The sequence below is a fragment of the Mercenaria mercenaria genome, chromosome 4, assembly GCF_021730395.1.
Source record: "Mercenaria mercenaria strain notata chromosome 4, MADL_Memer_1, whole genome shotgun sequence".
Classification (NCBI taxonomy): Eukaryota; Metazoa; Mollusca; class Bivalvia; order Venerida; family Veneridae; genus Mercenaria; species Mercenaria mercenaria.
The window spans coordinates 61,598,473-61,670,561 of NC_069364.1; the positions used below are offsets into that span (position 1 = coordinate 61,598,473).

General features: G+C 35.3%; 2 protein-coding genes across 3 annotated transcripts; one reads left to right on the top strand and one right to left on the bottom strand.

The window, feature by feature from the left end:
• Nucleotides 1–2,250: 2,250 nt before the first annotated feature.
• Nucleotides 2,251–44,401, top strand: LOC123551901 (uncharacterized). Of its 2 annotated transcripts, XM_053541447.1 has the most exons (16): nucleotides 2,252–2,343; nucleotides 19,481–19,580; nucleotides 20,201–20,717; nucleotides 21,004–21,130; nucleotides 23,976–27,030; nucleotides 27,546–27,717; nucleotides 29,285–29,398; nucleotides 31,669–31,953; nucleotides 32,230–32,289; nucleotides 33,569–33,678; nucleotides 34,363–34,411; nucleotides 34,677–34,790; nucleotides 35,401–35,487; nucleotides 36,244–36,660; nucleotides 38,383–38,487; nucleotides 38,673–44,401. In XM_053541447.1, exons 3-16 carry the CDS (start codon nucleotides 20,231–20,233, stop codon nucleotides 38,867–38,869), a joined length of 5,379 nt encoding a protein of 1,792 aa, XP_053397422.1. In that variant the 5' UTR covers nucleotides 2,252–2,343; nucleotides 19,481–19,580; nucleotides 20,201–20,230; the 3' UTR covers nucleotides 38,870–44,401. The 2 variants fall into 2 exon arrangements, with proteins under 2 accessions (XP_053397423.1, XP_053397422.1); XM_053541448.1 differs by lacking the exon at nucleotides 38,383–38,487 and having other exon boundaries at nucleotides 2,251–2,343.
• An 11,497-nt stretch (nucleotides 44,402–55,898) lies between these two features.
• Nucleotides 55,899–56,351, bottom strand: LOC128556650 (uncharacterized). The gene has a single exon (XM_053542233.1). The coding sequence runs from the start codon at nucleotides 56,349–56,351 to the stop codon at nucleotides 55,899–55,901; it is 453 nt and encodes a 150-aa protein (XP_053398208.1).
• Nucleotides 56,352–72,089: the final 15,738 nt, after the last annotated feature.

The following is a 72,089-nucleotide window of genomic DNA, read 5'->3' on the forward strand; positions in this document are numbered from 1 at the left end:
TCTTAAAACTAGGAGACATATCCTTGCAATTACTTTACATTTCGGCAAGGTTTGGGCAACTGTTTTTACTAAATTAATTTTAAATATTTTTTTATCACTCAAATTTTTTTAAAACTTTAGGCAAAATAAAAATCAGGATAAGAGTCTTTGTGTTTTCGTCTTTCGGCAAGGCCGACTCTGTTTTTATCAAATTTTATCAAATTTTATCGAATTTTAGCTAGCGTTTTAACCAACTTTTTTTCAAATTTTTAAATCTTTTATTCAGATAAAAGATACAACAAAATCAAATAAATCTAGTAAACTAAATTAAAATTAATGGCCAGCATGTATTATGTGGTAGGGCCTATGGTGGCATAAACAACGCCGGACGAGAAAGCATGTATTAGAAAGACGCCACCATAGGAAATCAGTAGTGACGAAGAGCCGGAAACATAAAAGATGTCAACATACAATGGTAAACAAACAAAGGTAAACAGGTGAATTTTAAGTAAAAATTTTACGCGTAATTTAGCTACCCGGGGCACAGGATTCGAGTGTAAACATTTATTAATTCATAGATTATCTTCAAATTCTCAAAATCGCTGAAGGGGAAAACATATGCATATGGCTAGAGCATTTTTGTTAGTAAGATAATTTAGTTAATATAAGCAAAATCAACTAGAAACGGTCGAAATTTGATAAAACCAACAGCAAATTTTCATACAGCGCGTCGTAATTTATTTTCTTACAACACGTAAAGTAATTAATTCGATATAATCATTAAAATTTAGACCCTAGACTAGAAAGTGCAAAAAAAAAAAGATCGGAAAAAACATTAAAAAATGACAAATGACAGCAATTAAAAATATAGAATAAAACAGAATAGTTAAGCACATTGAATGTTTAGCGCATATAGAGTAGATATCTATCGATTATGACACAATTATGCAGTAGGCGTGGCGTGTAATCTATAAATAACCTGTGTACTGATAATTATCGGACGATATAAATGATCTTTTTAAATGTGTTTTTAAAGTTTTAAAGTTTTTAAAGTTTTAATATTATAAAATAATCTAAGAGTATAGATGTAGTTTATGGTCAGTGGCAGTTTTTCTCGGCGTTTCAGGAGTGTAAGTAAGGTAATCGCGGCTTTACCCTGGATGACAAAATTTAATAAATTTAAATATATATTTCATAATCTATTTAGTATTTTGGAAATTTGACAAATTTAGGGGGTTTTAACATTTAACAAACTTTACAATAACAAAAAATACTCCAGCCAAGACACGACATGTTCCAAAACTAACAACCCGGGCCCTTTAATTAAGGCCCCTTTTAATTATATCATATGAATATAATTTGTGGAAATTGATCCAGGCACCCACCTGTATCTGGCAACGGGTTTTCAAAATTCAAATCTCGCTGGGCCTACGATTTATTAGTTAGACTGGAAACGTCATAACCCACGCAAACGCGCGTAAACAAATAAAAATGGGAAAAAAACAAAACAAAACAAAACAAATGAGAATCGCTGATACTCACAGTTGGGAAGCCAGATAGCATTTCCAGTATTTGATTTCGGAAATCTACTTGGCAAAATGTCACAAACAGTTCATTTGTACTGCATATTTCACTGTCTTTTTCCATGATTCAAAAACCGGAAATTCTCCATCACAAATATATCTGTTTAAAGTATCTAACAACTTATATTTGCCCAGAATTCGGTATATGTCTGGTATAAACCCAGTGGTTTTACTTGGGCTTTTTAAAAATATGAATAATCTGTCAAGGACCATCTGTTTTACTTTTTTGCTAGTGTATTTAGAGATGAGACCATTTACTTTGTTCAAGTGATCGGTAAATTTGCATAGAAAAAGGATAAAAGATTCGCTCTGTTGTTTAGAGTTAGCTATAGGCTATCTATAACTTATCTATAATAAAAATGTCACTGATCTGCTGCATATTTTTTCATATGCGTGTAAGTCTACTAAAATACATTTTATATTAAATTAATTTAAAAAATAACAAGGTTTAAGTTCACTGTAGTTACTTCAGATATACACCAAAGTGCGCCATTTGCCGTTCTCACCTAAAAAAATCCTAGGGGAGGATACCTCCGTATCCCCCTACACCACCTTGCGTACTATGAAGGTCCCAGCTACGCGCCCGATCGAGGTTGGGCGGAGTTTACGCGCCTGATCGAGGTTGGGCGGAGTTTAAGTAAATGACGGTTATGCCATACCGGCAAAATTAGCCACTCACAAATCAGTTTTCTGAAGGGTTCCCTTCATCATCCCTGAATGGGAACCCCAATATTTTGTAATAGTTAGTAGTTACCATAAACATAGAGGAAGTGAACAAAAAGTAAGTAAATTTTGTTATATTGTATCTACTATAATGCCGTTTATCGTATATTCAGTTTTAACTAATGTAGTTGTATCGTACTACGTGAATAGTAAAATTTATAGTTCTATTTTCGTTTTAAATGTTTAGGCCTAAAGAAATTTTGTTTCCGGTAACCTGCTAAACAAATTAGTGTAGGTAGGTCGGAATTTTTTTGGGGGATTTTTTTTTTTTTAAATGAATACAAATAAGGGGGTTTCAGTAAGTTGGTTTCTAACACCACTGACCATGTTTTAAGCATATAAAGTAAAGTTTTGTAACTTTTTGTTAAAAACTTGAAACAAACATCTCCAAGGCCATAAAACATTTAGGGGCGGGCCAAAAATGTAGGGTAGGTCGGGATAACGGAAACAAACATTTTTTTACGCCTTAGAAGACTTATTTTACAAAAAAGTGTTAACTCTGTATATAGATTTCATTGGCGTAGGGCGTAGGAGCGAACTCGAAGTTGTGTGTGTGTGTGTGTGAGGGGTTGGGGGGGGGGGGGAGGGGTACTCATATAAATAGGACCTGACTTATTTTTACATTTTGACGTTCTTTGTGTGTGAATGTTCTGGTTTAACGTCTCTTTCAACATTTTTTCAGTCATATAAACGACGGTATTCACTTGTAGCGGCGAGCACAATGTCCAAATGTTTCAGTATATGAATAATAAAAAGTAATGATTTTTTCTTTAAATCAGTTTCATTTTCAATTTTTAAAAATATGATAGTAAAAGCAATGAGCATTAAATTGAAACAAAGTTTCATTTGCACTAAAAGAGTTTTATAAAGAAATATTTTTAATCCATATAAATACTTCTATAAAACAATGTTATAACATTGAATAATGCATAGAAAAAGAAGTGACTATTAATTAAAATACTAAAAAAATATTGAAAAAAAAAACAAACAAAAAACACACAATAACTTTAAAAAAGATAATTGACACGAAAGTAAACCTCTTAACTTGCATTATGATATTTGAGAAACACTCAAGTGTCCCCATGGATCTCCCTCAATATTCACTCGCTCTGGGGAGTTGACCACCTTTAGTCATAAGGCAGGTCTAAAAATAGCACAGTGGGTTTCCTAAATAAAGAGCATGCGTCGCGCGTCGTCCGTCAACCATCTACCGGTCACAATTGTGACCTATTCTTTATGAATCTTGGTCAGAATATTTATCTTGATGATCTCTAGGTCAAGTTTGAAAATGGATCATATTGGGTCAAAACCCAGGTTAGTAGGCCTGATCAAAGGAAAAGCTTGTCAACACTCTAGAGTCCACAGTTTAAGTTTGGAACACATAAGAATTAGTCAGAATGTTTGTCAGGATGACCTCTAGGTCATCTTTGAATCTGGGTCATGTGAGATTAAAAACTAGGTCACTCGGTCAAATCAAAGGAAAAACTTGTTATCACTCTAGAGGCCTCGTTTATGATTCTATCAACATGAATTTTGGTCAGAATGTTTATCTTGATGATGTTTATGTCAAGTTTGAAACTTGGTCATGTGGCTTCAAAAACTAGGTCAGTAGGCCAGATAAAAGAAAAAGCTTGTTAACACTCTACAGGCGACGGTTGTGTCCCAATCTTTATGAAACTTGGTCAAAATGTTTGTCTTGATGACATCTAGGTCAAGCTTGAATCTGGGTCATGTGGGTTTAAAAACTAGGTCATCCGGTAAAATAACTCTCTTGTTTAGTGGTAGTGCACAGATTTCATTAAAACTAAGTTCAGCTATATATATGTATACAGCAATGTACTAGTTTTAACCTAATGCAGAAAATCATTTATAACAATTAAAACTAATTAAACAATCAACAATTTTAAATGAATTACAACTATATATCGGTCTTTTAGTGTACCTCGTTTTACAAAATCGTAGATATAAATATAAATATTACAGAATGAGATTTCATATGAAGGCTTTGAAACTAAGTTACTAACAGTATATATCTTACTGTTTTTTCGGCGAACGCCGTCTAAATTCGTTTTCGTTACCTATGCCACGTGACTTCAGTTTGCAAATCAAACTACTTGATAACGCATTATAGATAATTTATCAAAATGAAAAATTAATGCAACACTCTGCCTGATTGGACGAGAGTGTCAATTTCTTTCACTCTGTTGATTGTGCTACGCTGAGTGAATCTAGACAAAGGTTTATTTAAACGACGCTGTTCACAGTTTTAAAGCTAACTTTGGCTCAGTATATTTAGCAAGAATATTGATATATCGGTAAAAGATAAGTAAGTTTAATAAACATGATAAAAAAACCCGTTCAAATCCAACATATAACCAAAATTTAAAAAAAAAGCTGAATACGGTCTGCGTATCACATGAATAAGGGTGTGATAGAGTCTTTTATGTAGAGAAGTGCTTTTTAAAAGATTTTCCTTGTTACAATTGTCGTCTGTATATGAAAAGGTTTCTTGCTTTTGTGACTTATTCAGATTGCATATTAAAATGGTACTTGTTTGCTTTGATATATTTGTTATAAAATTATTTAACTTTATTTATTATTTATGAATATTTTTCTTTAGTATGGTATGCAAATATTGAACTCGTTGAAATCTGTTTTATTTTATATGCTATATAATGACTGAATCTCATTACACTGAAATGAAGGTACGCTGCATACAGTTTTCTATGTGATTGACTACGGTCCAACTTTGTTTATGAAAACAGAAATATTGAAATAATTACATTTGTATGTTTTGCTTGACCTTCACTTTTTATGGTTGTGACGTCATTGTCCAAAGATTCTTAATAGCGAATATGCATTTGTTAAAGCGGGATCAGTTGGCCTATTTTAGAAATAAATAAAAATAATAAATAAAAAAATCCTTTAATTGATTTTTTCTCATGTATTCCAATCAAACTTGATTTGTAGCATCTTTATTAGGCTCGCAGCCAACTTTGTTCAGCTGGGACATTTGACCCCTTTTAGGGGCTGCTAGAGCTAAAACTAGAAATGCCTTTATACAGCGTCTCATGAACAGCTTGGTGGATCTTTGTCATACTTGGTCTGGAGCATCATTATAGGGTCCTCTTCCAAATTTATTTATATAGGAACTTGGGCCCTATTAGGGACCACTATAGCTAAAAGTAGATACGCCTTTCTTCGCATTAACCACTAAAATGTAATGGATTTTTATCAAACTCGATGTGTAACAATATCGTAAGTTCTCCTGCTATTTTGCTACAAATGTGGATAGTGACCAATTTAGCTAAAAATATAAACACGTTTAATGACCTCTTCTCATGAACCGCTTCATGAATCTTCATCAAACTATTGCTGTAATTATTCGTCTAAGGATAAACGAAACAAAATTGCAACCCTACGAAACCTTTGCGAAAAATTAAAAGAGAACCATTTAAATTGTTAAAGTGCGGTGTTTAGTTTTGCAATTTGAAAAATGTTAGATGAAAGATGAATGTTAGATGAAAAATTCATAAACTTCTTTCCTTATTACAATTCGCCGACCATCATTTTTAAAGATATTTCTTGTTTAACTATTTTTTCCACACAAAATTGAAAAGCGTTTGTACTCAGAGTACCGGAGGTAAAAAGCTTTGTATTTAACGGTCGTTAAGTACGAATTTCTCTGTGTTGTATATGAGAGGCACCCGACCCGGACATGTTTTTTCTTGATTTCGCATTTTAAGATAGTTAGTAACAAAAACTGTTTAAAAGTTCAGTAAAATCATACATTTATAGTATCTGGAAATTACTCTTCTTTCAGGGATTATTATGGGCATTGCCCTGACACAAGTCGTAAAGTTGATACTCTGTTAATGGGACATTTGATCAAAATGCACATGTTTATTCATTTATTTATTCATCTTCTATAGATAATTAAATCAAACTGATAGTTGTGTGTATTGAAAAAAAAAACATGACTATTATAAAAAATCTATCTTGTCACTTTGCAACAATTCAAGATCTGCATTCAATGTCAAAATTATCTATATAAAATCTAATCTTTTGTTAATGGAGCTTGTTGATAACATCAGTGAACAAACAATATGATAATATAATTGTTAGTATGAATACGATAATTTAGTATTATTTGTGATAATAGTCTCTTGTAATTCTAATCACAGAATGGCCATGTAGATTTTATGTTTATGTATATTTGATGATTTTTATTATATTTTATATCTTTATTTACGTCTCATTCTTGCATACAACATATAATTACAGTGTACAATTACAACAAACTATTGCAAGACCATTCTATTAAAGAATTATAAGAGACTGAAAATGTAATATAATTTCTGTACATATCATATAAAATATTCAAATAATTTACAGTTAAGATTCATGAATAACAAGACTCGACTTTTCACGGTGCTTGCCTCTGAATAAGAGCTTTGCCAGTAAAAGGGGCATAAATCTCTCAAATTTCTAATCAGAACTATGGGAATTGTTTATTATGGTGTAACCTTTAATAGTAAACAAGTATTTAATTATCAATTCAATGGCTTTGATAGCAACAGAGATCTTGGACCCTATGTAAGAATTAAAGAAAAATCTAAGTTTAAAAAAAGGGGCATAACTCTGTCAACACTGAAATCAGAGTTGTGGGGATTGTTTCTCCTTGGGTAGGTGGGTAGGTTTTAATAGTAGAAAAATATATGAAGTTCTAAGTCAAAAGCTTTGATAGCAACAAAGATACTTGACTTTATAAAAAAAAGGGGCATAAATCTTTCAAAATTCAAATCATAACTATGAGGATTGTCTCTCCTGGTGCAGATTATTATGTGTAAGTATATAGATGAGACGATTACCGGTAATAAATATATTTGCAGTGGTGCTGACTTTATAATTAGGAAGTGTCTAGGGGTACGGATCCGTACCTCTAGACAAGCCTGTTAGGGGTTTTCTAGGGGTACGGACCTCCATTTTTCTAGAGATTAAGGGTCATTTACATTTCAAATTTTGTTGAAAATGATATAACAAATAACACTTCGTCAGAATTCACCTTAAACTTGGATCTGGATGGTTTACAGAACATCAATCATCCGATTTGTTACATTTTCTTTCGGAACGTAAATAACCGAGGATCATCAAATAAATCACGAGGATTCGAACTGGCAGGGGAAAAAAAGATAAAAAGATTAAACAAAATAATGATAAATATGTTGGGAAATAACTATTTTTAATTGATAATTAACCCTAAGTTTATTTTTGTTTTTCACACATTCGGTAACCGTTGCGAGATACAAGGGAATTAAGTTTTCGCAAACAATTTCTTTTGCTTAATTGATTATTACACAATCATTTCCGTGCCGATTGTCATTGTTAAATAACAAAATAAATAGGTACATATTATTATGCCTATTTTATTTTATTATTTATTTATTTATTTATCTATTTTTTGCTTAATTTCAAAGGGAATTCAGTTAAGGGATAGATTCATTCATTAATCTAGCTGTTATCAGCAATTTCTTTGACAACAAACTAATCGGCACGGAACAGTGTATTCATTTGGAGTTCCTCGGTCATTTAGGTTTTGAAAGAGAAAGTAAACAATCGGGTGAACGCTGGTATCTATAAACAAATTCGATGCAAGTTTTAAGTGAATACTGGTTAAGTCTTACTTGTTATTTCATTTTCAACGAAATTTGAGATATAAATAACCCCAAATCTCTAGAAAAAGGTGGTCCGTATCCATTAGAAAAACCCCTAACAGGCTTGTCTAGAGGTACGGATCCGTACCTCTAGAATCAGATTCTAGAGGTACGGATCCGTACCCCTAGACACTTCCTTATAATTAAGCTAATTGCTAGCAACCATATGCTCTCAGTAAAACCTAATTAACACCTTGGTGTGAGAAGGAAGACATTTTTAGTAGTTTTGCTTTTTTCGGGCATTGACTCTGGCATTGACTCTGGACCGTATCAAATCAAATCCTTATCGGTACAACTAAATGCTCCCTCAAACTAGATTCTTCCTTAATATACTGTTATTTCTGAGAAAATAAGTTGTTTGGTCAAAAGTTGAGGGCTGTGGGTGGGGGTTCATGCTGACACACCCCTCCCCACGCTAGCTTCTAGGCTTATAAATTATAGCACACTGTTGGAAAACCGGCATCTAATGCTATTTTAGCACTTTGAAGTCAGGAACCCTCTCCCACCCCATCCCGCCCTTGCCAACTGTTAGTCAATATTTTAGCATTACAACACGTACTGAGCGCATGTGCTGTATGTAATGGTCATTTTTAGCTCACCTGAGAACGAACGAAGTGCTTAGGTGAGTTATTGTGATCGTTCACCATCCGACGTCCATCGTCCGTCTTTCCGGCGTTCACATTTTCCTTTAAAAACATATCCTCTGAAACCATTCGGTGGAAGTTGATGAAACTTGGCCTGGATGTTCCTTGGGTGGTATTCTTCCAAACTAGTTCAAATGGTTCTGCTTGGTTGCACATAGGGGCCGCCATGGCTAAAAATAGAATATTCTTTAACAAAATCTCCTCCTTAACGGCTGGTCCGACTTTGAAATAATTTCATACAAATTGTCCTTATGTAACCCTCTGCCAAGATTGTTCAAATTATCCTGATTCGTCAAAACACATGGCTACCAGGGGACGTGGTCATAGTTTCCTATAGATAGTGTATATACTGGAAACTTTAAAAATCTTCTTGCGTGAAACAGCCGGCTCGATTATGAAATAATTTCACCCAAACGGTCATTTGTTCAAATGATTGTGATTCGTCAAAAACATGGCCGCCAGGGGACGTGGTCACAGTTTCCTATATGTTTATATTGGAAACTTTAAGAATCTTCTTGTATGAAACTGCTGACCCGATTTTCAAATAATTTTACACAATTGGTCCTTGTGTGACCCTCTACCAAGAGTGTTCATTTTTTGTCCAATTCATCTTAAAACATGGCCGCCAAGATTAGTGGTCACTTTTCCCTATATCTATTTACTGGAAACTTTAAAAATCTTCTTGTATGAAACTGCTTAACACGATTTTAAAATAATTTCACACAAATGGTACTTGTGCGACCCTCTACCAAGAATGTTCAAATTATTTTCATTTGTCAAAAAAAAACCCCAAAAAAACCCCAGGGCCATCAGGCAGCTAGGTCACTTTTCCCTATATGTATATATTGGAAACTTTAAAAAAAATCTTCTTGTAGGAAACTGCTGGCCCGATTTAAAAAAATATATAAATTGTCCTTGTGTGACCCTCTACCGAGATTATTCAAATTATTCCGATTCGTCAAAAACATGGTTGCCACGGAGTGTGGTCACGACTTACAAATCTTTGTAAATTGCAAACTTTAAAAATGTTTTTGTCAGAAACAGCAGGCCCAGTTTTAAAATCATTGCAAGAAACTGCTGGCCATTTACAAAGATTGTACAAATATACTGTTTCATAAAAATTCACAGACTTTTTCCTTACATAATTATCTTCCAAAACTGTTGAGCAAGCCGTGTATCACAGGTCAGCGAACTAGGTCCATTATGGCCTTCTTGTATTGGTCTGTGGTCATTAAACTACGTGCATCAGAATATGAGAAAATATCCAGCCAGACAGTCCCGAGTCTAGTCCTGAAAGTGTAAGGTAAATGCCGGAATGTCGCTTTTCTATTTAATCACTATTTTGTGATATCCTAAATTCAGTAACGGATATAAGGATTTCATTTATTTACGGATATCACAACTTAATTTATGGATATCCTTAACTCATTGATGGGTATCACATATTCATTTTGTAATATAGAGAATAATAGGTTAGTGCCGTAGATGAGAAAGTTTATCTGGCGAGGTGGAGGAGGTTATCGGGTGAGCCGAAGGCGAACCTGATAACGTCCGGAGCCGAGCCAGATAAACTTTCTCCATCTTAGGCACTAACCTATTATTCTATTTATCTTGTCATTACTTCATTTTCCGATATTTGGCAATTTATTTTACAAAAATAAGTGTGCGACAACCGCTTTAATGACGTCATATTCGTAATGACGTCACTTATATAATGACGTGATTACCGGCAAAATCGCAATAACTTCTTCGTTTTTGAATAAAAACTCATTATTTGACCACTCATTTTCTTAGTTCGGACATTTCCAACACAATGATGATGGTTTCGTTGCAAAATTTCTTATGACAACAATATCGACCATAAGGTCACATGATCAACTGACCGTATATCACTGGTCACATGATCAACTGACGGTATATCAAGAAAGATATACGGCACCCTGATATCGGGTCGAAAATACTGCAAGTGACAGGATAAAAAGACTTATCTGGATATCTTAAAATAAATAATTTTTTAGGTATCCTTAAATAAGTTATAATCACACTACTACTGTGCATAAATAATTGATATCCATAAATCGAATTTAGTACTTCATGAAATCAAACATATTTTGAGGTATTTTGTGATAGATCTATCCTTAAATTGATCTAGGATATCATTAAATAAAATTAAGGATATGAAAAAACATTCTTCTTTAAAGATATCCAGTAAATCTATTTTGTGTTATCCTTAAATCACTTATGCTAACTTTAAATTATTTTAGGGTGTCACAAAATAATTTAATGATATCGTAAATTATAATTAGCGTTATCGTCTAATAAACTATACCTTAGAATATAAGAAAATACATTTAGTGATATCGTAAATCACAAAATGAACGTGTGAATTGGGATGTTATTAAACAGAGAATAGATACCAAAACGGCACCCCGTAGGCAGCGAAAATTATTGACTAAATCTGATAGGCTTGACATCTGAAAGAAATGTGATACCAACTGAAATACTTTTAAATCATTCACTATGGTAGGCATAAACTTTCGTGATTTTGGCAAACAAACGTTTCTTTCCGACAAGAATTCTTAAATTTGGGATGAAATGCTAAAAGAAAAAGGGAAACAATAACCAGAGCACGAAGTGCTCAAGGTGAGCTATTTTGACCGGTCATTGTCTGGCGTCCGTCGGCGTGCGACGAGCGTCGTCCATCAACATTTGCATTGTGAACTCTCTATAGGCCACAGTTGTGACCCAATATATATGAAACTTAGTCAGAATGTTTGTCTTGATGATTTCTAGGTAAGATTTGAAACTGGGTCATTTGGGGTCAAAAACTAGGTCAATAGGCCAGATCAAAGTGAAAGCTTGTGTACACTCTAGAGGCCACAGTTGTGACCCAATATCTATGAAACTTAGTCAGAATGTTTGTGTTGATGATCTCTAAATAAAATTTGAAACTAAAACAAGTGGGATCAAAAACTAGGTCACTAGGCCAGATCAAAGGAAAATCTTGTTAACACCCTAGAGACCACAATTTAAATTTGAAACTCATGAGAATTTTGTCATAATGTTTGTTTTGATGATCTATATGTCAAGTTCGAATCTGGGTTATGTGGAGTCAAAAAACTAGGTCATTCGGTCAAATGAAAGGAAAAGCTTGTGAACACTCAAGAGGCCACAATTGTGATGCAATCTTTATGAAACTTAGAGTGTTTATCTTGATGATTTCTAGGTCAAATTTGAAACTGGGTCATGTGGGTTTAAAAACTAGGTCAGTAAGCCAGATCAAAGGAAAAGCTTGTGAACACTTTAGAAGCAACAGTACACAATTTTTTATGAAACTTGGTCGGAATGTTTGCCTTGATAATCTCTAGGTCAAGTTTGAATCTGGGGCATGTGGGTCAAAAAATAGATCAGTAGGCCAGATCAAAAGAAAAAGCTTGTGAACTCCCTAAAGGCCACAGTTAACTCGATCTTTATGAAACTTGCTCAGAATGTTTGTCTTGATGATCTCTAGATCAACTTTGAATCTGGGTCATATGGGGTCAAAAGCTAGGTCACCTGGTCAAATCAAAGGAAAAGCTTATTAACACTCTAGAGGCAACAGTTGATACTCAATCTTTGTGAAACTTGGTCAGAATGTTTGTCTTGATAATTTCTAGGTAAAGTTCGAAACTGGGTTACACTCTAGAGACCACAATTTAAGTTGGAAACTCATGAGAATTTGTTAGAATGTTTGTCTTGATCATCTATAGGTCAAGTTCGAATCTGGGTCATGTGGAATCAAAAACTAGGTCACTTCATCCAATGAAAGGAAAAGCTTGTGAACACTCTAAAGGCCACTGTTTTGACCCAATCTTTATGATGTTTGGTCAGAAAGTTTGTCTAAATGATCTCTAGGTCAAGTTTGAAACTGGGTCATGTTGTATCAAATACTAGGCCAGTAGGCTAGATCTACTCTGATGAGCTATATAGGGCCGTCATGGCCCTTTTGTTTTTTCTGTAAAATACTTGTTTGCGAAGATACATGTATGTTGTGCATATAAGCATATAATATTGTTTTCCTAAAATTATGCATCCAAATTTGTGCTATATCACATCAATATTTTGACTGCAACATTTGTTATGAAGGAAGTATAAAAAAAACCTTGACAGTATGTCCGAAAGTAACGGTTTTCCAGTTCATGAACAGAAAGTGATGTATCAACCGTTCTTGTTGAAAATTCACAATGGCGTTGAAGAACAATTCTATGGCTAGCGAGGGTGCTGTCATTGTCGGCATTCAACGAATATCACTATTAAAATGTTTGACAACATTGCTGGTTTTATGTTCTGGTCGAAAATAATTTGCAACTTGCTGTATATCGCTAAAGTTTTTCGGCTGCCCATGATAAATTTAGGGAGAATTATCTTACAATATGATATAAGTCTTTCCACCCTGCAACCCCGCTAAATAGCCTGTTCTCGTCCCGCACCCAGCTGTTTAAGATGTTTTCGTCCCGCATCCCATTTTGTCCCACGCATTGCCGTTTTATTTCATATATTTCGACTTTCGCCCCGCATCCCCGCTGATTAGTAGGTTTTCGTTGCGCCCCCTCCCCCTCCACCGCTTTGCAGCAACTGCTTGCTCCGCGACCCAAGTCATTTTAACACTTTCGCTTGGCGTGGTCTCTGGACGAATAGACTAAATGCCATAAATCAGTCATTATACGGAAGCGATTCTGAATTTACTCCGGTTCTGTTATAATTATCACATTTGGAAGTCAAATATCAGCAGGGTTTCTTTCTTGACCTGACTGAAACCATCTATCAAGGACTTTCATATTATTTGGCAAAAATGTTCCCCGAAATAAGATGATTTGTCATGTACAATTCTCAGATCCCTAGCTTTAAGGGCCAGTCACACTAGGAGGTAAATGGTTCACATGGTATGTACAGGATCTGTTTCGTGTTTGGTCCAGGATTTTGTCATCTATTGAGGCATTTCAATATTAATAAGCAAACTATATCCTACAATGAGACAAACCCCAAGATTAAAGATCAAGGCCACACTCGGAGGTCAAAGGTCAATATGGGTTTTTCCTGTCTGGTCCGTAGTTTTAAAGAGGTTTTACTTTCACTTTGCACAAATGTGTATGTGCGTGAACGCAGCCAGAGCAGCCAAAGTAGATTTTAACATATTCTGGCTACTCTGGACAGCCAGAGTAGTCAGAGTAACCAGGATTTCATTTGCTCTGGTTGCTCTGGCCAGCCAGAGTAGCCAGGGTTTCTAGGATTTTAACATGTTCGTGCTACTCTGGTCAGCCAGAGTAGCTAGAGTAACCGTGCTACTCTGGTCAGCCAGAGTAGCTAGAGTAACCAGAGCTCTGGTTACTCTGGCTGGCCACAGTAGCCAGAGTTTCTAGGATTTTAACATGTTCTGGCTACTCTGCTCAGTCAGAGTAGCTAGAGTAGCAAGTATAACCAGAACTCTGGTTACTCTGGCTGAGCAGAGTAGCCAGAGTTTCTAAGATTTTAACATGTTCTGGCTATTCTGGTCAGCCAGAGTAGCCAGAGTAGCCAGACAGAATAACCAGGATTTCATTTGCTATGGCTACTCTGGCTAGCCAGAACAGCCAGACTTTCCGAGATGCCACTGGTTCTAACTACCCTGGCTAGCCAGAATAGCCAGAGAAAATACAGTAAAACCTGTTGCGAAATGACTGTTTTGGTACTCTCAGGGTTGAAGTTTTTGTGTTTTTTGTATCAAGTGATTCATCAAGCGGACTTCAAAAAATTGTCTTACTTTTCAAACAGCAGCCAGAGTAGCCAGAGTTTCTAGGGTAATAACATGTTCTTGCTACTCTGGTCAGCCAGAGTAGCCAGAGTTTCTAGGATTTCATTTTCTCTGGCTACCTCGGCTAGCCAGAACAGCCAGAATTTCCGAGATTCCCGTTGGTACTAGCTACCCTGGCTAGCCAGAATAGCCAGAGAAAATACAGTAATACCTGTTGCGAAATGACTGTTTTGGTACTCTCAGGGTTGATTTTTATGTGTTTTATGTATCAAGTGATTCATCAAACGGACCTCAAAGAGATGTCTTTTTTTTCAGACAACAACCAGAGTAGCCAGAGTGTCAAAGATTTCATTTGCTGTGGCTACTCTTGTCAGCCGGAGTAGCCTGAGTTTCTAGGATTTTAACATGTTCTGGCTACTCTGGTCAGCAAGTGTTACTAGGATTTCATTTGCTCTGGCTTAGCCAGAACAGCCAGAATTTCTGAGATGCCCATTGGTTCTAACTACCCTGGCTAGCCAGAATAGCCAGAGAAAATACAGTGAAACCTGTTGTCAGAGTAGCCAGAAATCTTGTTACCCTGGCTGACCAGAGCAACCAGTTCCATAATTTTCACATTGCTACTCTGCCTGGCCAGAGGAACTAGAAATGGCTGAAATACGCACGGGTTCTGGTTACTCCGGCTGGCCAGAACAGCCAGAGAAAATACACTCAAACATGTAAACTAGAGCCGTTTTTTAAATGTATGTCCCTTTGACATAATAATCATATTATACATAATTAGGTTGCACTAACTGTTGTATAAAATTATTATGTAAATAAAAAGTTAGACCTGTTGTATGTCGTGTATGTGGTTTATGAAGGTTGAAATTTACATAGATTAAAGCGGATAGATCTATATCCTTCTGGTATATGGAAAATCTTTAAAAAAAAAAAGGGAAATGTTTAACGGCATCATTTTCGGACAAAGTTAAGAGTAACACGTGTCGAAAAATGACACTTTTAAAAAAGTTACAGGGTATATGCAGTAAAAGCTGTTTGTGTATGTACGTCGTAAGTAATGCTTAGGTATGTTTTAATTTTATATGAATTACAATTATGCAAACTAGCCAACAATGTATGTGGCAGTATATATCAGCATTGATATTTGATATTACAGCCCACATCTAATTTATTTTGAACTGGTAGGCGTTCAGGATTTTGGACGATTTCGAGCCAACAAGCCAAACAGAATTTTGAAATTCCTTCAAAACGTTTTCAAAAATTACTTTAGTTTTAACGTACTCCAAATCGGGTTGTACAGTTTTCTGTATGCTTATACAGTTGATTTTCAAATACATTGTTCTCAAGACTCTAAATGTAAAAATAAAAGCATTGCGAGTCGGGATATTCAAGGCTATATTATACACACATACTAGTCATATGCATGTAAAAAGGTATTTTTTAATACAAGTTCTTTTAACCGCTAGCAGTTTTTACAGTTTCTGGCTTCTTATTTATTTTTCCCCATCTAGCAGAAAAGATATCATATCCTTCGCACTACCAAAAGGTTTCCAGAGGATTTTTGCTGCACCCCACCGCTAAATTCAGCCTTCCACGAAGAGTAGATACGACGGAGCGAAACCCATCCATCCTGGATCTTCAGTACTTATACGGCTGTATGACATACCACACTGGACTGTGATTTATTGCAGTGCGACCTGGCTGTCATGGTGCCACGTCGAAAAAACATTTTTTTTTTATTTTTGCGAAACATTGACCCAATCTGGATCTTACTCATGGCATATTATATCCCCAGTGTATTGTCTCATATTCCTATATTCCTTTTGTTGAATAAAAATAATTTTTGGTGCCAAACTCAAACGAAAAGACAGTTCTTCGTAACGCTTATGTGTGTAAAACCACTAAATTCAGTCTTTTCTTTTCTCGCAAATTCGCGTGTTACGTGGTTTTTAAAAAACTGTCCTGGCCCAAAAAAAAACACGTGTACGGCCTCGGTCACGTGAAATCCTTTAGTATGGCACCCGTGTGTATCGATGTTGGTGTCACACATATAATTGGAATTTTCTTCAGAAAACTATGGTGCCTAACTCTGGCTGGCGTTTTCTCCCTTAATCGCCCATTTGGGTGGACGGGAACTTGTGGGATTCTTAGGTTGTCGGCCACCCTGTCTGGTGGTATGAGTCTACCCTCTGGAATAACTTTTGCTTTTTTGCCGACGGCGAGTCGCAAATGGGTTCGTAGATAGTACTTTTTAGTGATTTCACTTACCTCTGACTGGCGGTTTCTCCCTTAATCGCCCATTGGGGTGGGCACGACCTCGTGGAATTCTTAGGTGGTCGGGCGACCTGTCTGGTGGTATGAGTACCATCTGGGATAAGTGGCCTAATAATGGTATTTTTGATATGCCTATTAAAACGCAAAATGCCATTCAAAAGATTGTGATCACCTTTAAAATCAACTTACGCCATCAGATATACAATGAACATACCATGTTATATTAACTCGGTAATTGTGTATGTGTATGAAACGATATTGACTGTGTTTGGACTCAACAGTTTTAGGACTGATGTCTGAAAAGTAAGACAATTTTTTGAAGTCCGTTTGATGAAACACTTGATACATAAAACACAAAAGTCACCCCCGAGAGTACAAAAAAGAGTCATTTCGCAACAGGTTTCATTGTATTTTCTCTGGCTATTCTGGCTAGCTAGGGTAGCTAATCCAATGAGCATCTGAGAAATTCTGGTTGTCCTGGCTAGCCAGAGTAGCCAAAGCAAATGAAATCCTGGTTACTCTTTCTACTCTGGCTGACCAGAGTAGTCAGAACATGTTAAAATCCTAGAAACTCTGGCTAATCCGGCTGCTGTCTGAAGAAAAAAGACAATTCTTTGAAGTCCGTTTAATGAATCACTTGATACATAAAACACATAAAAATCAACCCTGACAGTACCAAAAGAGTCATTTCGCAACAGGTTGTACTGTATTTTCTCTGGCTATTCTGGCTAGCCAGGGTAGGTAGTACCAAAGGGCATCTCGGAAATTCTGGCTGTTCTGACTAGCCAAAGTAGCAAGAGAAAATGAAATCCTGTTTACTGTTACCCCGCCCCGGGGGTCACATGGTTTATGAAGACTTATATAGGAAAAAACTTCAAAATCTTCTTGTCCATATCCTACAATATTCAAATTTGGACCTCATGTATAGTTTTGAGTGGCAAGATAAACCTTGACATGAGTTGACCTTGATCTTGACTTAGTGACCTACTTTCGCATGTCTTTAGCTACATCCTTCAAATTTGGATCATTTGCATAGGTTTGTATACCGAAATAAACCTTGACCTAGTGACCTACTTTCACATTTTGGAAGATACAGGCTTCATATTTGGATCAAATGCATAGTTTTGTTTTCCGAAATGAAATTTAACCTTGATTTTGACCTAGTGACCTACTTCCACATTTCTCCAGCTACAGCCTTCACATTTGGACCACATGCATAGTTTTGTGTAACGAAATGAACTTTATTCTTGAACTTGACAAAGTGACCTACTTTCACGTATCTGTGTAACCACAGCCTTCAAATTTAGACCACAAGCATAGGTTTGACTACCGAAACTTTGACCCTGACATTGACCTATTGACCTACTTTCACATTTTTGAAGACACATGCTTCAAATTTGGACCACAAGTATAGTTTTGTGTTCCGAAATGAAATTTGACGTTGATCTTGACCTATTGACCTACATTCGCATTTCTTTAGCTACAGCCTTCAAATTTGAACCACTTGCATAGGTTTGTGAGCCGAAATAAACTTTGACCTTGACCTAGTGACCTACTTTCACATTTTTGAAGGTACATGCTTCAAATTCGGACCACATGCATAGATTTGTGTTCCGATAGGAAATTTGACATTGATTTTGACCTAGTGACCTACTTCCACATTTCTCCAGCTACAGTTTTCAAATTTGGACCACATGCATAGTGTATTGTACCGAAATGAATTTTGACCTTGAAATTGACCTAGTGATCTACTTTCACATTTTTCAAGCTACAGGCTTCAAATTTTAAGCGCCTGCATAGTTTTGTGTACCGAAATGAACTTTGACCTTGAAATTCATTTAGTGACCTACTTTCACATATCTCAAGCTACAGCTTTCAAATTTGGACCATATGCATGGACCACGTGCTCAATTTTGTGTACCGAAATGAACTTTGACCTTGAATTGACCTTGAATTAGTCTTGAAATTCCGAACATTCAAAAAATGGCTCAATGGTGGGCGCCAGGATCACTCAATGATCTCTTGTTTATCCATGCATGCATATTTAAATAAGTTTGTATGAATATTATCATAACAAGTTAATGTGTACTATAGATTCAATTAAGAAAAGATGTTGTATTTTCTTCAGAATTACTTCCCTTTAATATGATGAAGTATTATTTACATCAAGTTTCCCTAACATGTTCAAATATTGGAACGTTATTAAAATACCTTATTATATTTAAAGGTGTGACACCATCAGTCAACAACAAGATTATGTATAGTTAACATAACATATTTATGATATAGCAAACTATTGTATATATATATAATAGCTTCTAATAGGAAATATAGCTTCTCTGGTCCCAGTCAGTTAAAAAGACTAAAATGTCACTACTGATTTGTGAGACATGAAAACAGAGATTTGAGTTAAATATACAAATGTTAAACCAGTACGAATGTGTAGTACAATTCGGGCTCGTATATAAAGCAACATCGAAACTAATCTTTTGGGGTTAGTGGACTTGTTGTGGCATGTGCGTGTTCGTTTGTACTGCTAGGCGCTTTGCCGTAATTGATCTGGTATATTGTAGTGGTGATTTAGTTCGTATAAATTATCTCTACTATATATATCTACATATAATTTGACAGATTGTAGATCATTTGGTTATGCTGCAGTTGAGATAATTAGTCACCTCCAAGCAGAGGACTTTGTATTATATGGTAATACTAGTACTTTATTAACATTATTATTGTTATTATTATTATTGATGATTAGCAAGTTTAAGTTACATTTTTGTCTCTTTTTTGCAGACTGTTACTGAAACCTATCGTGCAAATCCATTTTTTTCTGTAGAGGTAACTGCGCCGACGTCGGGTCCCAAGCCCCGAGTAAGAAAGCAGGAGGGCATTTGTAAGTATTATTAATATCTCTCACTTTTAGCCAGAAACACTGTCAAGTCAAATTCTGATGTTACATGTTTGCTCAGTGGTTATGGCAAGATCGTTTTGTCAAGAGTGTTCTCTTGATGCTTGGTAATGGGTAAGCTTCAGGAATTGGAATGTCTTCTGTTTCTTGAACTATCCTCCAACTAACATTTCTAAAAGTGCGCATATTGGTTACCTGTGGAGGCTATTGATAAGTTTATATGCAAACAAATCTGACCGAACATTAAAATGGTCAGTCCAAATCTCATAATTCTACTGTGTTAGCTAGAAGTGATAACAATTAATAGTACCTATAATTGAGATAACGTTTATATAGGATTGTTTCGTTTTTAAAAAAATAAAAGAAAAACACGTCATTACATATTCTATACCTGATTCTGCTGTGGAAGTAGGACCAATATTGCTCTCTTGTTTTGTAAAATGAGCATAACCAATTAAGCTAAATTTATTTATATCAATAAAGAGAAATCTGTTTAGTAAAGCCAATCTGTAATCCACACAATAATTCATTAAAACATGTGTACCATGAATTGAAATCCTACATTCATTTGTACTTAAAATTGTTTTGTTTTATACAACTTTCAGCTAAAATGAAACTCCTGCAATCAAAACACAATGAAGCTATCATTTTTATATCCCTGTGCAGTGTTTATACTTTGCTGCACAGTTATAAAAACCACTGTCTGCGTAGAATGTTATCAAGAGAAGTGCCAGCTGTTGTCTATGACAGATAATCTGATATTGTTTGATTCATTCCTTGGTGAACATTTTGGAAGTCTTTATTCCAAAATAAAAAATGAGTCAGACAGAATGCCAAAGACAGATTGCCTCAATGTGAATAGAAATTGTATATGGACTTGCGACTCAAATACACCTGAATGGTGTAGAAAGTGCAAGAAAGAATATTGCAAACAACAGACATGTGGAGATTTTGGTGGTTGTAATGCGGATGCTTTTTATCTTTTTGAAACATTTAAACATTATTACCTGAAAAGCAATTATGATAGGAGATCTGAATGCGGATCAAGCAATTTAACAGGTGACTCTCATAATGAATGCTGCAAGAGGAGGAAATGTGGTTCAGCTGAAACTTTTACTAAAGGTAAAGACATTTACAGTAGCACATTTAATCATGTTTTATAGCTAATTTCAAAATGATTTTATATTCACTTCTGTCCGAAGATTGTAATTATTCTATAAGTAAATTATGTATTACAGAAGTAAATCTTAACTATATATACACATCTTCAAAATGTAATATAGTCCTGCAGCAGCAGAAACTGCATTTTTTCACCAAACTTTGTTGTCGAAACGTACTTTTACGATAGTGCTTTACAAAGACGTATGCAGTCTTACGTTTGACTTGATGATTTAACTTATTATTTCAGGGGAAAGAGTGCATAAGCAGGAACCTTTTGACAAGTTGCTGCCCTCACTACAGCTTTCCTTGATGATATCATTTATAACTACAGCTGCTAGTCTTTGTTCAATGGTTTTCATGTGTATCATATGGAGGTGTGGTTTGTTTTAAGACATTACATAAAATTAGCCATACGTTTTTCTACACCCGAAGGGACGTATTATCCTTCCATCCGTCCGTTCGTTCGTCTATCCGTTAGTGGTTTTGTTTCTGCTCAATTGCTTACATGCTATACCTGTTTTATTTACACATCCTGTACTTTCGAATACTTGTGGGGTTTAAGATTGAGGTTTAGTGCGGCACTGAGCAGTTTGTATTTCCCGACCGTTTCAGTGCTATGTCCCACGTTCTCTATCTTTTTGATTGTATGTCTTTGATGTCTAAATGTTTTACTTTGTGTTCATTTTACTGATGTACACATCCATACATATATATCACAATTGTTATTTTTGTTTAAAAGGGCAACTGAAGTGAGTCGGTTAATCCTTATCCATGTTGTTTTTCTCTACTAAGAATATTCAAACTATTTACATTACGAGGGCGTGGTAATACAGTTTCTTTCAAAATTCCTTTAGAAATACAGCTAATTTTACACCAAGGTTCAAAGGTGACCCTCTACCAAGAGCATCCTAATTATTTGGATTTGTTAAAACATGGTCGCCAGAGCTGAAAATAGACAGCTATTCTAAATTGTTATGAGTTTCACAGACATAGATGATTCGATCCGCTGCCCAGAATGTTCAAATTTTCTAATTTTATCAAGATCGTTTGCAACTATGGAATATATGCGCATTTTTTCTATACGTGAATAGTAAGTACTATTTCATGGGTTTTCCTCGATTCTGATACAACTTATTTGAAATAATTTCATACATGTATCCCTTTACCACGAAAGTTAAAGTTGCGTACCTACTTAATTCTCTGCACACGGCCACCGCTGCAGGTCCCTGTCTGCTGTTTGCGGACATTTGGACAGTTTACATTTCAGTATGAAATGTCCGTTGCCAGCTCATAACAGGTTTATAATAGAATTTTTTTTAAATTATTGTAAACGTTCACAATATGGATTGGAATGTACCAACAGTATTCTTCTGCTTTATTCTTGTTCTTAATTTTTGATGCGCTCATGTTTATTCAGATTCGTCAAAACATTGCTACCGTAAATCTTTTCCATCTTTTCTAGTCAGAAACCACTTGCATAATTGATGAGTTTACAGACATTTAAGGTTGTTCATTTGATGGCTTTATACCAAAATAATTCGATTCATTTGGCTGTTTGAAAGTCTTTGAAAGTCCTATCTCCTGAATCTTAAGTATTGCTACAAAAGCAGTTTAAATTGGCAGAAAATTTTCTTTGATGATTTTTTGAGTCGGCTAAAGGCTGAAAGCCTTTTGACGAGTCCTTGCTATCCAACGATTCTCTAAATGGACCAAATAACACAGTGAAGGGATGTAGTTCCATTAGATTTCTCAAACTTCAAACAGTTCACTGCATGAATAAAGTTAAGTGTCAATTCCCTTTGCTATGACCAATATACGATGTAATCTGTCATATTTATGACTTGTAATTGTGCAATTCTCGAATGAAACTCATTAAGCATAAATGTGCATTTTAAGAATTGCGCAGGCTTACAAAGCTTGGGTAACATCCAGCGAAAGACAAAAAAAAAAATAGTTCCACAGGGCTCCAGATAAGATGCGTATTAGCGTAAATTACGTATAGAAATAATGCAAATACGCATGTCTAATAATTTCTAAGCGTATAAAAACGTATATAAAATTACAGAAACGCACATAATGCTTTTTTAAAAACAAAATCTGAATCGTCTGGATGCGTTAGGTAACATAGCCGATCAGCCTTAATTCTCCCACATTGAACGTAAACACGCATCGTATGATTTCTATAAACTTTGCGTGGGTTGAATTTTGCAGTCAGTAAACGGATAAATTATCGGAAGAAGAAGCTCTTACTGGTTTGTTTAGTTACTACTGATATTAAAAATGATTTTAATTCTTATTTTTCGAGAAATAAACAAATCGGCGAAACATTAAATTGTATTTTCTTGTAGTTTTTGAAATCGAAAGTAGATCGTCTATGTTTGGCTGCTTTCACGAAACGAAATAACTTTTTTATGAAAAGATTTAAATAAGAGGTAATTTAACCGTAAACTTCAATGTCAGATACTGCCAATTGCTGCTAAATGTCTTCGTATCATCACAATTTGTAAAATATATTGTTCAAACTGGAGAAAAGTGTAATCGTATCCGGATATAATATTTTGGGTAAATATCGAGCTGTGTTATGAAATTTTAAGAAAACAACGAAAAGCAAACTGAAACTGGTAGACTATACTGTCAGTACATCAATCATTAGCCGACTCAGGCCATTCAGGCCTTTGATTAAAGGATTACGTCATTGAGCTGTAAAAGTCATGTGTGTGATCTAGGGTAACCATAGCCCTATATTTATTATGTATTAATATGGCACATACTACCAGGGGCCTCCGTGGTTGAGTGGTTAAGGTCGCTGACTTCAAATCATTTGCCCCTAATCGATGTTGGTTCGAGCGTCTTATGAGGAAGCCATCGAGCTGGCTTACGAAAGGTCGGTGGTTCTACAAGGTGCCCGCTCGTGATGAAATTGTGCACGGAAGGTCACCCGGGGTATTCCAACACAATCAAAGGTGGAAAGTCGCCAACGACCTAAAATTGTGTCGGTGCGACGTTAAACCCAATACATAAAATAAAATAAATGCACATATTACCGCTTTTCATGGTTTGCTATATCGATTTTAAATATGATACAAATGATCACTAATAAATTGTGTCCTGTTATCAAACTGTAAAATGTAAATTAAATATAAATCATTAAAACTTAAGTAAGGGTTCATAGTTTAAAATTAACTATAAGGCATATGACAGTTATTTATATTTGTGCAGTTACAGTCATCTTGCATCACAGATACCGAGCTCACAAAGGCAGAAAAGAAAAAGGCAGAAGAAAAAAATGAATAGGACGTCTAAGCAAACTATTAACAATACAACCGAGAAGAATGTTAATGGGTCATCCAAACAAGATAATAACGAGGCAACTAAACAAAATGTGATTAAGGAATCCAAACCAGATGATAACAAGGTATCTGAGCAAAGTGAAAATTGCAGGATGTTATTGTCAACAAATAGAGAAGTTAGTAGTGCATCAACTAGTGTTACATGTGTTTCTCAATCATCGCAAACTGAAAATCCAGCAGCAGGATCAGAGAATGAGTTGTGTACGTCAGCAACTCAAGTTAAGCAATGCAACTTTTCATATGAGGCAGACTATATAAGACAGGAAGAAATAAAAATAATTGAAACAGAAGATTATACTTACCAGTCCAATAATAAGTCCATAGAAAATGAAAGAGTTATTTTATCACCTCCAGTACTTGAAGATTTATATGACTTGTTGTCTGATAGCGACTGTACAGATAGAAACGTCACTATAGAAGTCTCACCATCACTGAATATGATGAACGATTTTGATCAGGAGCAAACTTTGTCTTACCTGAAATTGCCAGACCCCTCTATTCATGATACAGAGGAAACATTTCCAAAAGGGTCGCAAAATATTCAGAACGGATGTGGATTATTTCACCATGAACAATACACATACACAACGGGATATCCCTTTAACACTGTCAGTACAGAGCCTCTTACACGAACATTTTCTTCACTCGTAACTTCTAGAGAAGATGAAAGATTTTCAGAGTATGAATATACAGAAGACGTTAATGTAGCGAGGAAACATTTAAACGTCAAGAAAAGTTCTTTTGAAAATAATGCATGTTCTGAAAATGAAGGAAAGGACTGTGTAATGAACATGTACAGTGAGAAACAAGTTCCAGAAAAAGATGAATTCGAACACAATCTTACAAATAAAAAGGAACTGATGAATCAGGCAAGCGGGCAGACAAGTGTCATTTTACATTTTAAATCTAACGAAGAGAGTGGCAAAAATGAGAAGCTGCCAGAAAATGTTTCGGCAGCTGAACAGAATCGAACTGAGAAATTATTTAATACTGTTTTAACTTTAGAACAGGCAGAGATACCTCTGGAAGATGACAGCGAATTATGTAATGCTGAGGATAGTTACTTAGCAAACTCTGATTTAGACACAGCCAGGGATGCGGATCACAATGACCATGATTTATGCCAAGTTAATATAGAAAGCTACCCCTCTGATAGTGGAGTATCAGGTCATGAGTCAGCACATCAAAGAATTATAAACATAGTTGCAACAAACATATTGTCGAAGGAAACTAAAACTAAAGAAGCAATTGCACATGATATAACTTCTGGACCAGATTTAACAAATAAAGATGACAAAAGATCAGATGACATTATGTCAGATAATTGTAAAACAATAGAAGAAGCAGTAGAAGAAAATAATTGCACTGAAAGTAAAGAAAATCATATCCAGTTAAGTAACAATTTGTTAGACACAAGTGGTCAAGTAGGCGAAACGTTAACATTCGAGGATGGCATAGAGAAACCTATTCGAAAGAACTATCTAAGTAAACAAAGAAAACAATCTACGCGGAGAAGAGTAAATTACAAGAAAAGTGGTAAAAAACTGTCTGAAAATCGATTGTGTAAATGCCAGAGAGGATCTCCTAATTGTTTTGAGCAAAAAAAGGAGAATAAATGTTTAAGTTATAATCAAACTGACAGCACTACACAAGTGGGTGAAACAGTTCAATTTACCGGTATAGACAGTTGTAGTAATTTGCAACAGTGTTATTTCTTGTCCAATGACCTTGTTACAGTGAATTCTAGCGGCGAAGAAAGCAATCGTCATACTAAGTCAGCTTCTGATATAAATTTGTGCCAAATGAATATTAGAGTCGTACACTGTTCGAAAACATATGTAAGCAAGAACAGGTACGAATTTGAATCAAAAGTAAAAAACAGAAAAAGACATTTCAAAGGACTTGCCAGAAGATGTAATAAGTCACCCAATGGAAGCTCTCTAGATTTGCCTTCAGTCATTAATGATGGGAAAGAAAACGGTAAAAAGAAATTTTGTAAAGTTTGTCACAAATTAAATGTTCTATGCAGAAGACACAGGAGAAAACGGGATCCCTGTCCCGAATACGGAACTTTAACTCGACAGTGTAGTACTAGATTAAACTCAACAAAATGTAGAAATTATCATACAAAGAAAAAGGAAAATAAACTTAGCAAAACAGAACAAGTAGTATCACTTGTTTACCAGGACTCTGGGTTTATTTCAGGAAAATCAACTAAATATGATTCTTGGCCAGCAAAGTTCCCTACATTCTGTGACAAAAGCTCTGTTAAACTGTTTCATGATTACTTACTGAAAGAAATAACGTTAGAGAAATTAAGTTTTGACTTCTTCCAACAATTAAAAGTGTTACAAGATAGTATCGAAGATATAGAACGACAACTTGTTGCAAAAGAAATCTCTAGAGAATTGCATATTGAGCATAGAAATTTCGCAATATTTGGCTTAGATTCTTACTTTGATAGACTTAATAATGGCCCACCGCCTACAACACGTGAACGGATGCAGTATGAATGGATTCGATTGGCTTCATTCCATAATTACACGGGAAATGGAAATGCATTGGCTCTTGCTAGAAATGGATTTTACCATGATCACAATGAAGGACCTATGTCCACGAGGTGCTATCTCTGTGAAGCTCGGAGCTCTGACTGGGAGATGTTTGATGACATTTCTGCAGAGCATAGAAGACAATCCCCAAATTGCCCTTTCCATGATAACAGAGAGGAAGAAAGCATGAACATTTCAATAACAAATGGAGACAATAGTGAAATCCCAGCTAGATCTTCTCCAAGTTCTATAGGCATAGCAGGGACTTCTTCTGTCACTTCATCATCTTCTACGAGTACAGGTGCTGCAGCTATAAGAGAAGTTTCAAGCAGTTTCCAAGGAATTAACATTACCCAGACTCGTGTTGACAATAGTGTAAGTTTATTTTATATGTACAATATAATGTATGTTAGTTCAATAAGCGGAGGACAATACTCTTACAGATATCCCCCCTATTTATTGACTAACATAGATTTAATACCTAGTGCATTCAATGCGTGCGTACACTCAATGCGAGAGATTTAATGCCGACCTTGGCAGACACGCTAACTGTGCATCTTCAGCGAAAATAATTCTTTGAAAACGGTTGCCGATTACTAGTAAATACATAACAGTATTAGATAAACAGTAACCGTTTTGGCATTTGTTACATGTTTTGCACTAGCCCTTGATTAAATAAAATATGATAGTTACATCCAAGCCATTTAGTCACAAATAAAACTAATTTCAGTTTTTTTAAACACAATAATCTAGTAACTTTTTCTACTTCGTCCTGTTTGTATACTAATGAAAGGTTTCAGAAATGAGTTTGGTAGAAAATTGCTCTAATTCATTTCAGTTTCGAAACTACTGTAATGCAAACGAATAACAAATTATATGTATTTCTTAAGGGAGGAGAAAGCATTCCACATCAGCCAACAGAAGATCCAGAGAGTAGAGATCGTTCCCTGCTGGCATTGTCTCAGCCGCGTACACAGCGAGCCCTTGGGCGGACAGGGTACTCTTATTCCACTATAATAGCACCAAGAAGAAATAATGTTGCTGCAGGTGCTATAAGTAATGGTAAGTACAAAGCACAATTACTCAGCTATCATCAACACGATCAAGACTCTGTGGCCATGTGGTTAAGGTTGCTGTCTTCCAGTCACTTTCTCCTCACCAATAAGGGTTCGAAATCTTCCTTATGATACAGGGCTTACAGAAGGTCAGTGGTTCTACCAAGCTACTCGCCCATATCTGAAACAATACCCGTAGGGGCACTTCGGGTCTTCCTCCACCATCAAAGGATGAAAAGTCGCCATATGACATATGAAATATTTCAATGTTAGTCTAATTCAACAAAAGAAAGACACAGCATGAAGAGGAAACAATGCTACATGTGTTTGAACTAATGCTAAGTACAGGACACTTACTGAACTATATCACAGAACAAAAAAGAACCAAACAGGTACTAGAAACAAGTATACTCAACTACCTTAGCAACAAGATGAAACAGTGCCTATAGGTGCAAGAGGTAAGAGGTTATACGTAAAGGCCGCTTATACTCGACTGTCATTATACGAAGAAGAAACATGTCGCTACATTTGCTAGAACTAATGTTAAGTAAAGGACAATCTTACTCTAAAATCTTATCACCAAAGGCAAGCAGAATGGATGTTGCTACAGACTCTAGAAGTAATGGTAAATAAAGGGCACTCACTGAACTATATTAACACCAAGACGAAACAATCCAGCTAAAGGTGGTAGAAGTAATAGGTTAAGTATAGGGCACTCATATTCAAGTGTGATGGCAGCAACATGAAAGAAATGTCGCTCCACATCCAAAAGCTGGAAAGTCGCCATATGACCTATATTCTTGTTGGTAAACCCCGCAAAAAACCCAAAGAAAAACGGTGCTAGAAGTAATAGTCAGAACAGGCCACATTTACTCAACTGTTAATGTATTAACAATTGTAATGGTGTTAACAATGCCCCAACAGATACTAGTAGTAATGGTACGTACAGAACACACTCACACTACTAACATAGAACCAAGAAGAAAAAATGTTTCTACAGGTGCCAGAAGTAATGGCAAGTAGAAGACCACCCTCACTCTACTTAAGAGGAAATAAAGTCATTACATGTGTTAGAAGTAATCGCAAGTACATGACACATTTACATGAGTGGCATTGTACGTAGGAAAAACAATGTCGCTACAGGTAGTGCCAGAAGTAATGGTAATACGGTACACTTTTACCCAGCTATATGATAAGGAACAGTGCCATTGCATGTACCAGACGTAATGGTGGGTACAGGACACTTGACAAAATATCAAGATATTAATAGGTTCTAAAGAAGAAGTATAGTCAGAGAGCCATGTATCGCAAGGTAGGGACGCAGCAATAAGAAAATCTTGTATATACCTGTTTCAGTTAAATGTATTTTTACTTAACCGGGATGGATATCTTTAATCTTATTTTTCAGGTAAAACAGTAATTCTTTAATCACAAAAGTTGACATCATGAAGACGTCGTTGTTATGGACCGCATTGCGTACGTATTTTACAAAAATAGTATAGTCAAAAAGTAGTAATGGTTACTGTGGTAAAAGACAATATATATGCCTTACTATTTATTCTTTTTATTTACAGTTGGCATTGATCCTTTGAACAGTGGCTCCTCGTCTTTACGTAGAGAGGGTCAACTACCAAGTACCCGCCCCTCCTCCATACTGGGTGGGCCAGTGGGAGCCGGTGCTTTTTCAGGTAATTTCATGGTCTTCATGATTAGTGGATTGGCTGAATAAGGTGAAGTTTTCGACAAGTGGTGACACGATGATATTCAGAAACCTATCAGTCTTTACAGAAACCTATCAATCTTTACAGAAACCTATCAATCTTTACTTTTTTGACAGAATGTATACGTGTTATTTGTATAAACATTATACTCCAAAAAGTATATGGGTGGCTATGTTGGAGTCACGCCTGTCCGTTGGTCCATCCGTCTGTCCATCGTGTACACTTCATGTCCTCTTACCCACTGGGAAGATTTTCATTAAACTGGCATCAGTTGTTAACCTCACCAAGATATGTGCAAGGTCAAGCTAAAGTTTAAGGGTAAAAGATCGGATGCCTTAACTCGTGTGCACTCAATATTGCCCAATCCGCTGGGAGGATTTTCATGAAACTAATATCCAATTGTGTACCTCACAAAAACGATCCAGATCAATGGGCCCGAGGTGAAAGTCAAGATTGGAGCCGAAAGATTAAAAACTTTGCTTGTGTCCACTTTATATTGTCTAAAACCACTTGGATGATTTTCATAAACCAACATCAGTTATTTACCTCACCAAGATGATGTACAGAGGAATAACCAAGGTCATTAGGTCCATGGCAAAGGTCACATTTGGAAGTCAAAGATAAATAATCTACACTCATCTCCGCTCCATACTTAATTTCTTTACCGCTTGGACGATTTTAGCCTTACTCTCAGCCTTGTCTCAGCTTCATATCATCTAAACTACTTGGATTATTGTCATGTAACTAGGATCAGTCAGATGTTAACCTAATCAAGACGGTGTGCACGGTGTACGATCCAAGTCATTAAGTCGAATGTCAAGGTCACACTAAAAGGTCAGAAATCAAATAGCTTAACTTTGTCTTCTCTATATCCTCTTAACCACTTGAAGATTTACATAAAATTAAAATCAATATTTAACCTTGCCAAGAGGACATACAGAACACATAAATCATGTCACTAGGTCTAAAGTCGAGGTAACACTTGAAGGTCAGAAGTCAAGTACCTAAATTTCATGACCCCTTCATGTCATCGCCATATCGTCTAAGATTTTTATAAAACAAGCATCAGTAATGAACATCATAAAGACGATGCAGAGAGTGCAATTATCCAGGTCATTAGGTGCAATTTAAAGTCACACTTAGATGCCAATAATCAAATACCTTTTTAATTTGTCTCAGCCCCTAATTTTCTTAACTTCTTAAAATATTTTCATAAATCTAGCATTAACTGTTAACCTCATTCAGAAGACATGAAGAATAAACAACCCAGTCACTAGGTTCAAGGTCAAGGTCACACTTTAAGGTCAGATGTCATGATCTCGAAAATCTTGGTTTATTTTGAATTTCTCATTAAACAAGGATTTGGGTGGCGTATTTTCCATTGTAAATTTCGGCCGGTTTTGACACTGAATATAACTTAAGTTTGTTTTAACACTAATATAAAAGTGTTGTTTTTTTCAAAATTGTAACTATGCCAGTTTTATACATTTTTGGGAATTTCACTGACTTTCATAATTATATCTAAAATTTTGAAAAGATCATACTGCCACCGCCGGATGTATTGTTTATATCCAGCAGTGATGCATTGTTTATATATAACAATGATGTATTGTTTATGACTGGATCATACAAAATAAGAACGAAATCCCCATTTCCCCTAAAAATAACTATTACGAATGAGATGAAATCCAGTTAGATATTTTGTATTATATTTTGCACTCTAGGTAAATTACTGGAAACTTGCCAAGGCCTATTGCATTTCATCATGTTAAAGAGATAAAGATAAATACCAAAAAAATTTGTTCTCTATTGCTGTTAAATATTTTTCATTCTTGTTTATAGTTATAATGGAATGATATCACCAATCTTTGATTCATTGATAAGCACAGTAATAGTACTTAATAAAAAAACAACAAACACAGATTTATGTAGTCTGTTTATTGACATTTCACATTCTGAGTAGAGCTTGTTATTGTATTGAAAGAGAAAATATTGACTGACTGAAATTAAAAGAGACAACTATTTTGAATAAACAGTTGTGATTTACATCATGTTCATGTTCAAATAGAAATGAAAATGTAAATAACATTCCTTTATTAGATCAGATTTTGTCCTAAATGAAATTTATCTTTGATTCAGGAAGCAGGAAGTACTGTGTTTGAAACAATTAAAACAAATCATTGAAGGTACATAAAGTAAATAAAAAAAACTGATAGAGAAATATTTTATTTTGTTAGGTTTGAGAACAGCTGGCCCAAACACAGGTGCACTTACGTCTGTTTCAAGAGCAACTGAAGGTTTTCAACAAAGCAATGCTCCATCAACGTCTACCGAAGCACGACAAACTAACCCAGCACCTGGTGCTGGGGGGAGGACAGATCCTACAATAACAGTGGTGGTAGATAATCCTAAACATCCAGATTATGTCAATATAGATTCTAGAGTTAGCTCATACCAAGGATGGCCAGATTACCTGGATCAAACTCCTAGACAGATGTCAGAAGCAGGTTTCTTCTATGTTGGTGGGTATCTTTCGTGTAAAGAAAAACATTATATGGTTTTGTGTCTGTTATTTCTGGTAAAAGTGACGAAATTTGCAAAATGAGAAAGTCACACTTGTATTAATTAGTGAGATAACTTGCATAATTTACCTTTGACACATTAGGTAGTTATGATCACCATGTTGACCTTCACTGACATACTGGAAACTGTTGCAGCAGAACGTAAAACAAAATAAACAACCATGGCCTTGTATTAGGGTATATTTTAATAACAATAAACTATTGTGTATTTTACAGGTGTTGCAGATTTCACTCGCTGCTATTGTTGTGGTGGGGGTCTGCGGAACTGGGAACCAGGTAGGTTGCATGATGAGACTTTGTTTCATTCATGTTTTGATGAATAATGTATCTAATACTGTCCATCATAGAGCAGAGTAACAAATCAGTATATTTTTCTTTGTTTGTGTCTGTTCATCAGACTGTCATGAGACAGATATTGAAATATCTAGAGCAGTAAGTGTAGATATAGACACGTGTCCTTGAAAGTACTGTACGTGATACGTTTTTGAAATCCTTTTGTTAGAATAAAGTGCAATCGAAACAATACTAACAATCATTTGTCCTTTTGCCTTTCAATAATGTAGGGAAAAACTTGATATTGTTCCTTTGAAATGGATACATTGGTGTAAGTATATTCCTCGAAATATACAATCGATCAAAATGTGTAGGAATAGGATCTGATAACTGATATATCACATGTTAGTAAACCATGACCAAGGCTACATCAGGTCTTATTGAATCATGGCCAAGGCTACACCAAATCGTAATGTACTATATGGCCGAGAATACATCATATCTTTATAAATCACAGCCAAGGCTACACCAAATCTTAATGTAGTATGGTCAAGGCTACGTCACATGTTACTGAACCATGGCCATGGGTATACACAATCTAAATGAACCACCGTCCAGGCTGTATCTCATCTTAATAAACAATATCCATTACACCAAAACTCGCTGAATTATGACGAAGGCTGCATCGCATCTTGAAGAACCGTGATCAAAGAAGTAGGTTTTGTTTCATACAGTCACAAAATAGACCAATTTGTAACTTATGAATTTGCACTGTTTTTCATGAGGCCATCATGATGTATTCCTTTAAACTTTTTTTTCGCTCTTAACCCAGGGAATTGACATACATTGTATGTTGTTTTATGTTTAAAAGTAGATTATATAATTCCTTTTATTCAGTCATAATTGCAGAAATAGTCTTTTGAGTCCTGCAAAAAATGTAAAAAATATTTCTTCAGAACCTTAAATGTAATGTCAGTTAAACTTTGTTCTGTCTGTAGTTCAATTAGGTCTGTATTGACTATATGAAAGGGAAAGAAGTCACTATGTTTGAAGGATAAATGTCTAAAACAAAATATCAAGACAATTTTCAAAATTTGCTAAATCAGAATAGTTTTTATAGTTCGTTATTTTTCAGATTAAAAAAACTTGCATATCAGTACATACCTAAATATTCGGCAGTTACTCCAGTTCTGGCTATCATTACGTATGTCACGATAGTAAAAAATAGTTACGATAATGCTTTAGATGCTGTTTTGTATTCTCAACGATATATGTTTAACAGGCGATGATCCGATGTTGGAACATACAAGGTGGTTTCCTCGTTGTGAATATGTCAACAAACTGAAAGGAGAGAGATATGTGGCTGCAGTACAGAGACGGCACCAAGAACATGTAAGTTTAGAAGTAGTGCATTTCTTTTGCTGTAGAAATATAGCGAGTCATAGTGGAGAGATGGATTGATATGTTTTAATCCAAAGAAACTGAAATAAAAGTTTTAAAATTGTGTTTTTTGTCAATGCAGAAGAATTTTAAATGAAACACATTACTTTGATGGTTTAAACCTTATCCGAGTTTAAAGGAAAGATTGTTTAAAAAAGTCCTTTGGATAGCTTACACACTCAAACCTGCAATAAAGTCAGTGGGATACTTAATTAGGTTATTGATTGAAATTCAGGAATTTTAAGATGTTAAAGATGATTTTATGTTTGCTGGGTAGTAGAAATCTGAAATTTAGACACAAATGTTTAAGCGAGAGTGTCTATACCTTTTTAGTAATGGCTTTTCAGTAGAGAATCGCCCTAAACCCAACAGTGGAGAAGCCTGACTTGAAAGAATATTTAGTTATATTAACAAGGACATTGTTAAAAAAATCAACAACAAAAATCAATCCATACAAAAACTGATTTGTTCTTAGCTATAAGCTGACAGTTGTCTCCTGTGAATCAAAGGTGACGGACAAATGACTTCAGACATACTGTCTACTATTAAATTGTATTGGAGAACATTTACAGTTATTAGAAGTCATGTGCTTTGTATTTGAAACAGTTAGTTTTTGCAGTTTCACTTGTTTTGCAGATGGCTGAGCAACAAAGACAACAGATAGAGATTGCACAAAGACGAGATGGTATGTTACATTATTTATTTTAGATACTCCAAGAACATACTGCACTTTATCATGTCCTATTTGAAATATTCTTTACTACATATCTGTACTGGATAGCAAAACAGTTAGAGCACTTTAATTGAAATAGTAATATTATGAACCATTTTCAGAGATATTTCTTAAGTCCCAAAATATCCAAGCTCAGTAAGAAGTGATTTTGATAAATGTAATCTATATTGCTTTTAGCGTCAGAGCTTAACATTAAAAATTGTTGTTGATATTTTAGAAAATCGTAATCCTCCCGATCCAATGACAACTGAAGCTGCCGCTGTTATGCGGGAGATGGGATACTCTGCAGATCGAACAAGGGAGGCGATTTTAGCTGTTAGACGACAAACAGGTTTGTCTTGCATTTCTTGCATCTTAATTATTTAGTGTCAATATTATGAAATAAAAAAGTAAACAAAAAGGCAAATGTGCTATTATTTGATACTCCTGTTCGTAATTGTTATCTACAGATTCTTTTAAATTGTGTTTATCAAAAAAGATGACAGCAAATTCAGTAACTTAGGGATAGATTATTATGTCTCCCGCCACAAAATGGTGCGGGGACATATTGTTTTTGCGCGGTCCGTCTTTCTGTCACAAAGTGTGTCCACGCAACTCGTATGACACCATACGGCGGATTTACACAAAACTTCTGCCAATCCTAGTTGTGCATATCATCAGCATGTTCCGGTTCAGATATTTTTAAAAGAGTTCTTGCCCTTGATTTGTCGTAATTTACATTGTCCACAAATCTTTTCCAAGTTGCTGTGCATATCATCGGGATGCTCTGGTTTAATGATTATATTCAGTGGGGTTATGACCATTGATTTGTCGACGTCTGTGATGTGTGTGTTACTTCTCTTTTACCGTGAACTCTTGAAAAACAATCTCTAGTTTAAAGATGAGCAGTTTAAAGATCAGCACATGGTATGTTTACCGGTTTATGTTGTTTCTGACTACAGGATCATCAATGGTCACTACCCAACAAGTTCTAACTTGGTTACTGGACGATGAAGAGAGGAGATTAACTGGTAATTCAAGCAATACAGGTAAGTTATTGTATAACTGCTGACACTGGAATGACTGGTCCTAGTGCCTGCTGCAAGGACTTGATGAATTGTAATCTTCTATCGGAGCATTTAGAATCTTTAAGCATTATAAGCATTGCTATGTTGAATGCCCTGTGACGCCCTCTTGATATATTTAAAAGGAGGGGCTGCCTTGGCCCAATGGTTATATTTGCTGACTGAGTCACTATTACAGTGCAACCTCTGTAGAGCAGCACCCATTGGATATACAAAAATTGACTGTTATGTAGAGGTTGTTGTTCTGGAGAGGTAAATTTGATAGTATATTTCAGCTTAGGAAAATTTTGATGATGTTGTTATAGAGGTATTTGCTAAAGAGAGGGCCGCACTGGTGAAGTGGTACTGTATTGGTTTTAATCTAACTGGGATCAAATACGTCTCATGGGAGTAAACTATCCAGCAGGCTGACATAAAGTCACTGTTTATAAACAGATACCAAGTTAAAGCTGGAAAGTCACTTGACCTAAACTGTAGTTATACATGTACAAACAAACGATTTTTTTTAAATGAGAAAAGTTGGCAGCTTGGATGTTTTTCAGAATTTTTGAAATGCATGAATAAAATTAGGCACTCCATTATATTTTCATCGCTGAATTTTCTTATTATATATTTTTAAATATAATAGTTAATTTAAACTCGACATTGAAGAAAACAATTTAAACATTACATGATAATACGAATACCTTATTTGTAAGTGTTTTTTTTTTTTAATTTCAGAATTAGGCATTCGACCTCCACCTTTTTCTACAGCAACTTCTTTAGTAGGAACCAGCACTCCTTCCTCTGTTGTATATACAGGAACAAATATCCCGTCTTCAATTGTACACACAGGAACCAGTATAGGAACTTCTATTGTGAACACGACTTCAAGCATATCTACTGCAACCTCCATAGTCAGTGCTGGTTCTGCTACATCTACTGTGAGTTCATCATCAGCTTCTATTCCAGCCGAGGTCCAACAGTCTGTCACTTCAGCTTCTGTTACAGCAGGAGGAAGCTCATCGGCATCTCAGAACCAGCAGACTGGTTCAGGAAATAGTTCTAGCTCTAATTCAGCTAGTAGAACAAGCATCGAGAAGCAGTCTGGAGCATCAGGTGATGCCAGTGAGGAGTCAAAGTCCACAGCCAAAGAAGGTTTGTCATTTGTCTGGAGTTTCAATTAAATTTTTTATCTTGTTGTTCTTAACAATTCATAATTTTGGAAAGCATTCTAAATATCATTCAAAACACATAACATTTTCAGAAGTATAAAAAGGATGATTGAAGTTGAATGACTATTGCCGAAGACAGTTGTTACCCTAAGATAATTATAGAAATGTTATTTTCTTCTTTTTAGCCCACCATCATCAGATGGTGGGCTATTCAAATCACTTCCGTTCGTCCGTTAACAATTTCTCGTTATCGCATCTCCTCAGAAACTACCAGGGGGATTTTGACCAAACTTTGTCAGAATGATGATGTATTTGTACCCTAGTTGTGTCCCCCTGAAAATCAGACTGGTTCAACAACTTTTAGTGAGTTATGGTCCTTTGTTTATTTCTATAATTTACATAGATTTATATAGGGAAAAACTTTGAAAATCTTCTTATCCAAAACCACAGAGCTTAGGGCTTTGATATTTGGTATGAAGCATCATCTAGTGGTCCTCTACCCAGATAATTCAAGTTATTTCCCTGGGGTCTAATATGACCCCGCCCCGGGGGTCACATGGTTTATATAGACTTATATAGGGAAAAACTTTTAAAAACCTCTTGTTCAAAACCACAGGGCCTAGGGCTTTGATATTTTGTATGTGACATCATCTAGTGGTCTTTTACTAAGAATCTTTAAATTATCCCCCTAGGGTCAAATATGGCCCCGTCCCGGGTGTCACATGGTTTACATAGACTTATATAGGGAAAAACTTTGAAAATCTTCTTGTCCAAACCACAAAGCCTAGGGCTTTGGCATTTGTAATGTAGCATCATCTAGTGGTTCTCTACCAAGTTTGTTCAAATTATCCCCCTAGGGTCAAAAAAGGCCCCGCCCTGGGGGTCACATGGTTCATATAGACTTATATAGGGAAAAGCTTTTAATATCTTCTTGTCAATAACCTACAACACTCAAATTTGGACCACATGTATGGTTTTGAATGGCAAGATGAACCTTACATGAGTTGACCTTGATTTTGACCTAGTGACCTACTTTCACATTTCTGTAGCTACAGCCTTCAAATTTGGACCACATGCATAGTTTTGTGCACTGAAAAATACTTTGACCTTGACATTGACCTAGTGACCTACTTTCACATTTTTGAAGGTACAGGCTTCAAATTTGGACCATATGCAAAGTTCTGTGTTCCGAAATAAAATTTGACCTTGATTTTGACCTAGTGACCTACTTTCACATTTCTCAAGCTACAGCCTTCAAATTTGGACCACTTGCGTAGTTTTGTGTACCGAAATAAACTTTGACCTTAAGATTGACCTAGTGACCTACTTTCAGATTTCTCAAACTACAGCCTTCAAACTTGATGCACATGCATAGTTTTGTGTACAAAGAACTTTGCCCTAGAAATTGATCTAGTGACCGACTTTCACATTTCTCAAGCTACAGCTTTCGAATTTGGACCACATGCACAGTGTTGTGTACGGAAATGAAATTTGACCTTGAGCTAGTCAATAAGTCTTGAAATTTGGAACACTCAAAAATGGCACATTGGTTGGCGCCAAGATCACTCTGTGATCTCTTGTTGCTATTGTCATACATAACCAAAAACATTTTAAACTAGTGTATTACATACTGGATACAAGGACTTTTTAACGAAAGTAGTACGTGTGACAAGTTGTTTTACTTTGGGAAAATGTTATGTCTCAGATGCAGCTACTGTAAAAACTACGAAGAAGAAGAATGCAAAGAAAAAGGCAAAAAATAAAGCTGGGGCAAAATCCGAGACAACTGGTGCTACAGGCGGAGATTTTGGTATGCTTATATAACTGTTCCCTGCAGATAAAAATACTAGGCCACTTCATCATATTAAAGAAAATAACTCTGTTGTAGCATATGAAAAGTCTTAACATTTAATTATTGATGAAAATACATAAGTTTGCCACTTTACAAATTTAAGGTTTATTTGATATTTCATACTATATTTTTAATTTTTCTAGATGCAAAATCACTGAAGGCAGAAAATGAAAAGTTAAGAGAAATGCAGACTTGCAAAATATGTATGGAACGAGCAGTCAACACGACCTTATTGCCGTGTGGTCATTTAGTATGCTGCGATACCTGTGCAGCACGGTTACAGCGATGTCCTATATGCAGAAAGAGGATTAAGGGAACAGTGAAGACATTCATGTCCTGAAGAAGAGAAACGAGAATATGTGTTCACCATTACATCTATCTCGTCTGACAATATGATCTAAACAACTGAGTCTGGAAAGTTTCCAGAGACCTTTCCTACTTCTAGATTTTAACAGCAGAAAGCGCAGCTCCTCGGACATGGATACGATTTAAATGAATGAATAGGAAACATTTTTCATCTGTGGAACTTTTGATACAAGTCAAAGCATATGCCAAGAGAAAACTGGATCACAAAGAGAGTTTCTAGATCATTGAGTTCATTCACTAAATCCCATCTGCTGTTTGATCTGCCTAATCCATAACATGAATTACAGCTTTATCTGGCAAGACCCGGATATAAAACACACATCGTTTTAAAGTTATTTGAGGGTTGGAGTATGATCTTTAAAAAAAGGTATCTTTAAATATGTCACTTTTATTTCTACAATGTAATTTTCCCACTGTAAAAATCAGGTAAAGTCACAATTTCTAAAAATTGATTATAGAAATAAAAAGTAAAAAAAAAGTTCAATTTTTGATATATTACAGTATTTACAATGGAAGATACTTCATTAAAGTCATTTTTGGACAATAAATTGAAAAAAAAATCTATTATCACACTCTGAGTTGTAAAAAAATATAATATATTATATCAATTGTATTGTCTTGAATTTAAAAGAAACAGGGAAAACCTTGTGAAAAAGGTGGATCAGACAGTAGTTAGAAGTTTGGTGAGTGGAGGAGAGGACAACTGGAATTATTAGATCATTAATTACAGTTAATAATTCAATGCAACATTTTCAGAAGTACTGCTGAAACCTTTTTTCATGGATTTTTGGTCTTGAGAAAATCACTAATAAAGGATGAAATATTTATTAGTAACATAGAAAATACAGCAACAGTGTTAATATGTCTTTACAAAAACTTCAAGAGTTACAACAATATAAGTTTATGATACTTAAGTGAATAATAACAAGTTATTACAAGTGATTGCTGTTCTAGTTATAATGTACGAAATGAAAGAATGGAAAAAGACGATATTACAAAAGTCAGTCAAGACTCCTGATGGGGTCATTGTTCAAAGCCAATCAAGAGAGAACTTTACAAGTTTAAAATGGTGAAAACACAAACACACGCACGCACGCAAATTTTATTTTACATAGAAAACGAAACTGGTAATATACTTACATATCTATATTTTACTCACAGTATTAGTTGATGTGCTGAAGTACATTGGTGATAACACACATGTTTAATTCTCATTTGTAAACTATGTGGATTGTAAAACACGTATGTGGAAATATTTGGATTTATCATTGTTTGTGTTTTGTCTTTTAATTTGGGATAAATTGCAACATGTGTCACTTGTGCGTTGTCAATGTGTGTATATTTATGTGTTATTTTGGTTATTAGTATTTATTGAGGAATGTATTTGTGTTCTTTTATTGATAGCACCAGTTACATGCTTTTCAGATAGAAGCACCAGTTACAATTATGGTGTGTATATAACACAAGGTTAGTATTGAATGACCTACATTCTTGCATAAAAACTACTTTTTTCACTGGATCCGCACATGTATTAACTGGAGAAAAATCGTGTGCAAACAAGGCAATTCACGTGCTGTTAATACATGATTTTTATTTTTGAAATGCTTTGCTAGGGACGTATGTATGTATTTATGCGCAGACTGATATTTGGCATCTGCATCTTGTTTCTTCCAAAATAACCTCTTCTTGTAGCATTATAGATACAATGTAATCCATAGTATGTTTAACTGTATCAGTTTCCAACCCCAAACGTACTGCCCCCATCAATGTACGCACTAGCTTCTCTTAGAGTTTACTCCCTTTACAAAGCGTCTGTTCAGTTATTGTAAATAACTGTGAATAAATAAGTATCGCGTGTAACCTGTGCTATTGTCCGTTTTTAGGTATTATATTAATGATTTTTGTTAGTATCAGTCGGTTTGTTTTTACCTGATTTTTCGCAGAATTCATATAATAAACCTCGGAAGCTAGTCACTGGCTTCGTACTCATCCGTACTCTAAGTGTGTTCGTACTCAAAATAATTCGAATGTAAAGTTGTTGTTCTTAAAATTGTGTTCCTGTTAATCAAATTTTTAAGATATATGCAAAATTATGTGTAATGTAACGTTTGTAATAACTAAAAATAAAAATAAGATGCTCAAAAACCTTCAAATCACGCTTTTAGTAGTGTTGTTGTTATGTGTGCCCCGGTTATGGATATTTAAAACATGTTTACCGTTTCCAAGAACAACCGAATGATAACTAAAAATGTACCGGAATCGTAAAGTCATCATATATGAAAACAATGCATTCAGTCGTCGTGTAATGTTTTTTTTTATGCAAGAATAGCGACCTTCGGTCTCGGTCACAAACAATCCCGCGGGCTTCCGCAGACGTTAATACACAAAAAACGTGTATTATCCCTACAATAATATCATAACGTATTGCTGTTACTAGTTTCTAATGATTAATGTATATTTCAAAATGTATGTAGCCCATACATAGTTAAAGACTGGGTGCAAGTCTTTTATCAAGTGTGTCTTAAGATGTACCAAGGTATGAAATGAATCTTAATTTGTAAACTTGGTAGTTATGGCAAACAGTATGCTAATATTCCTCAGGTAAGAACAACCAGTTATGGTAGCAACTCTTTCCGGTCCTATGCACCTAAACTCTGGAACTCATTGCCACAACACCTTAGGGATGAGGTCAATTACAATAACTTTAAAAATTTGATTGGTGCATGGAACGGAGAGAGCTGCTCATGTTCATTTTGCCAGAAAACCTGCATTGCCTTAGCTTGTGTTAGTCTGCTTTATTTATTATTTTTTACTATGTCTGAGTCTTAATTTCTAGTCTTTCGATGTTTATCTGTTTTCTTATATTGAGTTATTATGTGCTTTTAGGCTGTTTTGTTGTGTATGCTTTATGTTCTTAGTTGCAAACAGCTTGTACTTTATTTTAAGCTCTTTATCCATTTCTGTCATTGCATGTGCATAGATATTTTGAGTTTAGTTATTTATTATTCAGATTAGTAATTTATTATATAGATACAGTATATTTTATTTATTTATTTAACCAATGAATTTGAAATTTTAAATTCATACTCTTAAACAAATAGTACTCTTCAGTGCTTATTATCTTTGTCTTTCGAGATGTACTGTCTTTCAGCTCTTAATTTATATCAATTATGATAGATTTTATATATGTAAAATGTGTAATTTAACATGTTGATTTCTATGTATGAATATGTCGGTCAAAAGCTACACATAGCTTATGTTTATAATGTTATTTTATCTACCGACAATAAATAAATATTGACTTGACTTGACTTGAGTATGCTATGGATGTGTTACAGTTAAATAAATAAGTAATTTATTAAGTTGAAAATATTATGTTAAATTATTGAAGACAACATCTGTGTTCATTGTCATTCTGTAACATGCACTTTTCATGTCTTACGTATAGATTATTTGTTCATGTAGAGGCTGTTTAATTTGAAATTGTATCTAATCAGATAATGTATGTAGCTTAGATCGATAAAAGGATAGAATACACAAAGCATAATTATGTACATAAAATGATTTATTTTGGACAATAATAAGCAGATAATTTCAACTTAGAAAAGGTGCTTGCAGGAAACGGTATTGTATGGTTATTGATATGTTGCTATTATATTGTTATGCTAAGGATGTAATTTGTTTACACATAAGATATATCATTAATAAATTATTAAGACCGTGTGGCTGTACCTTCTTGCCGTAATTTGCCCAAGAGTCAATATGAAACAAGGAGACACAATCAGCTGTTTATTGACTTTTACTATATACCTCGATCGCTTCATATTTATTTTGGTTATATTCATTTTACATATTTTCCACAAGCTTATTATCATTTCTATCGTTCTTTTCATCAACAATGCCATAACTATTTGAGAATCAATTGATCTTAAAATGATTCACCATCCTTTCTTCGCCATCATGACATTGCTTCATGATGTCAACGTCAGAATACGCCGACGATCAAGTAACCTGCGGCCATTATGATTATGGCGCCTGGAGCACACTGAGCTGGTATGGATCCGTCAATGACCATTTTAATGGGTATTTTGTAGATATATAATAACAGTAGGTTAAAGGCAAAGAAAATCTCCTGTATAAGTGACCCCCACCAAATGCCAGACATCTTAATCCCCAATAAACATGATTCTGTCTGGTCCAGTCTGATTAGGGTCCATAAAACCCCTGTAGACTTGACATGTAGTCCATGTCAGAGGATCATAAATTTTATTCATATGTATAGATAATAGGTTATTTCCTGTGTTTTGCATTTTATTGATTGAAATACAACTTTTTCAGAATATACACAAACTTGTTTTAGTTGATAATATACTAGTTGTAATTGCTCAGTCATGTTGAATAATGTCCTGACAAATTAAATTATAACTCTTACAGCAAAGCAATCCTCACCCTTTCAGAAAACTCTCACCTTTATTTAATAAAGAAATAAGATAATTATTTAAAACTGAGTAAGAGAAATGACGAGTATTTTTTAATTCAATTTTTATGATCTTTTTATCTAGTAACAAAATAAAACCAGAAAAAATTGATTATATAGAGGATAATTGTTGGTTTCGGTGTAATATCACGTTATAATTTCACCGAGTGGGCACCAGAAGTGATATTTTCACGAGTGGCGCAGCCACGAGTGAAAATAACAACTTTTGGTGTTCACGAGTGAAATTACCGTGATATTACATCGATACCAACAATTTTTCTGTTTATTTTATGTCTAAAACTCTACTTTTGTTGTGTTTATTTCAATAAAATGTCGAAATTTGCGGGAAATTTTATCAGGAAGCATCGCAAAGATGACGTCATTTTAACGACGTCATCGTCATTTTGTTTCCGGCTTTCAGTACGCTCGGTAAACTTTTTGACATTAATCCGGGTATCAGATTTGATAATTTTCACTGAGTGGCCAGTGAGTTTATCAGGATATAATTCACCGTTATATTTCGATAAACCACCGAAAAACTTAAAATAAAGTATAAGAACTGTGATTTGGGAATATATAGTTCCCAGTGTGTGGCCTAAATATATTTTCTTTTATTTTTTTTTTTATTTATGATAAGGCCCATGTGGTTCTGGGACGATCTATGTATGAAAAGAATTGGAACCACTGCCTTACCCTTGCATGATCGTAAGAGGCGACTAATAGGGTCTTAACACTTGGTTTTGCTGTAACTCTGTGATTCCAGCAGGTGTGCAAATTTTGATTCCATACCTTATGTTTTTATTTCGATGTAAATGAGATGTGGAACCAAAATTTGTAGTCCTGTTTGGCGCCATATAACCTATACTGTGTTGGTGCGCCTTTAAACCCAAATAAATAAATAAATAAATTATTTTTGATAAAATCCAGCAATAAAGAGATATCATTGTTCAAAATACACATGATTTGTTATTTATAAAAGGTGCCTGAATGCATTTTCTTTTATTTTTGATAAAAATCCAGAAATAATAATACTGTTGTATGTTATCACTTTGCTTGTTTAGCCCTAATTTAATCAGGCTTTCTTACGGAATCCTGTTCGTGCCACTTAAATTCTCGCCTCGCCAACACGCCACAACGCGATAATTATCGCGTTGTCGCCTTGTCCGAAAACATACTTACATGCGAGATTTAACAATCCTCGCGAGGTTAAGAGGGCGACAATTATCGTCTTAATTGTCGCTTGTCTTTCTTAATTCTCGCATCGTGAAATTGAAATCCAATATACATAGTTGCGAGAATTAGTAAAATCTCGCATTGTCGCTTTGTCGCCCGGTGATAGGGATTATTTCTTACTACAGCACCGTTGGTGAAATTTTCTGCTACACCGTTGACAAAGGGAAACTACGGAATCCGGTTAGTGTCCCATTGAATGCCGACGAAATATTGACTAAAAACGAGTATGAAAACAATTTTCTACACGCCATCGGAAAAATTTGCTGAACTTTGCAATTTTTGCTTAAAATATTAGCCGTACAATAAGGAAAAAGTGCTTATGAAATATTTATTTGTGGTAAATAACTGCAAATAAAACTTTTTTTTATAGAAAATGACACTATCTGAAAGTCTGTGTCAAAAAGACAATATTATCTGTTCCTTCGTCTGTACGTAATTTAGGATATCAGCTGTATTTCCGTGCTTTTCCGTACGGAAAAAGTCCGTGTTTTTCAATAACCTTTAACCTGCTGGACAAGATTGATTCTGCCTTTACGATCAGTGTAGATCATGATCAGCCTGCATATCCGTGCAGTTTGATCATGATCTGCACTGTTCGCCATTCAGTAAGTATCTTTTTGGAGAGCACCCTTTTTAACAGTTAATGGTACTGTCCAAATTGAAGGATGGACAAGTTCATTATAGAAATTTAGCAGGGTAAGTGTTAACTTCAAATAATTCTAAAATGTCCAAACACAAGATATTTTCATGAAATAACTTCTATAAATTAAATGTAAATATTGTCTAAACAGACATGTAATTTGTATATTTTGACAAACTACGGTTTCGTCGTGGGACAGTCTAAACATGTACCATTTTTCGTGAAAATATGCATACTTCTTCATATATTAAATATAGGGGTTGGCCTTGTCAGAGGAGTCATATCTTCATAACCTGATGTCCTATTTTAATAAATAAATGATACCTTAATGCAAAGGGCAAGCCAGTACCTAGAGAAAACAGGCCAAGTTTGGTTCAAATCCGGTCGGCTAGGGGTCAAGGTCATAGGTTAAAGTTCGGTAATATTCTCAAAATATGAACTTTTTAGAGCAGTCAAGGCAGGCACTATCTTCACTGAGTCGAACGACACCACTGGAGCAATTCTCACGGTTCCCCGGTTGGACCAGCTTAGTCTTTGCCAGCACCCTACCGCATATAACAAGTTTGGTCATTTACTGATACCTGTCCTGAGCTCTGATGGCATTATATGGACTTGTAAGTAGCTTAAATGTAAAGCTTAGATACCTACCAACATATTCATATAAGGTATAGGTAGATACCCGGGATTAAGAGTCTCGAACAGCGGTCAAAATCTAACCTAGTGTCATTATAACAATACCGTACCTCCATGTACTACCTCCCCTGACACATATGGCTCACCCAAGTACTTTAACATGGTCTCAATCAATGGATTAAACTTGATTTCCTGAAAAAAAAATCGGAGACAATTTTTTTATTTTAAAGTGTACCTTTTTGAAATTTTCGAAAAAAAATTTTTTTTGTCTCCGATTTTTGTTTTTTGTTCCTTTTTTTTGCAAGAAAACGGTTTTAATCTTTTTCATCGACGGAACTGCCTTCAAAAAAAAATATTTTCCCCTTAACTAATATTCTGGGGAGGGGGGGGGGAGGTAATGTTTTTTGGGGGGTATTTAAAAAAACCTTTTGAAAAATTGCAAAAAAAATAAAGTTTGGTGTAATAAAAAAATATTTTTAGTGAGTGTAGGCAAAAACTTTTAAACAAAGAGTGATGAAAAAAATTTGGACCCTCAACGACGTGCCTTGACCTGAAATATATACAAAAATCAGGGGGAAAAAATAAAATTCTGGGGGTTTATATTTTTTAAGTCCAGGCTGCAACTATCATTAAAATTTTACAATAAATGTGATAAATGTCGTAGCTACAAAATAAGACTAACAGAAATAATAAGTTAGCAGCTACACCCCGGCCCCATAGCAGCGTAAAGTTGGGGGCCCTAGCACCCTAACATCATTTTGTACACTTTTTGAAGCTTGGCACGCAGAGTTTAAAAAAGCAAACAAGACTTAAATCAGACTGCAGGGCTGTTTATCGCACAGTGTTGCTCAACCGTCATCGAAGAACGCCATACCATTTTTAAAGCAGTTTTAAACGTTCAAATCGGAAAAATAAAAAATTTTTAAAGCCTAGCGCTCAAGCAATTTAAATTTCTGAACCTTTAGTAAATCTAAAATAAGCCACGCAAATCGCTTATTTAATAAATATGGAATTCCGTTAGGGCCATCCCCCTTTTAAATGTTTTGACTAAAAATAAAAATTTTTGGGTTTACGTGTTGAAAACCAAAAATACCAAACTACGAAAAACGAAACGCGCAACACGATTTTTAAACGCGATAATACGATACTACGATGGTGAAGGGTTTTTCACCACGTACTGTCGCGTTTTTACCTTTCCCGTTATCGTAAAATCGCGATCACTCTGTTGGCGTTTTCGTTTTGGTAGTCCGGTATAGTCAGGGAAACTTTTCCTTAGTGACGGCGGTTTTTCCCCGCTGGTGAACAGAAGGCCCGGGAAGCGATAATTTTAAAATCCACAAAATTGTCAATTTATAATTTTATCTTGCCCTAAAAAGGAAAGAAATATAATGAAATTAAAAATGAAACTTTTTTTTTGGGTGTTCTACAAAATGAACGACAAATAAGATGGGCAAATTAAACAGGTTTTGCCGATCCATTCTGTCTTTTCATTTCGCAGAACCCCGAAAAAAAAATTTTTTTCTTAAAAAATAAAGACGTAACGTCAAAACAAAAAATAGGGAAAATGTCGTAAAAAACTTGCAGCAAACACATGAACGCGTAAAAGCCTCTCAAAAAATATCCCTGTGTACACGCAAAAACTGGAGCAGGCAGAAACGAGCCGTCCCTTTTTAAAAAAGGGGGAGATAAATTTTTTTGCCGAATATAAAAAAATAAAATTTGGTTTACTTAAAGAGACTAAGATTTTGAAAATCAATTCTGGATACTGCCAAAAAGACTCTTTCAGATGAAGAAGGTAATGAGCGGGATTTTCAAAAAAAAAATTTGCCGTTGAATTTATTTTTTTATTTATTTTTTTGGGTTTTTATTGTGCCCCGCACAATTTTTAGGTCATATGGCGATTTTCCCCAGCTTTAATGGTGGGGGAAGACCCCAGTCCCCCCTGCATATTTATCACGAGGGGGCCCCGGGGTAAACCACGACCTTCCGTAAGCCAGCGGAGGCTTCCCCCCGTGAAGAATTCAACCCCCCAAAATGATTTCAAACCCCACATCGATGAGGGGTGCATCGTTTTAACATACGTAAATAACAGAAAAGTTGTCTTCACCCGATGTACAATTATTTTTTGAAAGGTAAAAGGGCACACTTTTACGCAAAATGACGTCGAAACTAATATACTTAAAAAATTTTTTTTTACTTTTAAAATGACAAACAAAAATGGGGTCACCGACTTCGTTTTGCAGTATTGTCAAAAATTTTCCCCACCCCTTTTCTTTTGCATTTTTTGACAAAAAAAAACATAAAAAATATTTGACAAATAAATGAAAACACTTTACAAAATTTTTTAGGCCATAGCGGCATTGATTGCCCCGGGTTTTGTTAAGATAATTTTGAGTCTGACCCTTTTCAAAAAAATAAAGTTTAGCCATAAATTTTAGCATGTGTTGTTCCCAAAATCAAAACCTACGGAAGGACGTTCTTTTTAAATTGTGTGCAGCATTTTTTTGGTCCATAGTTAAAAAAATACACAATTATTTAAAAAGGGTTTTTTCAGCAAAAAAACGAATAAATCCTTGAAAAACCATTTATTTGCGATACAAGTCTCAAAAAAAAAAAAGAAAAAATCTCAAATCGATATGGGCGGCTTTTTGGCGGCGCATTTTCCCGCTTTTTTCGACGTTACGCAAACGTCTATTACAAAACGGCGAAGCTGTTTGCAAATAAAAATTTTTTAGCCTACCGCTTTAAAAAATCAAAACTTTCTAAAACAACTTTAATTCTTGATTTACAAATCTTACATTCAAGTTCCTTTATCACTGAATATTGGGGAAATTTTCAAGTTACTTATTTAAAAATTGTGGGCTATTCCGCGGAAATAGAAAGCCGTAATTTTTTTCCTCGCATGAAAGTTAGGACATATTTTAAAAAAAATTTGTTTTAATAATTTAAGGTGCAAGGCGTAACTGATTTTTTTCAAGAGAATTTTACAATAGAAATGATTTTTTTTTAGTCCCCCTCCCCACCCCCCCCCACCCCCCCCCCGCCCACCCCATCCATGTTTTTTTGGGGGGAATTAGTGTTGCCCTAGCCCCCCCTCCGTCTGTCCGTCAGTCCGAATTAGTGTGGGGCATATCTCAAAAGATTGACCAGAGTCAAAAACCCCCCGGATGTTATCAGTATTTTCCATTTGAGTATTTTATAATTTCCCCTGGGATGACTTCTGCCCCGGGTTAATATCAGCGGGGGTCACATGACCTGACAGTCACTTTCGCTTGGTCACGGCCCAAAAGGTTAAAAATGTTTTGAAGTAAAAATTTCTTTCCGGGTAAGGGGGTTTTTATCATTGTAACAAAAAAGGGGAAAAGGGTTAAAAATGTTTTGATAGTCAAAATATGTCTTTCCCGGGAAAGGGGATTTTACATTGAGACAAAAGAAGGTATAATAAAATGTTTTAATTTGACTCACACACCAGACCAGGTTATGGCCCTCGACTAGTAAAAAAATATCAAAAAAGTTTGTGTGCATGTATCTCATTAATGCTTCAAAATTTTGTTCATATATTTAAAATAGATTTGTTGGAATTTGTAACAATTCGGGGTTGAGCTACCCCCAAAATACTTGTTTTGCTATAATTTATTTTTTTAACACTGCATCTAAAAAAACTCAACAATGTATAGAAAGTTTAACCAGCAGACAAAAAGTTTTCGTTTTTAAACATCGCACAACGGAAAACCCGCTTTTGTTTTTTTTAGATGTTTCATAAAAAATGTTGAGAAAAGTTAATCCCGGGTAGGGAGTTCCGAACTTGGGAAAAACCAATAACAGTTAAATTGTCAGTATAAAATTACTCTACAATAAAAAACAGAACCAAACATCAAATTTTTTCATAAATTTTTCAGTTTATTATGACAATCGCTTGAAACTTCTAGGTTGTATGTAATACGCAATGTTAAAAAATTCTGAAGAAAAATAAAATTTATAACATCACTGTCTTAAAAATTTAATATAAAATTTTTTTCAAAATTCTTAAAATTTCCCTTTGTCATATAAAAAAAGACTGCCCAAACAGCTAAAAATTTGAAAACCACCAAATTATCCACCGAAAAATAAAACCAAAATGTCCGGTGTATCGCCCCTGCGTCCCCTTTTTCCCACTTTATAAACGAAATGTGCGACGTTGCGATGCGTACGTTTGGCGTTCCCCAACTCGCAAAATTTACACCTTCTTACCCAACCTCTATTATTATAAAAAGGATAAATTTTAAATCAAAAACAAAAATTTGGAAAAAGGGAAGGTAGTGATAAAATTAAAGAAAAAAACTGTACTTAGGAAAAACTGGACAAAACTTAAAAAAAAAAAAGCAAAGATTTAGGCACAGAATGGCACAAAATGATAACATTAAATTTACTAACAACTTTTTACAATTTTTATTGTAAAATACGTTATTTTGTTGTATATTTTTATTGTTTTTAAAAGCTTTATATTCTTTTTGAGTGCGATTTCCCGCGATATAAAAAAAGCACAGCGACGCTATACAAATACAATCACATAACAAAAATAAAATGACACTTTGAAAATAGAAACGTCAGATAACAAAAACGAGATTTTATCAAAATAAATCGAACAACAAAAATAACGCAATCAATAACAATGGTAATATTTAGAATAGATACACGACTTGAAAAAACAAAATCAAAGAACAAAAGAATAACGAAAAAGAAAAACAAAAATGGCGTTTCCTAAAAATATCGAACATACAAATAAGAAAAACGACATAAAGAATAACAATGAAAACTCGAATTGAATGAACGACATTTAATAACAATATCAAAGATACAAAAGAAAAAAGAAATAAAATAACATAAAGACTTTTAGAATATATACAAGACATTGAATAACAAAACAAAATACAAAATAAAAACATACATATAAAAAAACAACGTTTGACATGCCCAAAGGGCGGACTTAAAAGGTGTTTTAAAGTTTTAGTTAACGTTACGTCAAAATTCATCTGCTGCAACTTTTTAACCGAAAGGGCAAGCGCCCCTTTGCATTTGACCGTATTAATATGAACACCGATAGAAACTTCCCACCATTTTATCGTATGGTTTTCTTTTTTTTTTCAAATTTGAATAACGTGAATATTATAGCTATATAATCAAAAACTCTGCATTTTCAATTTTTCTTGAAACAAAACCCGGGTGATATGAATGAACTGAGTATAAGATATGATAACGGTGCCGTTTCCAAACTTTTACGCAAAAATTTTGAAACCGGGGCCCCGAAACGTGACGCCAGAGTCTGTTTTAAAACAGCACTTTAAAAAAGCACTATAAAAACGGTAAAATTTAGTTTAAAAAAAAAAGGGGGGGTAGTGATAACAATGAAATTTCACGTTTAACAGTTTAAATGCTAAATTCATTTTTCTTTATTTTTTTATTTTTAATCATACGATTGCGTTTGTTTCATATTATAAGATTTTTCACTGGATGGTGCAGAGGGAATTCCGGCTCGGGGGTAAGTGTTTCTGGCGATAAAGAGGGTCTGCCGGTTACCGCTTTAAACGTTACCTAAGAGCCATATTTTTCCCTCTGCACCTACCACCATGATTGAATTTTTTCTTGCATGCACCTCAACAAAAAGAGTAAAAAAAATTTAAACAGATATTTTTATAGCACTTTTTTTTTTATAGTAGCGTATAACAAACCCCTGGAAATTTACGTCAATAAAACGTCAACGTTACAAACACGAAAACAACGTAATGTTCCCATTTAGTTTTTTCATTTATTTAAAAATTATGTTTTTTTTCCCTAAAAGGGCATTTTTTGAATGAGAAATATTTATAAGGGGAAAAACGAAAAATTCAAGGGGATTTTTTTTTACGTAAAAACATTTTATTAACACAAACTTCTGTACTGATTAGTTTTATAATACTCATTTACTGCACGAGAGATGGTTTTCCGCACCGGGAAATCACCAGAATAATAATACTTCAGTGTTTACTAACGGGTAGAAATATCCTCCCCAGGGGACCCGCATCGGGCAGTAACGAGGCTGCCCGAGTACCCCCCAAGGGTCAACCGTTTTAAATTTTTATCCAGAGCATAACTTTTAAACCTTTAAAATATTGACTTCAAACTCGGCATATGAAAGGAGGGGGATGAGATGATTACAGAGCCCCGAACAAGATGGGAGGTCAAAGTTCAATGTCACAAACTTAGTTTTAAATGGCAAAAACGTCCTTTTGAAAATTTTTTTTCCGTCAAACTCAAAACATTGAAGTATTGACTTTTTTTTCGGATAAGAAGGGAATAATAAGCATTTGCGCAGTGGAAACCAACCACTCTCCTCACATATACATTTTTAGTCCCCTCTCCCCCCACACAAAAAAACAAACCACCAGTCACCGCCGCCACTCAAAACAAAACGTCACATTGCACCCTTCGACTCACACACCCAAAAGTAGGTCCTTTTTTTTGGCCCGGGGAAAAAATTTTAGTATCCCTAGAATAACAGAGAAAAAGGGCCGAACCTTGCAGAAGGGTATATACGGTTTTATTGCAGTTCTCTGTCTTTTTCATGTTAAATTGACTAAAAAAAAGCATTTAACTGACACTGAAAATTTTAAAATTTAGCTGTATAAAAAATGTAAGGAAAAAAAGGTGATATTTTTAGAACTCTTATTTATGAAAAATGACCTTTTAAATAAGGTACTGTAGAATTTTTTCATCACGATAGTTTTAAAAAGTTTTCACTTGCAATCCCTTAATTCTAAAAACGTTTCACTGAGACAGGTGTTTCAAACATAACTATCAAAAAAAGTAAAAACAAGTTTCTTGTTTAAAACAACTTTTTCTACATTTTCCTGTGTTCCATTTTTGCAAAAACCTTAAAAATGTGTTACAAATATAATCCTTTAAAACATTCAAGAAAATTAAAATTATGAAAATGATAACAATGGAAAACCTCGTGTCATTTTCTAACGTTCCTGAATATGCGTTTTACGTGTAAAAAAATTTAAAAAAGTCAATGCTTTTGCAAAAAAAAAGCCCTGTAGAACAAACACGACTGATTTTTTTTAAACCTTTTCTTTTCCTTTTTGAATAATTTTAAGCAAAGGCCCCGAAAAAACTTTTTTGTAATTAAACGGATAAAACTTAGAAGTTAGCTGTTTAAACAAAAAATTTAGTTAAACTATTGAAAAGGTAAAAAGATCTTTACTTTGTTTGAAAAGCGCATCAAAAACTTCATCAACTATGTATTTGCTACATGCTAAAACGTGTATGGAATTTTTTAAAAGGTTGGCTTTTCTTATAATATTTTTATGAGACATTCCTTTTTTAGTAAAATATTTACTTTAATCAAGTGCATGGCCATTAGAAAAGTTACATACGTAACGGGAACGAATATTTTTTTCCAGAATTGCACTGTGACTACCCCTTTAAAACTACATCACATGGGAGGCGTTGTAAAATGCACACATTAAGTCTGAAGCAGAATTATTTTCATTAAAAAACTTAAAAAAACTAATTTTTTTCTGTGAAAAAAGCAGAAAATATTAAAAACAGGGGATGGTGAGTACTTCCAGGGAAAATTTCTAAACATTAAAAGTCGATGTCGAGTTGAAAAAAATATTCATTGCAAGATGTTTTTCTGACAACTGTGCATAACAGTTAAAATCTGCAGTTGCTCCTTAAGCAGGGGGAAAATGGAATTGAATTGTCATTTTGATTTAAAATTTAGTAAAATGATGGGAGATATGTGAGGCAAAGGTTACTTAAATTTCCATCAACACAATGGCACACAATTCAGTTTTTGCGTGCCCTCCATAAGTTTTTACATCAAATGATCATATTTTAAACGTAAAATTGTATTTCTTTTAAAAATTGTTTTACTTAAATGAGACCTCAAAGATAACTGAAATATAATAGCTTACCCCGGTACTGAGAATACTCCTTTTTAAATTTTAAAAGCAGGAACTCCATTTTAGTCTGAATTTACAATTATGGCAATAATATGAAAACAAAACTATTTTTCTATCCACAACAAATTTAAAGTTTGGCGTACTATATAATTTGAAAATGTCTTTTAAAATTTTCGAATTTCAACATACATGTAATCTAGTAAGTTTGAGGGTTTTACCCTTCCACGATCTAAACTCTCATTTTTCAAAAATGACTTTCTTTAAATTATTGACTATAATTTTTATTATGAAATATTAACTTTTTTTCGATTACTGAAATTGCAATATGTTGAGAAAAACATGTTGTTCCCAAATTTGCGTAATTAAAATTTTTAAAAAAGATATGCAATTTGGGAGTTTTTTAAAAATAATTTGTTTCTAACCGAAAAAAAAAATGTGTAAATTTCATTTTAAGGGCACAGCATTGTTTCTTCTGTGTTGTTTTTTTTTCTCCAATCTTCAGCCCCACCAAATAACATGATCCAGTGTAATAAAGGAGTTAAAAGTTAAAAGGGGCTTGATTTTGTAAAAGAAAATAACTTTTCTAACATCTATAAAATGCTTTTAGTTCTGTTGTCTTTCCAATTCATTGATAAACATATCATATAGCCAAACGCATTTGGTATAAGGAGGAAATAAAATGGGCAGCGGTCGTTTTTGCTGTTACCTATGAATGTCCAACAAAAAATTATGTAAAAATAGGAAAAGTCAACCGCTATTAAAAATTAGGTTAGTTTTTTACAAAGACCGGGATGACTTCCCTTCAAACTTCACATTTCAACTTCATACTTCACCTTTATACTTCACATTTTTACTTCACACTTCAAACTTCAGACTTCACACTTCAAATTTTACACTTCAAATTTCAGACTTCACACTTCACACTTCAAACTTCAGACTCCAAACTTCATACTTCACACTTCATACTTCACATTTCATACTTCACACTTCAAACGTCAGACTTCAAACTTCAGACTTCACACTTCAAACTTCAGACTTCACACTTCATACTTCATTCTTCAGACTTCACTGCACGCTTCGCACTTCGTAGATTAAACATCACGTGACTGACGTCATCTGCTTATTTTGTATTGCCATAGATATCATCATCATCATCATATCCTGTGTTTATTTGTCGACTGCTGCGGGTGTCCCAGTAACTAGGGTAGGCAGCAGGTGGCTAGACTGTTTAACACCCAGTCTCCATGCTTCTCTGTCATGTGGGTCAAAGCTCTCAAGGTTGTAAGCCTTCAAGTCCCGCTTGACACATTCCAACTAGGTCTTTTTAGGTTTCCCACGTCCTTTGGAGTTTGGTATGGACATACTCAAGATTGAGTTGATGCATGAGGATGTACCTCCTGTAACCTCCTGTAACCCCAGCTTTGCGTACAGTGCTACTATGGGTACGTCGTCATCGGGTTTGATGCCACAGATCCATCGGATCATTGACCTGTCGTTTCGATGGAGCCGCTGTAAATCTGGAGCAGAAGGCGCCCACGTTTCACTACCCTGCAGTAGGGCAGAACGGACACAGGCATTGAACACTTTTCCACGAGTCTTGAGGGATACATGCTTGGAAGTCAGAATTGGCAGGAGTTTCTTGAACTTTCCCCAGGCAGTACAACATCTGGAAATGATGGCAAGTTCACAGCCTCCACCAGCACACAGCATGTCGCCAAGATAGCAGAAACTGGCTTCCACGTCAAGCAGAGTACCATCCACATCTACTTGAGTGACTGGTCTACCATCAATTGGCCTTGCCTGGCCACAGCATCTAGGACATACGTATGATGGATTGGCGCTCAGTCTTCCAATGATGCCACTGCACCTCTTGTGAACCCAATGTCTGCACTTGGAACATACGATGGAGTTTACCCCAACGCCACTCCGACAGACCGCGCAAGGAAAAGCACCGGAGTCTCGCAGAAGATCCAGACCAGAGCCAGAGATCATAAACTTGGTCTTCTTCATGTTCACTCTCAGACCCTTGTCTTCCCATACCATTCTTCCACGCCTTCACTTAGTGACACATTCCTCCAGTGAATCGCGATCACAGCTAGTCGTCTGCATACAGGAGCTCCCAAGGCACACCTGTGCGGAACTCGCGTGACAGAGCCTCTAGTACGAGGATGAAAAGTAGGGGACTGAGGACAGATCCCTGATGAACTCCAACTTCAACTCCGAACTCCTCGCTATACTGCCCGTTGACTCGTACACGGGTTCTTACATCAGAGTACATACCCTGAATGACACGAACAGCCCATTCCTCAACACCCAGACTCCTCAGTGCCCACCAGAGGACTTTCCTTGGTGCAGGATAGAAGGCCTTCTCCAAGTCGACAAACGCGATATAAAGTGGCTTGTTTGCAGCTATGTACTTCTCCTGTAGCTGGCGTAGGATGAAGATAGCATCTGTTGTACCTCGGCCTGGCACAAAGCCGAACTGCATAGAGTCAATGTCCACCATACCACGGATGAAACTGTCCAACACACGCTCCAGTAACTTCATAACCTGGTCGGTGAGCTTAAGGCCTCGATAATTACCTCGGTCGAGGGCATCACCTTTACCCTTGTAGAGGTTCAGGAAGTAGCTCTCTTGCCAATCCTTGTACAGATATGTACAGTTCAATTACTAGGTCATACGTTTTTACACGTTTTCAAGCCAAAATTTCTCTACTTACAAAATGACCGTTTACTTTTTGATTATGTTTTGTTTTTGCTTGAGCTCACGTTTTCCCTTTTACAAGCACACTAAAATATGGAACCCCGAATTAGCTTACAAAAGCAATATTTATGTTTAAAACATGATATTTACAAAAATGAACTGTATGCCATTTCTTATTTGAGTTTTAAGTGTTATTGATTGTGTACAATTTTGAATGTTCTAGGAAAATAAACGACTTTCCGAGTTTAGATTATATCACTTGTTGATATTCGAAAAAAAAGGGGAAATTCACTGTCTGTCGTCCGTCCGTTCAAAGTTTTCTTGAGAAAAACTAGTGGGATAATTTTTTTAACAATCTCACGGGAATGATACATGGGTGACGCACATACAAATTGCTAAAACAATTTCATTCAATGTAGAAATGTGGTTGCAATAGTAAACGAAAGGAAAATATGTTTAAAAATCTTCATGTGTAAAACAGGAAGGCATAGAAATTAGATATATGGTGTGTGGCATTACCTAGTGGTCTTCTAGTATTAAAGGTATTCAAATTATGCCAATGGATTCAAAATTATCCCATCCGAGGGACAGTACTTTTAAACGGACTTATAAAGGAAAACCTTTTTAATATTTTCTTCTCGTACAGTATATTTATTTATACTCTACGATATACATTCAAATTGCGCCCCTGGTTTCAGAAGTAACTCGGCCATAATCATTATTCTACTTCATTATGTTCAATCTCGGGTAATCCCAGGTTGTTTTAAAAATAGAGAAAAAAAACGCCCGAAAAAGACTTCACACTTCAAACTTCACACTTCACACTTCACATTTCAAACTTCACACTTCAAACTTCACACTTCAAATTTCGGACTTCACACTTCAAACTTCACACTTCACACTTCATACTTCACACTTCAAACTTCACACTTCACACTTCCCACTTCATACTTCCCACTTCATACTTCACACTTCAAACTTCAGACTTCATACTTAACACTTCACCCTTCAAACTTCACACTTCAAACTTCACATTTCACACTTCACAATTCAGACTTCAGACTTTCTTATTATTTGTATGCGTATTAAGAATTATATATATGAAGTGTGAAGTTTGAACTGTGAAGTATGAAGTTCGCAGTCACCACCGGTCTTTCGTAGTTTTCATAGATATATTTCTTAAAAACATATATTTATTACAAAAATCTTTCAAAAATCTATCACATGTGGTATTTGAAAGTAACCGTAACTGATAACATTATGAAGCCAAAAGTATTATGGCAGCTATTATAAGTTATCTCTTTTGGTGCAGTGAGTCTCCAGTTTATATGTGTTTAAATGTTTACACTGGAACAGTGAAATAGGACATAAAGAGCTTAATTAAAAGGTACAGTGGCCAGTCGGTTTGCAGACAGACTCGAGCTGAACTGTACATCTCTGAGGAGGGCTTTCCGGATTTAGATTGTTCTTTCATAGAAGAATTTGAGAAGTACTAAGTGCTTAAATTTTGAATTCCAATTATGTTGGATACATGGACTAGGTTCAATTTGATTTTGTAAAATACAGTAAGAGGGATGATTTAATACAGCATGTATCATTGGAAAACACTAATTCATGTTGCAGACATATCGTGTAACCATTTAAATTTTACTAGGTAGGGACGGACAAATGAATGTTAATTGTCTCCTTATTTTTCTTGACATTTCTCCTAATGATATGGATATCATTGCTTGCCTTATATGTAGTGTTATGATATCGAAAACATCACAAAGCGGCATCGGTAATTATTCAATTCTGTGTAATGCAAGTTCATGTAATTTGAATTTGGTAACGTATATGTATGTGTCTGTTACGGATGTAACAACAGGACAAAACATGAGTTGACATGTTTAAACAAAGTTTCTTGTTAACTAACATATTCATATTGCGCTTGTCTGTTTCATATTTTTTCATTTTTAAGTTTAGAAGTGTTGTTGTTGGTGGTGATTCTGCTGTACCTATCTGTTTGTTACATATTAATTGTGTTTCTTTTCTCTAACTAATTTTATTTCAAGTGCTTGTTATATACAAGAAAATGATATTGCAAGTACAACAGCACCTTTATCAGTTACTAAGCAATCAACTGAAATACAATATGAAATATACGCTGTCAGTAGCGTTATATGGTTCTGATGTTTCTATAAATAGGAAAATGCCCAAGGATCTCCGAGCGAAAGTCATGCGATACTGTGATACTGTGAATGCCCAATCTAATGAACAGCATAAAGCAACAGAACTTTGAATAAACCCCACTACAAAGATTTTCATATTTTTTGCAAGGTAAATAGTATTGACATTTGACGATGGCGGCCATTTCGAATTTTCTTAAATAAAAAACTTTCCCCAAAGATGTCATCCGGTGGATTCTCATTTACTGAAGTCAAAAGAACAGGAAACTGCAAAAATACCTTGTATATACCCTATTACAAGGTTCAGTTCAAGTTCTACCGGACTATAGGTGGGTTGTGATTAGTCGAAGATTTAAGCAGTGCAACAATGCACGTAACCCTCAACATACAAATTAACCTCCCCATCCTGACCAATTACTTCATTTCTTGTGCCTTAGTTTTCCATCCCCTCCGCCGTACAAAACACCCCAACCCAGCCAACCGAGACATAACACACTCCCCCAAACCCCCTCCTACACCCCTCGACACACATCCCGAAAAATGTTTCTTTAAATTTTACTTCTTCTCCTCCTTTAATCTAACGTATATTGCCCCGCTTTGCGGAGCTACGTATTTAATAACAAAACATATAAACAAGTAACATACTAGTAAATTATATGGTGGCTTATTTCTGCCATTTCGTTCTGTGGCGTATGTAACGCAATAACATTTGATAGCGTTCCCGAGGTAACTTGATCATTGTTTCATCATAATTTAACCACTAAGCATCAAAGCGGAGCCAGGTTTATCACGAGCTGAAAGAGTTAGCCCGAATGACCTGCTTAGAAGCCAACTTTACGGTAACGTGAATGAATTTCTACACAGTGATGAATTTGAGAACATTCGCCGGAAGTTAGCAAGGCGCATTTAGCGGCTAGGAAGTAGTTTCTCTACGGGTGGGGAGAGAACGTCATTCGACCGCTCAAATTGTATATATCGACTGTTTATGGCACACTGATATGGTAAAAACAGGGTCGCTATGACTTATTTTCTCTAAATCCCTTTGTAAAAACAATTTAACGAAAACGATATTTCAGGGAAACTGTTGACACTATGATTTGTAAAAAGTGATGGCCGCTGGTGGCCGTGACTAGCTAGAATATGTGTGTGTAGTAATATCTCGTCAGCGGTGAAACCCCAGGTGATCGATCTAGAAAACCATCATGACCTATTTTTTCAGAAAAATATATCTCGAACGCTCGATAGGGCATCTTATCTCTGGCGCTCAAAATCGTTTCTCGAGTGCACATCTTATTTCGATCGCACGACAGTTTATCTCGATCGCACGACATCTTTTCTCGAGCGCGCGAAATCTTATCTCGTGCGCACGACACATTATGTCGAGTGCTCGAGATAACTTAATCTAAAAATGTGTCCTAAACATACCACCATATAAAAAGACATGTAAAGTATTTTTCAACTTATACTAAGGGTTTCGTTTTTGTTCAGAACTCATCTTCATCTACATACGAGGGGTTGCAAGACACGCGAATGTCCTATTACCTGAACAGAACTCCGTAGTAAGGACCTTAAATAATTCAAGTTCTGTCGCGCATACCGCGTCGAGGCTCAACCCTGTAAATATTCAATCAATAACGTATGTTAGTGTAGCACCATTGAAAAGCAAACATGTAGTTCCAGAACGATGCCATTTTTAAAAGATTTAACGATTAACGGTGGTGCGACAATTAACGGGGCCACATTTTAAATACATGTCATATTTTTTAATAGAGGTATTCCTCAAATTCGATTTGTCTAGAATCCCGATTGTGCAGCCAAGATAGAATTATTTGAGCATATATATAAATTTAATACACGCAATTTGCCTAACATAATTCTGGAATGGAAGTGTCTTGCACTATCCTCCCAGCAACATTTTGAACAGTCTTCTGGAGAGATATCCAGTGGCGACTATAAATAAGCTTGCAAACAAGAAAACAGAGTAACCGACAACCATAAATTATCAGTGTTGAAATCATCTAGAATTCAAAATATTCAGCCCTGTACCGCCCCCCCCCCCCCCCCCCACTCACCCCCACCGCCCAAACCCTCTCCTGCAGAAATTTACAACAATGCCTAAAAATAAGGTAAACACTTCATTGAATAAACAAAGGAGAAGAAAGTAAAGTGAAATGAAGAAATTCATAACTTAAACTCTTTTAATTACATGGTTTTCACTTGAATTATCGAAATAATAGTGTGAGATATATCTAGTATACTGACAGTGAAAAATATCAAATGTAAAACAAAAAAAAAAAAAAAAAGCAAAAAAACACTCCAAGAAGTTCTAATGGTCGGCCCATTATCAATTGGTTTCACAAAGCTAACGTATACATGTTCTAAATAATTATTATTTGAAACATAGATAACAGTCGTGCACCCTGATCTAAAATCCAGAAGATTTTTTTTTATACATCTCTGATGCGCCAGTAAACTTAATAAGTGGACAAGATAATGTAAAGGCTACTAGCCCTAGACTGCTAGGCTGCTAATTTCACGACGCACATGGGTGACAGGAAATGAAAAAAGGGGATGACGGGAAAAGGAAATATTCATAAAAGGGGCCTATTTTGATTGATATTTCATCTTTATGAGAAGGCAAACAGCCCCCTTTACACATAAAGGTACTTAATATTGAAACCCAATAATATATCTACATTTTAAGGTCGGTTGGGAAGGGGCAAAGGATAACCCTAGAGGTCACAGGAGATGAAATATGGAAATCAACTACAGCAAAAACAATGAAACATCAGTTTTTAAACCAAATGAACAAGTTTAGAACCCTGGTTCGAGCCTCTGTGTCAAACACATATACCCTACTACATATGATCTGACTTGTTTTGGATCATAGCTACTGTTCAAATCCAATTTGGGTATACTGGATACCACTGAGGTCAGGACATATAATAAAATTATGGAGGAATGTTGGAGTCAAAACAGCATTATTTTTATCAATAATTTGGAAAGGTTTTCAACCCTGATGGACGCCCTGTGACCCGGGATATACACTATGTTTTTATCATAAGATAGGGATAGGTCCTTGTTATCGAATAATATCAAGTTTGAGTATTTGAAATACCCATAAAGGTCATGGGAGGTCCTATAAGGTCACCGGGTAGTGTTGAAACTTAGGAAATACGTCAAATTTGATCATGTCTGTACGGCTTTAGACCCGGTTTGAACCCTGTGACCATGACATAGTACATATATTATACATCTCCTGTAGTTATGGTCCTAGCTAAAGATTGAGACCCCCGTTCAGGTACCTAGTGTAGCCCGAAGAGTCAGGGCAGGGTTGGGAGAAGGTCACCAGGGCTGTGTTCGAAAATTTGAAATCTGCTTATTTTGACCACGTCGGAAAGGTTTTCGATAAATCCTGGCTATCGATTGATGCCAAAGTACGAGTACCTCGGATAGCCGTTTGGGTTTGGGGTGAGTTCGACTCTCTACATCCTGGGTACCTACCTATACCATATATTTGGGAAATGTTGGTAGATGTCTAAGCTACTTACAAGTCAATATGATGCCACAGAGCTCAGGGCAGGTATCAAAATTACCCAAAAATTTTATATACAGTAGGGTGCAGACCAAGACTAAGCTGGCCCGGCCGGGGGAGCCGAGAGAATTGTTCCAATGGTGTTGTTGGACTTAGGAAGATTGTATTTCGTTTTCAGGACTGCCTTGACTGCTGTGAAAACTCATATTTTGAGAATATTACCGAACTTTTGACCTATGACTTTGACCCCCAGGCCGACCGGGGTCGAACCTGACTTGACCTGTTCCCTCGAGGTACTGGCTTGCCTTTGCATTTATTAAAATCAGACATCAAGTTATGAAGATATAGCTTCTCTGACAAGACCCACCCCTCTATTTAGTAATGAAGAAATATGCATATTTTCACCAAAAATGGTACACTTTAGACGGTCCCCCGACGAAACCTTTGGCGGTAAAAAACTATAAATTACATATCTGTTTTTGACCATGTTTAGATTTATTTTATAAAAGAATTCATTAAAATATCTTGTGCTTGAACATCTACAATTATTTAAGTTAATGAAAACACGAACATTTTCCGTATGGGAAAATACAGAAATACAGCTTTTACCCTAAATTACGTACATACGGACGAACAGGATGTTGTCTTTTTGTCACAAACGTTCAGATATTATAATAGCGATAAGTCTCTGAAAATCTGATATGCTAGAAAATGTCGAAAACTTTATTTTATGTGAAATAAAGTACAGTCGGATTTAGTGGGGTTCAGCCAGCAGAGACTGTCATAGAAATTTGTTTCGGTTTTATTGATAAATAATACCCAAGAAGGGAAATTATATCGATCAATTTGTCCAAAATATAATCCCAAACGACAGTGCGACAATGCGACAATGCGAGGTTTTACTAATTCTCGCAACTATGTCTATTGGATTTCAAATTTTCACGATGCGAGGTTTAAAAAAGACAAGCGACAATTAAGACGATAATTGTCGCCCTCTTAACCTCGCGAGGATTGTTAAATCTCGCATGTAAGTAGTTTTCGGACAAGGCGACAACGCGATAATTATCGCTGTCGCATGTTGGCGAGGCGACAATTTAAGTGGCACGAACAGATTCCGTACTTTCTAAACTCGTTATAAAGATGAGAACTGGTTTGCTATAAAGGTGAGAAATATCACGTGCAATCTATGTACTGCACAGTAGCTATACAGTAGCTTATTATGATAAAGAGAAGCTAATCTATCAATTGTCCAGTCTTGTATATTGGCCCTTGCCGCCAGTACGCAGACCGTATGATCCCCATAGGCCACATACCTCGCATAGCAGAATCAGTGTCTTTAACGGTTTAGTCGTTCCTTCTTGCCATAATGGCACACTTAGTGCCATAATTACCTGAGGGCTTTAGCCCGATGATCATTTTGAAACTAGGTCTGCCATTATAGCTAGAAAGCACAACCAGTCTTTTATTGGCCTTTTGCCTCGTATCTATTTTTCTATTTTCATCGTACATATTTTCAGCAAACTTAAAAGTATCATTTGTATTGCCTTTTTCTATCAACAATGCATTCATAATATGACATTCGATCTGAAAATGATTCAGCACTTTCACTGCCATAAAGACGTTGCTTCATAATTCTAACGTCAGAATGCGCTGACGTTCCAGTTACGGCCATTACGATTATGGCGCATAAGGCACACTGCGCCATTATGGATTCATCAATGGCGACCGTAATGATCGTTTTAAACGGCTTTTTTGTTAATATTTATAGTGAGGTATATGATAATAGCATTTAACAACGTTGTCTACTGAAGTAGTGTCCTTGAATGCCACTTTATAAATGTTTTATTTTGGAAAATTGTGGAAGTGACTGTAAAAGCAAGGGTAATAAAGATATTTGATTGATATTGAGAATATAAATTTAGAATGGTTAAAATATTTTTTGAGAGTTTTGACATAGTAAGGAATAAATGACTTAAATTTTTATCTAGAAGGTGAGAAATCTTTCAATAGATAACATTTATTTTTAAAAAATGATGTTTAATCCAAGCTAAATGAAACACAGAATAGTAGTGTGTTAATTTTTTTTATGCATTATTGAATAACAAATTATCTCTTGTACCCTATGTGAATTGAAAATCGTTTTCATTTTATGTTAAGTTGTTTCTTGAGGCCACATTTATGACCCTATCTTCATGAAACGTAATCAGAATGTTTATCTTGATGATTCCAAGGTCAAGTTTAACAGGTGACCGAAATGGGGTCATCATGACCCTCTTGTATAAGATTGTATTCATCCATTATTTCCAAGAGTTGGACTAATTCTACAGCTTATACTTTTATCAGTTTGTTTGTTTTGGGTTTAACGCCGTTTTTCAAAAGTATTGCTGGCAGTTAACCTAGTCAGTGTTCCTGGATTCTGTACCAGTACAAACCTGTTCTCTACAAGTAACTGTCAACTTCTCCACATGAATCAGCGGTGGAGGACGAATGATTTGAGACAATGTCTTTTATCAATTCGTCACGGAGAATATACGCCTCGCCCAGGGCTCGAACTCGCGATCCCGCGATCTGTAGATCTGCGCTCTCCCTATTGAGCTAAGCGGCCGGGCACTTTTATCTGTGATACACGAATAACAATTGTAAATCACCAGGGCCATTTTATAACATTGGATGAAACCATTTTCTGGGAGACTTATTAAAATGCAAAAATCTGTGTTAATTCTATATGCATTGTTGAATAACCAGTTACAATGTTATACCTTTTGTGAATTGAATTGAAAATCTTTATTTTTTTTTGTCAAATTTTTTTAAAAGCGCAAGTCCGTTTTCCAGGTTTTAATAAAAATAAGTAGATAGTGTAAACACTAATCAAGGCATAAAGGTGTGTGGCACCATAGAGCGGTAGTCTGTATTTTAATCAGGAAATAGCTTTTAGCAGGTATTGCTACATCCCTTTTATGAATGTCTTTAACCGAAGTAAGTGATCGGTTATCACCTTAAGTATTTTAGGCTTCTCTCTGCTGATTATAAAATTTTATTTTATTTTTAGCTCACTTGAGCCAAAGGCTCATAGTGAGCTTATATGACCGCTTGTTGTCCGTCGTCAGTCGTGCGTCGTGCATCCGTCAACGATTTCTAAAGAACCCTTCTTCTTGAAAAACACTGGGCAGATTTACACCAAACTTCATAGGAATGATCCTTTTTTGTCCCCCTTTCAACATTATTCAAAGAATTGAACTCCACACAGAACTCTGGTTGCCATGGCAACCAAAAGGAAAAACTTAAAAAATCTTCTTGTTCAAAATTCGCAAAGCGTAGAGCCTCGATATGTGGTGCGTGACCCCCATCTAATGTTCCTCTAAACAGATTGTTCCAATTCTGCCCCTGGGTGAAAAGAGGCCCCCTGCCCCGGGGCTCCCAAGTTTTACATAGACTTATATAGGAAAACAAGAAGCTGCGTTCAATAAACGCTTGATGCCCCCCGGTGGCATCCTTGTCGATACAAAGCAACCTAAGTCCAAAACGAGGTCAAGGTCAAGGTCAAACTGAGGTCAGGTGATGTTTGAAGATGAAGAATGGTCACAGGTTACATCTGCATTAGTATCAAGTCATTCTAGTAAGGGGTATTTATGCTAGACGAAACGGTCCCATTTGGTTAACCTCGTACGGACGGACGAACCGACGGACGGACGAACGGACAATCACTATATGCCTCCCGCATCAGTAGATGCCGGGGGCATAAAAACAAGTTAAAAACAACATAAAAATCTTTTTGTCTGAAACCACAGGACCTAGGCCTTTGATATTTGGTATGTAGCATTGCCTTGTGCTCCACACAAGGAATATTTATTAGTGACATAGAAAATACAGCAAACGTGTTAATATGTCTTTACAAAAACTTCAAGAGTTACAATATAAGTTTATAATACTTAAGTGAATAACAACAAGTGCTGTTTAGTTATAATGTACGTTATAATGTACGAAATGAAAGAATGGAAAAAGACGATATTACAAAAGTCAGTCAAGACTCATGATGGGGTCATTGTTCAAAGTCAATCAGGAGAGAACTTTACAAGTTTAAAATGGTGAAAACACAAACACACGCACGCACGCAAATTTCATTTTACATAGAAAACAGAACTGGTAATATACTTACATATCTATATTTTACTCACAGTATTAGTTGATGCGCTGAAGTACATTGGCGATAACATACATGTTTAATTTTCATTTATAAACTATGTGGATTGTAAAACACGTATGTGGAAATATTTGAATAAATCTTTTATTTGTGTTTTGTCTTTTAATTAGAGATAAACTGCAACATGTGTCACTTGTGCGTTATTAACGTGTATATTTATGGGTTTTTTTGTTATTAGTATTTATTGAGGAATGTATTTGTGTTCTTTTATTGATAGCACCAGTTACATGCTTTTCAGATGGAAGCACCAGTTACAATTATTGTGTATAAATAACACAAGGTTAGTCTTGAATGACCTACAATAATATCATAATTTATTGCTGTAACTAGTTTCTAATGATAAATGTATATTTCAAAATGTATGTAGCTCATATGTACCTGTACAAAAAGTCCAGACGGAATCCGCCTGGAAAAGGCACGTCATTGGGCAGGAACTGAGCAGGAATTGCAATATTCCGTGTGAAATTGACACGGACACGGATTTTTTCTGGAGTCCGTACGGAGACTTTCATTTTTCCGTGCGGATAAATTTAGTTTTCCGTGCGAACTCTCATTATTTTCCTGCTGCAACCCACACGTCATTTTGGTAGACACGGACTTTTTCGACTTAGTCAAATTTTGTAGACGGAATTTTAGCACTTAGTTATTTTAACAACACGGACATTTTAGCCACTTAGGAATTTGTACACTCCTACAAGCCCCAAAACAAGAGTAAAATGAAGCATGGATACAAAGGAATAATGAAAAACATTACTTTGAAATCTAGTCAAGTTTTAGTCTATATTTGATCGCCCTTAGCTCAGATTTCCGCACTGCATTTCAAGAAGCGGAGAAAATGCGGAAAAATTGCTGAACCTTCAGTTTCTGCGGAAGATAATTTTTGTTTTTACGGAAAACATGCAGAATAATGACACTTAAACATTTCTCAGTTGCGGAATTTCTGACTCTGACAATTTCATAATGCGGGGAAGTTCTACATAGACATTTTCATTTGCGGAAATTTTGACTCTTCACTATTTCATAAGATAGAGACATTATACTTTGAAAAAAATTAGTGCACATGGTCAATTTGACTTTTTCTGATTTTTCTTTTAAATAAATTAAATATTACAAGATATTTTTTGCAGTAAATGTTGGCGGGCCTCTTTAGGAATGATAAGAGTTTCATTAACTTTCTTTCAGAAATTAAAAAAATTGTGACATAAATTTAACTGGTTTGCTGACTAATGGAAATGTTTTGAACAAAGACCATTTGTGTAAAATTATTGTAAAATCTGGCTAGCAGTTTCACACAAGATTTGTCACTTGAATATTTTTCTTTGTTTAGATATCACAGATATCTCAAAAAATTTAGATATACCTTAGTAAGGCTATTTTTTTTCTAATGTGTATAGGTACTTTCTTTTTATGTGTGGTGTAGATGTTATTGCAATTGTGCTGTTTTTATCAAATGGGTGCTGTGTGAATTTTAGCTCCAATGAAGAGGCATATTTCAATTGATTTTACTCCAAGATCCATTTTTTCTCCAACTAATCATGTTTTAAACCACCCAATGAGCCTTATGAAATAATGAGACGTACTACACCTGGTTTTGAGGCGTAAACCAGGCGTAATGGGTTGTTAATTATTGTGACAAGAACCAGGCGTAAAGGTGCAGGACAGGTAATTCTATTTTACTTACGGGCGTAAATCGCAAGAAAACCAGGCATAATCTTTAAAATATCAGGCGCAACCAATTCATTAAGACATACAGAGGCGTAAAGTTGGACATAGAATTTTTGTTTCTTCGTGAGAGGCGAAAGTTTGACTTTGAAATTTTCTAACTTCTAGAAAAAAGTTTGTTGGATTTAACGTCGCACCGACACATGATAGATCATATGGTGACTTTCCAGCTTTAATGGTGGAGGAAGACCCCAGGTGCCCCTCGGTGCATTATTTCATTACGAGCGGGCTCCTGGGTAGAACCGCCTACCTTCCGTAAGCCAGTTGGATGGCTTCCTCACATGAAGAAATCAACGCCCCAAGTGAGGCTCGAACCCACATCGATGAGGGACAAGTGATTTGCAGTCAGCGACCTTAACCACTCGGCCACGGTGGCCCCTAGAAAAAAGTTTGACTTAGAATTTGTTTTGGCTTAAAAAAATCTTAAAGCAGACAATTTGACATTTCTTCAGATGATTTTTTTTTTGTAAATCGGTTAGACATTACAAGATATATTAAAAACATTTGGAGTAAATGTTGGCGCACATCTAATAATAAATCTCAAAAGTTCTTTTATTTTACAAAAAGCAGACTTGATCAAAAAGCTTAACTCTTAGGTGTGATGCCAATGCTTTGGTGAGTATGACTTTGCTTTAGTTATTCTTCAAATTCATAGTATGCTGAAAATGAAATGGAAAACAAATGAATATTAAAACACAAATAATGATCATGTATTCCTCGGAAAAGCTAGGATAGTCAATAAAAATTACCAATTTATTTGATTTTAACAAATTTGTACACATTGTATAAAAACAATGTTTAAAAGGCAGTATGTGTAAATTTCTACATGGAGAGTCGGACCAACTGTAAAAATGGGAACGAGTTGAACGGGACGAATGAATCGTAAGACAACATTTACGTGTATTTTTCCGGACTTGCGTCAACTTTACATAAAGATACAATCAAGAACAGTAAAACTATACCATTTAAAATGAAACTTCATATATGTTACTGCCAGTTTTAATTGAAAACGCCTAAATATTGAGAAAGTACAGTCTCCCGGTTGCTATTAGATCACATGCGCCGTGTTTGTTTGTTACCGAAGATACCTCAGCCAGTCAGCTTTACGGGAAGTAATGCTTTTTACCTGTCGCATTATTCAAAAGTTGGCCATCGCAGGAGACCATTTTGTATTGGCATATTTGATTGGTTATTGTAAGACCGACGGTCAACTAAATCGAGTATTTCTATTGGTTTCCAAAGCTGTTGCAATTTTTGCGCCATCTTTAAAAACTTTGTGAGATGTTTGCTGTGACTTTGTTGTGCCAAATACCACGCTGACCAAAAATTCAGTCGTTGAGAAATCCTGCGACTTAATTCCGGAAGCAAAAGGTAAGGGTAGACTTCTTGGGAAAAAAACAAAGCCCCAGAGCCACGCATTTACAAAGTAGGCCCACAACAAACGATTTACAGTCAACTCGTCCCCTAGTCAACTCGTCCTCTAGTCAACTAGTCCCCGATTTGGTCATTTCGTCCCCCTTAGCGATTTCAAATTGGGCATTTCGTGCCCTTTTTTCTGCCCCCCATTTTCAAACGTAGAGCTATTTTTTGAAGAAAAAAAAATCAAAATATGATAAATTAAGTCGTTTTTTTTATTTGTAAATTTCCTTTTTTAAGCACACATTGATTTTATTTACTTGAATTTGCCTCTGAAATCTGAATACAGGCTGTAGCCCCTACAAAATTTTGAGTATTTTCTCCAGTCTTCTCAAAATTTTACACACGATTGAAATTTACAATTTACAAATTTAGTTTAATAATACCTTGAACATGATCTTACATGTAACTGTAATTTCAGGCTTATTCTATTTGTTAAAATGCTTTCTTAGGAATATTTAACACTTTGATTTTGTAAATTTTATTTGTTTTTCAGATAACTCACAGTGCTGGATATATTCCCAAATGTCGACATAAATCCGGCAAAGATCAATAGAAAACTTGTTGAATGACATTTTAAAATAGAAAAATGGAATCAACAAGACAAAATCGAAATTGTACGGTTTGATTGAGCCTGTTCTCGGACAGTAGTGGAAATGCAAGCTATTGCCATGACGCCAGAAGAAAAATAAATCTGACAATTAACAGTCACTGTGAATCGTCAGCTGTGTACCGGTATCATCTTCATCATAATTAAAAAATTTGTAATTAGTGAAAATAACTTGACCCTTTTAGTACTTTAGTCGATTTTGTCGATCATCTGACTATTAATAATGTGTTATATTCAATCATTTTTACGAATAATTTACAACAACTTAATTATTGGAGGCATTCACATTGTTCTGACATTAAAAGGATGTGAACTTTGTTCTACAAAGCAGCATGAATGCATTTGCCGAGTTTGATAGTGTATACAGCTGGAACTTTTGCTTAGAATAATCTTGCGTTTCAGATAAATTAAATTTAGACTACTGTATCTATCATCAGATTAACGTCCACTTGCACAATTGTGATTCATTTAATGTTTTAATTAATTAAATTTCAGGCATTAATATGCTTCACTGTATGAGCTTGTTTGTGAAAATATATTTAACTGAAATTGAATAAAGAACATAATTTTAAAGATTTTGAATATGATATAAGCTCACATTAGAGTGAAATGTTTTTGGCAAGCTATTGTGACCACCCCATGTCCGTCATCAAACTTTCATTCTAATAAAAGCTTGTCATATTTAGAAATGTAAATTCTCTTATTTCCGCAGCTTCTTCACATTCTGATTAATTGCTGCAGATTTCCTCGGCTCAATACTCAGCATTCCGCATTGATTGCAGGACGTTTCTGATACCTGATTTTCTCCCAATTTCCGCATTTTTTCCGCATTCGGTGGCTCAATACTCCACATTAATTGCATAACTTTTCCGATATCTGATCTTCTCCCACTTTCCGCATTTTTTCTGCATTCAGTGGCTCAATACTCCGCATTCCGCATTGATTGGGAAACTTTTCCGATACCTGCTTTTCTCCTAATTTCTGCAGTGTTTTTCGACAATTTCTAGATTTGTTCCGGATTTCCTCGGCTCAGTACTCCACAAAATTCATTTGCGGAGATCTGAACTAATTAATGTATTATATTATAATAAGCAATACCTTTATGTTTAATTAAGAATTAACAAGCTCCCAAGTGTAGTTTATCGTAGAATAACCCTTGTTTTGAGTTCTTATGCATAAAAATATATATATGATATATTGTTTCGCATAAGAACGAAAAACTAGAGTTCTGTGTTCATTGTCATTCTGTAAGATTCACTTTTCATGTCTTACGTATAGATTATTTGTTCATGTAGAGGCTGTTTAATTTGAAATTGTATCTAATCAGATAATGTATGTAGCTTAGATCGATAAAAAGATAGAATACACAAAGCATAATTATGTACATAAAATGATTTATTTTGGACAATAATAAGCAGATAATTTCAACTTAGAAAAGGTGCTTGCAGGAAACGGTATTGTATGGTTATTGATATGTTACTATTATATTGTTATACTAATGATGTATTTTGTTTACACATAAGAAATATCATTAATAAATTATTTAGACCGTGTGGCTGTGCCTTCTTGCCATAATTGGCCCAAGAGTCAATATGAGACAAGAAGACACAATCAGGTGTTTATTGACTTTTATTATATACCTCGATCGCTTCATATTTATTTTGGTTATTTTCATTTAACATATTTTCCACAAGCTCATTATCATTTCGATTCATCAATAATGCAATAATTATTTGAGAATCAATTGATCTGAAAATGATTCACCATCCTTTCCTCGCCATCATGACATTGCTCCATGATGTCAACGTCAGAATGCGCCGACGATCAAGTTACCTGCGGCCATTATGATTATGGCGACTGGAGCACACTGAGCTGGTATGGATCCGTCAATGACCATTTTAATGGCTATTTTATACTATTTATAGTGAGA

What these genes read in the sequence shown, in the direction of transcription:
- LOC123551901 (XM_053541447.1), top strand. Translation starts at nt 20,231, where the DNA reads ATGAAGCTATCATTTTTATATCCCTGTGCAGTGTTTATACTTTGCTGC. An exon ending in AGCTGAAACTTTTACTAAAG is followed by an intron (nt 20,718 to 21,003) that starts GTAAAGACATTT and finishes TTATTATTTCAG; the next exon opens with GGGAAAGAGTGCATAAGCAG. An exon ending in GATTGCACAAAGACGAGATG is followed by an intron (nt 34,412 to 34,676) that starts GTATGTTACATT and finishes TTGATATTTTAG; the next exon opens with AAAATCGTAATCCTCCCGAT.
- LOC128556650 (XM_053542233.1), bottom strand. Translation starts at nt 56,351, where the DNA reads ATGAAGTTACTGGAGCGTGTGTTGGACAGTTTCATCCGTGGTATGGTG.